This window comes from Lepidothrix coronata, unplaced genomic scaffold (assembly GCF_001604755.1).
Source record: "Lepidothrix coronata isolate B3197 unplaced genomic scaffold, Lepidothrix_coronata-1.0 Scaffold85, whole genome shotgun sequence".
In the NCBI taxonomy this organism is placed as follows: domain Eukaryota; kingdom Metazoa; phylum Chordata; class Aves; order Passeriformes; family Pipridae; genus Lepidothrix; species Lepidothrix coronata.
Window position 1 is genome coordinate 3,116,273 of NW_016690265.1, and position 72,089 is coordinate 3,188,361.

Consider the following 72,089-nt stretch of genomic DNA (forward strand, 5'->3'; position numbering starts at 1 on the left):
CGTATTGCATGTGGGATGGGATATGTGCTCCTAAAGAATTTGTAATGTGTGTAATGAAAGCAAAATCTCCTTCTCTCCCTTTTTCTGCTGGAGAACCTGGGTTCTTGGTAGCTGCACACTGAAGTATTACAGATCCAAGTATTTTTTCACTGAAGTCTAAGCTTATCTGTGCTTCAGTTAGTTCTGTTATTTTGTGTACTTGCTACCATTTCACTTGTCAGATGGGGATAGCATTTAATTCTGTGCTGGAAACTCTTTTGATCTTATTAATTCCTGTACATCCACAAATAAGAGACATGATTTCCTCCCCTTATGATTTTAATTTGGTTTCAGGTTTTCAAGTTTGCTTTAGCTTGCAAATTGTCCATACCTTTATACACAACTTAAAATATTATTTTTTTTTGCTTTTTATTTTAAATGCAGTGTTAAAAGGTATATAAGAGCTTTATAAAAACCATTGTAGGCAAATTTACCTTCTTCTCCCCTGCTGCAAATAGAATTGAAAAAATCACCCAGAAGACTAAGCCAGCTCATCTAGTCCAGTTGAGTCGCAGATATATTTGGGTGACCACAAAGCTTTTCCATGTGAAGGGTGATAAAAATGTGAAGGGATACAGGCAGCTTTTTTGGTACTGCCTGTCTGTAGAAATACCATAAAATGCCTTTCATTAGCTAATTCAGCTCCATTTGAAATAGATCTTCACTACCGGATCTTCAGTTCTACTTTGCGTCCTTCGTGCTGTGACTGATAGACTTATCCTTCACTTTGAGTGTATTCCAGGACACTTTACTCTGCTTCCCTGTCCTCATTTTAATTCTTGTCTTCTGCCCATCCCCGGTACATCTGCAGAGAACTTCACTGCTTCGCTAAGCTAAACGAGCCAGGGCTCTTGCTGACGGCCCTGCTTGGCTGTCACCATGTCTGTTCCAGTTAGTCGTTCCTTGGAGGTGGTTGACCAAATGAGGTCTCCTCCAGAGGGCTGTGAAGCAGCACTAATACTTCCCAATGTCTCTTGAAAACAGTGTGATGCATGTTGGGATCATGTTTTCTTTTTGCAGCCTCAGTGATGACCGTAAGCCATTGGTGTAACAAAATGCCCATTTGCTTCCCAGTCTTGATAGAGAATTAATCTCATAAAGGATATTTGGTTGCAAATACAGCACGAGAAACTTGTCAGTATCTCTTTTTTAATTTTCCTGTAAGATGTGCAATTTCTTGATTTGAAGCTGGCGGTTGAAAAATTCTGACAGTTGTAAACTAAGAATAATTAGTTGAATAGGATGAAAGAGAAGTAGTTATAGAATCATCAGTACAAATCATTAAATATGCATATGCACAGTCATACTTCTTAAAAATAACCAATTATTAGTAACATATTCTTCAATTTACATGCAGTACTTCAGGTCAATGCAATGCAAGATACAAAGAAGATAAGGATATTAATTGCTACTGGCTTTAATCTGAATAAACAGTCTTATTGATCCGAATGATTACTTGCACAAGTATAGGCAAGCTGTAGTTTCTTGGTTACACACAATTTAAGAGCTGATAGCCTCATACTTATTGTAGCTATTGGGTTTTGCTCTGTTTAAAAACATTTTTCTTTGAGAAAATAGTTATGAAATCATAACTATAAAGATGAGCATAAGCTTATGTTACAGTTTGCAGCTTTCTGATTGGTATTTAATTTTTTACTTCAAAACTTAGAGCTCTGATTTTTTCCTATCTTCATTATTTCTTTGCTGAAGTGTCATTGTTTATCACACTATGCTGGCTGTACTATTTCTGTTCTGAATTCTGTATTAATTTACTGCCCTAAGTGTGAATAGGAATTTTTTAAAAATTATTGGTTTTAATGACCAAAATAATTTTATTTTACTCTGGAATTGAATTTTTTCTCTATTTATGATGCTACAGGGAAATGGCTCATCAGCTGAAGCTGCCCATTTGTACAAATAGCAATGCTGTAGTTTGCAGAGTAAAGTTTAATAGTTGGATAAAAGTGCAGCTTCTCGCTTCTCTTTCTTTTTTTCTTCCCCTTCCCCCCAGAAAGGGATAATAAGAGCTCTCAGCTGACTGATGAAAACCAGTATTTGTTCATATGTTACAACCACTATTCATGGAAGTGTTGCCAAATTTCATGTGACTTAAATAGAGTGATCTTTAGAATAGCTGTGCTGATGGCCTCTGCCTGGCTGTACGATATTCTGTGTATTAAAAAAAGAAAAAAAAAAGATTGGCCTGGCCCTTGAATCTGTTCACAGTGGTATCAAATGGGAGGCTATTTGCTGTCTGGCAGGGATTTCTTCCTGAATTACCAGTTCTTGTGGCTACCCAGGAAGTAGGAAGTATTGGTAGAAAGGATGATCCCATTTGTCTGTGTTCCCATTTGTCTGTGTTGTTGACTTCCAAGGGCCTGTTTTTTTCACTCTCTCCCGTTTCTCAGAAGGTAAGGGGAAAAAAGGCTCATCAGATTGAAGCATCTGAATACGTAACAGAAGAAAAGTTATGATGAAGAGCAATATTTCCTGTTTCATTCTGAGCCCAGATTAATTCTGTTTTAGGTAGATTATTTGCTACTTGAAGTTTTCAAATAGGAATTATTTTAGATCATATCTTATGGAAGAAGCATCCAAACAGGAATTAATTTGGGAAGGTCTTTGGCCTTTTGTCGAGAGAAATTTCATGAGATCATGTGCCAGACAGTGCTTAGGTATTTTTCTTAGTTACAGTTTAGGTTTGTTTTTAGCAGTAGAATTCAACACAGAATCTAGTATCTTCAGAATGCAGTGGGACTTCTGATAGCGTCTGTACACTTCATTCTGCAAAGCTACTGTCTGTTTCTTAATTTTTTTTCTCCTTAGAGTATTATTTGATAGTGATTAGTTGCCACATCAGACTTTTCAAAATAGAAGAAAGAGAGGGGGCTTTCATTGCAGTGGTTGAGGTAGGAGTGAGTATTACCCATCTGCAAGTTTCATGGAATGAATAGTTAAGGTCTGCATCATTCAAAATAACGTCCAAGGAAGTGATTTCACCTTGTTCAGTAAAGCAAAATAGGTGAAAAAATCTCTTCTTTGAGTACAACCTTGCTTTAACTTCCAGTTAAAAAGTTAAGTGATTGTAGATCATTGTGTCTTGTAATGGGATACAGATCAGAATTCCATCTTTTTAATTTTGGATTATGAATTCTTCATAGTTCCCGTAGAGATCATAGCTTTTTTTGTGTGCTGACATTTTCATATTGTAGCACTATAACCTGTGAACTCCTTATTTCCTAACAGGTGCTCATTTCCTGAAGGATGTATTTTAAATTGATTCAACTAAAAGAAAAACTGAGTGTGCTATTGAAGAATGTGTGGGAGGAATGGCACAGAATATAGACATTGCTTCCTTAAAACTCATTACAGAATAGCAATATCTGTCTTCCTTTCAAAGTGCTACTTCAAAGTCATCTTTTTGAGGTACTACTGAGAAAAAAAAACTGTCCCTGGGGAGCTTCAGGCACCTTTATTTGCAGCATAGGTCATGTCACTTTAGATGGCTGTGTTTCTGAGTAAGGCTTTTTGTCAGACCAGGTTTGATGGGTTTGTGAATTTTAAGTAGCTGTTAGACTTCAGTTTATTCTGATTACTGTGCTACAGTAGAATTGTTTTATTTTGGCACTGAGGACCCAAAGGAAAAAAAGATACATCAGCTAAATAATCAGTTTTATGTAAATACACCAGAAATGGTGCTTTACTTATTTTCAGAGGACTTTAGTCTTAAAGAACCAGAATTAGAAAACTGGTTTTCTTCCTATTCTGCACTGTTCAGTGCTGTCTGATTTCCTTCCTCCCTGCTCCAATTTTGAGGTTTTTCTGTGCATCTGGTCATACAAACAAAACAATACCTTAATTACATATACTTTTTGCACAGACTTTTAAAAGGTATCCATGTATTTGATCCAGCAGATGCTAACAGTGCATGACCAGCACTTTTCCAAACCATGGGGGAATTAGATGCTTTCAACTTTCTCTAACTATAATGTTATGGCTTATGTTGAAGAACAGGGCTGTGTACAGGTGATTTATCCTCCTCCTCCCCCTTCCTGCCCCCTGATGAGCATGTAAATATTTATATCTTATAAAAATTCCTTGGCACAAAGTCTTGTTGGCCAAGTATCTTAGACTTGAGTTTTAGCAGGAGGTGGTACACACTTAGTCGTCTTGGTTTTGTTTTAGGGGATCTCTCCAAATGGGTGAGATGGGGACAGCCTCCCCACCCACCCCCACTGTCACTCTTAAATCAGAACTGTTGCTAAACTGGAAAGTATTGGTCTTTTTGAACAAGTCTTGTATATACCTGCTACTTACACTTTTTAAAATTCCTCTCCATAAATTGAACTTACATAATGACAAAGGCTTCAACTGGGAAAAGTATAACTAGAAATTTCAGTTTCTGTTGAAAATTTCTTTGACATTTTGACTTAGTATCAAAGGTCTTAAAGGATTTCACTGTTGGAAAAGAAGCAAATCAGGTTTGAGATCTTTGAGGGTGTGGGGAGAGGAATAATGTTGGGGTTTTGAGCCATTCATAGTACACTTGCCTTATCTACATGCAAGATAGATCGAGTTTTCTAGGTTAAGCCTCCCCACCCTCAGCTTGTCAGCTTGTTTGACATCAACAATTTACTTTAGGAATAGCTTTTACTAAACCATGAAAGTAGTGTTATGTTTACTTAAAGCCAGGTGATAAGTTTTAATAATAAGACCTTTTTGAAGAAGGGAAGCCTTCAGAGAACCTGTCTTTCGGGTTAGTCAGATTCTGTAGTGGCTGATTTTACTTAATAAAGAAAACACTGGAGATCAATGTTATCACATAAAAAAAGATTAAAATTGCAGAAGAAGTGTCACTAAAATTATTGAAGTCTCATAATGTTGATTGTGTTTGTAATTTTCCTCATTATTCATATTAGAAGACTGTTATATTGGCTGAAGAGGGATTAACCTTGGATCTCACAAAATTTATTTTGGCAGTAGCACAGGTCAAAAGAGATAGAAACCATTTTGCTCATAAGCATTTTCTGTGGAGATGCTTGGATAGTGAGTGCCTAATTTTGGTTTAATACGATGACTATTGCCAAATATTATCTTAAAAACTCTTAATAGATTTTCCATAATATGAAGTAATATCATACTTTGCCTGTTGGAGGGCTAAATGAGCGACCTATTTGACAAGAGCCTCGTTAGATTGTCGCGTGTAGTTGGGTTTGTAACTGAGTGCAACACTGTGCTCTCTGCTCAGCGTTTTCCTGTCTTTTGCTTGTCTTTACAAACAAAACGAGTATGAATTCTTGAGTTAGATGGATGATCTTTTCGTAGTGCCAGCATTTCCTGTGTTTAACCCTTGAGTAGTAAGTACATAATTCCTGCTGGCTAAATATGACAGAGAAGCAGGACACAATACGCTGATGTGCTTTAGAGTCACAAGGTTTCTAACCAGCCCCATCCAGACGTACATACACAAGGTGGTCCATACAGCAATAACATGTTGGCTGTCACAGCTGGTTGATGTATCTCACATGGTGTTCTGCAGCAAATCTGCTTCCACAAACACCCTCAGTGACTGGGAGGGCACTGTGCACTCAGGTCCTGCTGAGCTCCTTGGCTTTTGAGCGGGGTTTAGGCCTGTTTCTACATCAGAACAGATTGTTGAGGTTATGTATTTGACTGAGCTCTCTGGTATGATGTTAATGATTTCTGTTAAGTACAATAGCTGTTGAGCATAAATGTGCTGTGTGTTAGATACCAATATAAGTAAGGGTTGAGTCGACACGTTCGCTCTATTGATGTGCAGTGCTTTTGCCCTCTGGAGCCTCTGCCAGGCTTCTCACTAACGCTTTACTGTTCAGCTTCTGGCAACTTCTCTTTCTTCTGCTACTTAATTATTTCAGACCTAAAAAGTAGTTTATCTATATTATTTGAGAGTAATATAAAAAATTTAAAATACAGAGTCTGACTGTTGGAACTTCTGCAGCTTTCACTTTTCTGTATCCCTGGTAATTGACATAAAGATTTAAAGGTTCTCTGAAATTGCGTGTAGTCCAGCAGCTTTTTTAAGAAGTACCAAAGGACTGACTTCTGGTATCATTGACTTGTTTATGGGCGTGGTTTTTTTCATTGAAAAATTTTCAGTCTCAAGAGTGTGGACTACACTAAAATAAAGCAGGCCGGGCTGGGAAATGATAATTTAGGTGTTTGTGAATATTGATGCTGAGGACAGCATGCTTGGTAAAATGAATTGATAATTTGCAAAATTAATCAGTTGACCGATCAGGTGTTGGCTGCCTTAATATGGATATATGAACTTTAATAATTATCATCTTGTCTTTGCTTTGTCTGATTTTTATTTGGTATTTCAGCATCCTTGGTAAAATCAAGGATCTTTGTGTTGGAAACCTTCACAACTTTCCCTGTTGGTGACACTTGCAGCTAATCAATAATCACTTTATCTGGCAGTGTCTCTCCTGTAATATTGAGACTGCCTGGCAAGCAAGTGTGTATTAGGAAATATAACTGCATTCTGTTCAGTGTCACTAGAGAAGTGGGATTATCACAAGAAAAATTTAGATGTTTATGTCAGTTTCTTAAACAAAACACTCCTAACTCAGGGAGAGGTACTATGGTAGTGTGTTTATCTTTTACCTTTATAGTTAATAAGAGTATTTGGTGGTCTTTATTCACGTACACACCCTCCTCCCCCCAAGATGTGTTTCGCTACTGCATAACACTAAACCATGTTTGGAGTGGAAACCTCCAAACTTCTCACTGTTGCTCATCAAACATTTTACTTATTTTCAATCTACTGATTAAAAGCTCTTTGCAATTAAATTTTCTGCAACTGATGTAGAAAGATTTTTTTTTTCTTTAAAACAATAATAATAGACTCTGATAGCTGCTTGAGTTTCTTGAGTGTTGCTCTGCTAATGAACCTGGAAATGTGTTGCATATTGCTGATTATTTTCCTGCCTGCTGTTGGATGTGTTAATTTTGCATTCTCCTTACTCCAGTGCTAGGAAAAAAATTCTTACATTTAATCTTAAAATATCATTTTGGTATGCTTTTCTAAGAGGTCATGCTTTCCTTCTGCAGAAGCTTTAGTTCTTTTGGGGGTTATTTAAAAATTAAAAGTAAGAGCTCCACAGACTTCTGTCTTACCTTCTGTTGGAAAAGTTTCCTGTTCTCCCGCCACTTGGGTGTCAGACTTTCATGACCATGGACAGGGACTTTCAATGACCTTGGGCCAGCCCAGCCACAGTACATCAGGCCCAGGCAGGCTGTGTCAGAGGGCACTTCTGCATTTCTTGGCCATGTTGATACTGACCATAAATACACTCGTAGCTCCAGTAGTAATGTGCTCGTCCTCTCCAAGGGGATTCCTGAAATAGTTCTGGGTGACCATTCATCTCTTTGCAAGACCTCCCTGGACTGTTTCTTTCAGTGTTAAGACTACCCTTAACATCAAATACTTTCATGAAAAAATGATGGAATACAGTGTTTTTTGTAGAGCACATTCTGCTTTATTGGACATATGCTTTGTTTTGCTTTGGTTTTGCACTAGTTGATATCTCGCAGGGCTTACGGTATTTTGGTGGGTGAGTTTGTTTTTGCTTTCATGTGGTGCATGGAACTGGTCTGCCCAGAGTATGGAAACCAGACAGCACTTTGCTTAGTCTCTTGAGCGTGTACTACCAATGCCTTTAAAAATGTTCCTGGGTTTCTTAAAGCAGATTAAAAATATTCAGAATGTTGAAATAAATGAAATCTCATAGGCAAGAGGGATGACAGTGCCAAGTAGATCTGTTGCAGTTTGCTCCTCCTCTGAAAAACTGGGTTGTACCAGATGTTAACTGGTTATAATGTGGACTTAAAAAAGGATTAAGGAAGGGATAAGTGTTGATAGTTTACGGTTGATTTTCACATCATAATATGTCTTCATTGCTGTCATATACATTGTGCAGAGATATTGTTACTGCAGAGGATACGGTCACTACTGGCAGAGTTCAGGAGCAGCGTTTAAAGCAAACAAACCCTAAAACCTTCATGTGCTAGAGGTCTGGCCAGCACACTGTGCTGTCTGACAGTACTTGGTGCTAGAGAATGGCGAGGGAGAACTACAGTGGATGTGTAGAATAACCCTCCCCCCATGTGTCTTTCCAGGTCTTACAACCCAGGGGTATCGTGCATCAGATTTTGTTTGTTACCTACTGTTGAACCTCTCTTATGCACTTATCATCATTCTTTCCTCTCATCCATGTGTTTGACTTTTGCAGTGGCTTATCCTTAAATCAGTTTGTGCTAGGGAGGGAAGGATCCTAAATTTTCACTTACTGAAATCAGATAGTTTGCTATTCTGTTGAACTAAATGCATAAAGAAATCATTCTTCATATCTGAGAGTCACTTAGGATTTTGTAAGCATCAGTCATCTGCCAACAGCAGTTCTGTGACCGATTTAGCTGTGTCTGGGAGAGGAGAGGAACAGCTCAGCCTGAGACTGGAGAGCTCCCAAGTTGGAGCTTCACTCAGGCTTCGGGGAGGGAGATCTTCACCAGGGAGAGGCACCTGAGACTGCTGCCTCCCAAATGGTGTTGGGTGACAGCAGTGGGGAGCCAGGCAAAGCTGCTCTGAGGAGCTGCAGAGCAGTGCTGGGCTGTGCTCACTGCCTGGAAGTGCCTGAGAGAAGGCTCAGCATAGAACAGCTGTGGCAAATGGGTTTTGGCACAAAAATGCAGGCAGGAGAGCAAGTGGCATGGATGAGACATCTGGGTGGGTTTTAAGAGGGTAGCAGGGTTAAGTGCAGTACCTTTCTCTAGTGTGTTAGACACTCACAGATCTTTCAACAAACTTAATTTTTTACCTCCCTATATAAAAACAAGGTAATTGATTCAAGTGGTATGGAATACCTTTATTATATTAGGACCTTGTAGAATAACGTGTAGCCTGAATTGTCTCTTGTTAACTGTTTTGTTTTCTAGTCTCTTTCCTAAGAAAGCAAAACCTTTCCTGAGAAAATCAGTTCAGTATATCCCTGCTGGTTTTCCCCAGGAGAAATTTTATTAAATCCTGCATATTCTTTTTTTTTAACATCACATTTCTGTTGAACTGTTTAGGGTTCAGTGATGATGCATCAAATCTAAATTTCCTTCCTGTGCTTTTCTTTTCCTGAGCTCTCCTGAGAATGTTGTATCTCTCTCACTTCCATGATCTTTGTGGCTTCACAAGGCTTCAGCTGGGAGAAGGATGGGAGTGTGTTGTCTAGTAATATGTCACTGAGCCTCCTGAAGGTCTGATTTCGATAGCGGCAGGCTATTAGAGCAAATTATGGCAGCCTCTGAGTGCTTATTTTCTAATTGCTCAACTGGTTCTTCAAGGTCATTCTGGTGTAATCAAGCACTGTTGTTTAAGCTGTGATTCTCTCCTTCTTTACACTTTTTTTTATGAATTATACTGTGCCAAAATGATGCATGCCTTATTCTCCAGAAAATCACTGTTTTCAAGAAGGTGAGTTAGTGTGACAGCAGCTCCTAAGAAACACAGGATATATTTCCCTATATCTTTTCCATTGTAAATACCATTTATAGCAAGAACAGGAAGGTTTCACACACACACTTCATTATGGTGAAGAGTTCTTGTGGAGGTTCATGTTTTCCTGATGATCCATGTCAGCCTTCCTTCTGGCATTCACTTTCACAAAACGGGTTTTTAAAACATAAAACTATAAAATCATTAAAAAGGATATTCAGGGCTGTAAAAATAAGATTAATTTAACAAAAAAAAAAAGTTAGGGTTATCCAGAAGTGACAGCTGTCTAGCTTGTAACTTCCACTTTAATTCTCTGCACACAGAGTTATATCTGTCAACGTATGGCCCCGTAACTAGATCTTGGAAGGTCCTTCTGCCATTCTTCCTGTCTCTTTAGTTACATGTGGAATTTAGTGCTGATAGTTAACTTTGTAATCTCAGACACTTTCTTGCTATAGGCTTTGGATAACTGCAGTTTCCTAGATCTTTGAAAGCTTCATAAATAAATAATATAAAAAATCATCTGCTCCTCTAGTGCTGCTGAAGTATAGAGCAAGAATTAACATACTGAAATTGTTAGTGCAACGAGAATGTCCTTGAGCTCCTTTAGGACTCTTGGCTGAATGTCATCCACTCTTGGTGGTTTGCTAATTTTTTACTTGTCCATTTTCTGTTTTTTTTCTAGCAGTGCTTTGCTTTGAAACAGATCCTCTAATCCATCTTCCATAAAGAAGCCTTTCACTGGGAGAACATCTTTAAGCTCCTCCATAGTGAACATGAACATACAAAAAATAAATCTGGTGTTTCTGCTGTGACCTTAGCTTTTTAAGCATTTTTAATGTTTCTATTTGTTTACTTACCTTAGTTTTAGAGATTCTCACAGGCTGCTTACTGTTCCTTGCTCCTTATGGGCCTTGAGAAAGGATTTAGTTGTAGGTTTTATACTTCTTTTTCTTCCTTAAATTATTTGTGGAACTGTCTCATTGTAATTTTTTTCTCAGTCTGTTTTTAGCTTGCTATTGTTTGAGCCCCATTTGGACAACTTCTACAAGATTCTTCTAATATTTTCTCTAATATGTTATTTAGCCACCTCCTTCCCTTGCCTGTCACGTCATTATTCATCCCCACTTAAGTCTTTTTTTTGTGATTTTTGTGTTTGCTCCAAGCATCACATACAATGTCTTACATCTCATTGCCTACAGACACTTAATTTTTGATGATTCTCTTTGTTTCCTCCTATTTGTCTAATTCCTTTTTTTTAAATTCCTTGGTGTTTGTTCCTCCTGCAGATATTTAGGTCACTACTAAATTCTGGGGGGGGGTTATGCTAATATTTTTAAGCAAATTCTGCACAGTGCTTAGGATCAAGAGATGTCTTTTCTTTTGTTAGCAACATGACAACTCATTCCATGAAGCAGTCATTCCTGATGTTCAGTAATTTTGTCTTGGCTTCTTGTGACATTTAGTGGGTAACTAAACCTCCCACTGTTTTTGTCTCTGCTTTTGTAACATTTCTGACTGCTTTTAGCTTGGCTACTCAGTTCCTGCATGTTTCAGTGTGATGGCTCATGCATTTCTCATTACCACTGTCTTGAATGTAAAGAAGGTAAATGTACTCCTTTAATAATATTGATGAACTTATCTTTTTATTAATTTTCAAAAAAAATTATAAAATTTTAGCTGCAGATACCAATTTCATTCTGAGCTTTCTTACTGGTTTCTTGGTTTTTGAATACATATGCAGACCAAAAACCAGTGGACCTCCAGACTGGAGGATATCTTTTCTTGGTCAAGAAGACTTCTTTTAATTAAAAAAACCTTCGTTTTTTTCACTTTTTGGAAGGTGTCTCAATAAAAAGAGGTAACTTGTTCCACATCAGCATTTTTGTTCCCATAATTTTAGATCTGAGATGCTTGGCTTGCATATGAGGGTTTTTTTTTTTCTTAAATACCTACTCTGGAAACATAGCATAGGGTGTGTAAGAGAAGTTGTGTGGTTTCTTGTTTGTATTTGCTTCAGCAATTATTTGAAATTACTTTTTTGCCTTTGAAAAAAGCTAGCTGAAGACAATGGCTTTGCAATAATCCCCTTGTCTCTAAACTGAGCAATTGGTAATTCTGTGGATGTGTAAATCTGAAGGATGCTCTTTTGTACTGAAGAAGGCTCCAGTCAGAGTTTATGGTTTGGTAGCAGGGCAGAAATATTTTCTGACCTCTGTCAATGCAACAGACAAGACGTGTGGGGGTCCTACGTTAAACAGACCGCTTTTTATCACGGTCTTTAGAGAAGTCTTAGAGATATTAATATCTGACAACAGTAGGTGGAAAACTGGAGGGCAAAAAGAGGTTAGCAAAAACATGTGGAAGGTGGAACAGAGGCATGAGGTAAAATGATATCTGAAATCCTGGAGCTCAACCGCTGCTCAAGAAGAAGGAAAGTAAAGAATAATATAATTGACTTTGTTTCCGCTTTCCCACTGTTTTTAATCTAGTGCTTTTTCTTCAAGTTGGTGTGATCTAGGGCTCTTCATTGTCACAGGCTTGAATTTGTGTGTTGTCTTAACTTTACTCTTGATTTAGTGTCTTCAAATAATGCTGTATGAGAACAGTTGGGGCTTGTAAAAAGGCGCTTCACTGCTGCCTGGTGTGGTCTCTGTTACACTGGAGTAGAGGAGATCTGGGAGATTTCTGTTGGAGTTATAACCTGGGGCAGGAAGGAAGCTGCTGCAGTGGAATAGCTGAGTGGCTTTTGGAGGCTTGCTGTGGAATACTCTTCCTGGTGAATACTGCATATTTTTCTGAGTAGCATTGTATTCAACTTTCAAAAGACAAAAATCTTTTAATTGTTTCAATTCACAATAGAAGTTTAAAAGCTAATTACAAACAATCAAATACTGAAGGAAAAACGTAATTTTGCTTATGAATTTTCTGTGTTTCTATATCAATTCTGTCACCTCAAAGTTGCTACTGGAAGAGCTACTGTGCAAAACTTTAAAATCCATAAATTGCAAAATTTACATCTGTAGAACTTCTATTACAAAAGAAAAGGAGTTTTCCATCTCTGCAATTTTTTAGTCATTGGAGTTTCAAAAGCTGTTTTATCAACCCTCAAATACAGGGGAAGGTTTTGTGTCATTTTTGTAACTGTCTTCTAGCATTAAACTCAGCTATTGTCACCAACCCATTATTGATTTTTTTCCAGGTTTCACTAAATGGTACACAGTTTACAGACAGTACTGTTGGATCAGAGTTCACAGGTGTTTCTCAGGTAAGTGCAGGCAAATTTCGTGGGTGTATATGATTGCAGAATTATTTACTAATGGGAAAAGATACCAAACAGTATTAAACATACTAGAGCAAACTCTTCAAAAAGAGTTCTATTTGAGATTGGGACTTTGCCAACTGAAGTTAGTTTCTGATAATTTCAGTAATCAAGCTTTAAAAAGCAGTGAAAGCTTTTTTTTTTTTTAAAGTAAAATTTTATTGTTATAATATGCTTGAAATTGCACACGGATGTTCAAAAAAATATCTGTGCGGTTTTATGGTAATAAAGTTATTCTTGGAAATAAATCTAAATACATAGCAGAGGTGCAGTTATTTCTGTTCCAATTTGTCCTACTTCCAGCTTTCATTTATGAATGTTATATCTGAACATGTTTCAGAGAGAAAGTGAGACTGGGTGTTTTCTTGTAGAGATGCATCCCACATTTTTTGAAGCTTGACTAGTGGAAAAATATCTCGCTTTTCTCAAAATGTACACTTTGCTCTGATTGCACTGAAGACACATACAAATGTGTATGTGTCCTAATTCCAAGATCATCTAATCCAGGAAGAGTTTACTGCCCCTGCTCCTGGTGAAATGATCACATGAACAGTCACTGCATTCATCATCTTTTAAATAACTAAGAAACTGCAATTCATAGCTTCATTTTAGTATGAAAGAGCTATAGCAGGTATCTGAGATGCTTATGATCTAGATTTTGTCAAAGTTCCAACTGTCAATTTTGTTAGGAATAAACTGCTTAAATTAAGTTTCATTCATGATGTGCATTGTGCTCTAGGAACCAAGTGCTTTAATTTAAACTTCATATCTGTCATAAATATGGGCCCACTGGGGAAACAGGGTTTTCCTGAGTCTGTGAGTTGGTCAGAATGAAGACTGTTGTTCCTTCTGTGTTTGCCATGGCTTTTATAATAATTGTGATGCAGCTTTAAGCAAATTATACACCATCATCTTAACTTCTAGGAGTTCTTGCAGTATGTCTGGGGTGCATTTGCCACGACCTTAACCTTTGCAAAAGAGTGTCAGGTTGTCTCAGCTTCTGAACTTCCATGTTTTGTCCTCTGCTGTTCCTGCTTGTTGGAAGATGTCCTTGGATGATGTTCATAAGGATTTGCCTGCGATAGCTATAACCATCATTCCAACAGGGACTTAATTTGGCTTCAAAAAAAATTTAGGAAGGAAGCTTTCAGGGTTTTCATGAGCAGCCATGGCCTCCTGCATGCTGGGTTTTTAGGCATTAATAAGATCTGCAGTTGAGTGCAGGGCAGCCGAGAGGAATGTTTAACTTGAGAATCTGTTCGTGCTTGTAGAGCCAACAAAGGATTTGGTCAGTCCCAGCCTTTCAGGAGGCAGAGCGAATCTTCCCAAATAAGAAGGTTTTCTGCAAACCTGCAGTAGACTCCTGGAGAGATGGTGTTCTTTTTCCTGCCCTAGGTGTGAATTCTAGAAGTGGCATCAATAAGTAAAGTGATTAGCTGTTTTTACTAAATCTGTTAAATTTCTCATGAACTTCTGAAAGATAGGAGGATACTTGTGGAGATGAATTCAGTGTGTCTTTTTTTATGTCTAGAATTATTAGTTTTTCTTTCCATATTGCCGAGTCTGTCAGTTTTACAAATGTGAAGAACACAAAAATCAGAGTTTGTAATGCTCTGCCGTTTTTCATTAGATGTCAGCAATAGGGAATTGATTTGTTGTTGCTGTGAAGAAAAGAAGAGAGGTGGTGATTTAATTCTCTTTTAGCTTGAACTAGTCCTTTGACCGAAAGAACTGTTCACCTGTGCTTGCGCAGTTCAGCCCTACAAGATCTTTAAAGCAATATTTTTGTTAGTATTGAGGTTTAAGCAGTATTGAGAAGGATGTTTGAATTACTTATTTAAATTTTGCTTTATCTTTGAGAAAGAATTTAACAATGTTGAGGCTTACACAGATGATGGTAATTAAGGCAGAGCTGGTACCTGCAATATAATGGGACAAATCTGTGATTCTGCCACTTTTTTATTCCTTTCATCTCAGTTTCACTTATGTCCAGTAAAGTTGGGTTCTCTTTGTCTTGTGCAGCCCAACTTGATTTTCACTGTCAGTCTTGGTGAATGATCAGCATTTCATGGCTGAACCATAGAGAGACAGAGGGAGAGTTTAGGTTTTGAACTGTCTCTGTCCCCCTGAGTTACTGAGTCTACTGTATTCAATAGATGACAGTGTATTTTAAGATCCTCCTGATTGGTTTTGTTTAAACTGATTTATACTTTTATTTTGTAAAAAGCGTAACTGAAAGTGTCTCTTTTCACATAGTATTAGAAAGGAGGTTACACAGAACTTCAAAGAGCAGTTATTTTTCTTTTTATCTGTAATGATGACAACAGTAAAAGGAATTGTACTATCCCTTTTTAATTTCACTTACTAGATTATTGCATCTAGGCTGAATTGTTTTAGAGGGAAAGGCTGTGGTCCATGCTCCCTGAAAACATTTTTTTCTAAATGTGAATATATTCATAGTCTGACTTCTTTGCCTCATGGATATTGAGACTGATGTGTTTGATCTTGGGACGCTCTAAATATTCACCATTTAATAATGACCAGTAAAATATGTGCGTTGTTCTTTGGGGGGTGGGTTGTTTGTTTGTTTCAAATCTGAGAATAAGTTTTTCTGGTGTGTATTCTCTCAATAACCAGTTACCTATCAACATATTTGTTTGCAGACACCGTTTACCTTTGGCTTGGGCCAAAGGGCACCGTATACAACTGGCGAGCATTGTCTTCTTTGTAGAAGTGAACGAAAAGATACTTCGCTTTCAGAGAGCGGAATCAAAAATTCTAGCAAAACAGCACTTTCCACATCTCCAAAAGCAAACAATATGCTGCATCTTCCACTGTGGGTGTGTCCAGACTGTCGAAGAACAGTCGAAAAGGAGGAGAGGCACGCTACAATAGAGCAATCTCTTGTGGTAAGTTCAAGTACTTCCGTTCGTTGGACTGAGAAGATGTGTTGTTATGGGCTGAATGGCACTTTGTGCTTTGGAATCACTTCAACTGTAAATGCTCAGGAAGCATTCTAGGAGATCTTGAGTTGGTTTTCCTGTGAGGTAAACTGAACCAGCTAGGTGTTTCAAAAATGAGGAGTTCTGAATCTGAGTTTTGGATTTTTGATTAGAGCAAGGTTTAGATCTGTTTCTTACTGGGTTTTTTGCCTTTTAATTCACCATATCTCGAACTTTGTCCTTACTCCCTTTAATTAAATTCATCTTCTTCTACTCTTACAAGTGTGACCTTAGTCATTACACTCTTCTATACCATCTGCTCATGGTGTGGTTTTCCCTCTTTGCGAGGTAAAGAATCTGAGTTTTCCTTTTTTTTTAGCAGTGTTCTGGAGTCACTATACTTGCACTGACATTTCCCTGTGTCTCTGAGTTTTGCAGTCTTTTCTTTCCTGTATTGTTTTAATAAGGAAGCACAACTTCACCTACTATGCATATAACAATTTCTTATTCTTGGTAGCACTGCAAACACCAATTTAATACATGGTGCTAATATTTCAAGTCGTGAATTCAGCCTTATGTGAGAACTGTGCTCAGTGTACCAGAAAGATACTAAAAGTTCATTGACAGGTCCAGCAAAACCTCATTAGAAGTAAACTATGCTATACTGCAGAACCAAATCATCTGGCTGATCTGGGAAGCCACACACTTGGGATAATTGGAAGTATTATAAATTCCAGCTGACATCTCCTTGCAGAGAACTAACAGGCTGTGCACATGCCCATAGGCACATACAGATTTTTATTTCAGTAAATCAACGTGAAGAAAGATTGTATAGTGCATGTTGTTAAACTCATGTTAAAAGCACACTTAACATAGTTTTTTGTGAGGAAAAGTTAAGAGTATATCACTTGTATACATCTCATGTTTACAGATATCCTTGCTATTAACAAGGGTAGTAAAGTTAATCAAGAGATTATAACTGAGGAAATTATACTGGTAGTAAAATGGTAAACACATCCTAGAGAGTTCAAAGCACAGCAAGACTGAGGCACATTATTGTTCAGTTTAGTCAAAATTTTTGACTTATTTAAGCTCTGCTAGCGAATTAGTAAAGGAAATAAGTCTTCTACAAGTGCAGGAAAAGCAAGAATTGCTTCCTAAACATTTTAAGTTATAGATATTCCAGATGAAATAAAAATTTACAGCATTTTTTTTTAATTTGGTGACTGTTTTGTTTTTTAAAGAGGAATTTTTAAAAGCAAACAGCAAAAGTGGTTTCTAAGTCAGGATGCTTGACTTAAAAAAGACCCAAGTGGATTTGGTAACTAGCCAAATTTGAGAAGCCAGCTGGGAAAAAAAGCCAAAATTATCTAAAAAAAAATTTGTTAGCAGTCACTGCAGGCCAGAGTACAGGTGGTTTGCTATAGATGCTCCTGTGTTCAGGTTGCTGGTGCTCTCCTTGCCTTGCTTGGTAGCAAATGCGTGCAGGTTTGTTTTAACTTGTCTGCGTCCCGATCCAGGCTTTGGAGCACAAAAATACCTCTTCAGTCGTGCTACTGCTGTGGGAGAGGTCCCTGCCTGGTGCCACAGAAAGCTTGTGGCAGCCTTGGGAGGGTGCAGGAGGGAAGGATGGCATGTGCTGGGGCTGAAGCACAGAGAAGGGAGAGAAACTGGTGACAAAAATACCAGCAGTCTTGGGCGAGAGGTCTGTGTCGTGTGCTGGTACTGAGCAGTGCTGGGCGCAGGAGTTCACATCCATTCCCAGTGACAGCAGCTTTCTAACATCCATTACCATGAAATGCTATGTCTGGCTGCTACAAGCAAGGAGATTCAATGATTTTTGCTAGAAGGGATTGTTAAACTCCAAAAGCCAAACATGCTGTTAAATGGAGACTGCGGAGATACTACTGGTTTATGGTTAAGCGTGGATGATGCAAGCCTTCCTTTAGCTTAGTTCATTGTTTATGCTGAAGTACATAAAGGTGATAATTACAACCAACATACCTTTGGTTATTAGAAATGAAACTGTTTGTATAGTTGGTTTTCTCAGTCCATCTCTTGCATTTATTAGGCTTTTCGTAGATAAATTCTTTGTGTCTGTTTGAGTGTCCTCCCAAAATATATGCAGTACTAAGAATTACCACTTTAATATTTGCCCACCTCTTAACATATCAGACCTCACAAACCGAAGGCTACCTGTTCGGTTGTTTTTTTTCCTTCAGAGTCAAGATTTTCTTTTGCACATGCCTCTTGGAAACAGTGGATCACAGCAGGAATCTGTAGGAGGAGGAAGAATAACTGTGGGTGCGCAGACAGTGCCTGCTGCAGATCTTAGCAATTCCTCTCCTTCAGACATAGCATGCAACTGTGAGGCCTGTAATGAGCGCAGGTAAGAACTGAATTCAAACTCAGCAGCGTGGTGGCTGTGGTCAGACTGTGGGCACTGTTGTGGCTTGTTTGTAGGTGTGTGCTTAAACTCCTTTATACGGGTTGTCTGACAGTAACAGTAATTTACGAATGGCAGCATTTATCCAGTTTCTTACCTTACTTTAGGCATTATCAGATGTATTTTGGTTTTTTTATCCAGAATAGTAGGAATCAATACACCTATGTGATGTGTACAAATAGAGGGTAATTATTTTTGTCTTTATTTGCAGAGAAAATTCAGCAGAGCCTGAACGTGAACCTCAGCAGCTTCAAAATTACTGGTCAGAAGTCAGATACATGGTTCGGTGTATATATCGCCAAGCTGGGACCCCTTTGGCAGATGACCAAGACCAGTCGTTGGTACCAGATAAAGAAGGAATGAAGGAGCTGGTGGATAGGTATACATCACTGTGAAGAATATTAATTCTATTTTGTGCAGGATTTTTCAATGCTAGTTTGAATGCACGGGAAGCTGTTAAATTTGTATGCTGTTTGCAATAGGAATATAAATATCTAACTGTGGAAGGGTCCCAGAATCTTATTCTTAAAAAGACCTTCAGATGATGATTATTTATAAGACACTGTTAACTTTGAATTGTCCCATGTGAAAATCTTACCTTGTTGAACTAACCTGAGTTATAAAAGTGCTTACACTTTACTGTAGTTTTAACAGCTGGAAGAGACTTCATAAAAATGGAAAAAAATAATATTCATTGATCATTAGATAAGGTGGATGCTAAGAATTTTTTCCCATTTTAGAAGTCAAAAGTTGTAGCTTTTCTGGGTGTGAAGTTGAAGATGGGCTTAATGAGATCCTCAGTGGTGGGTTTTTTACTTTTGAGAAAAGTGTGGCAGTCGCTAAAGTGCTCCAGGAGGATTATCTCTGTTTCTAACTCAGTGTGTGGTCAAGGAATAGTTGTTCTCCTTGGGTCCGTATGTGCTTAATATACTGAGCTCTGACCAACTGTAGTTCATATGTGGAATTTCTAGTTGAAGCTGAATTCTGGTGAAGTAAAGAAACTTCTGAAAGGTTATAGTCATCTAGCAATGCTCTTTATATGATTGTACACCTGAAGCAGCATTAATAAATAATGAAATAATCTTCTTGCACTTTGGTTATATAAAAACTGAGTGTTTGGTTTTGAATATGAGTTCTGAACAAGCAGGGTAATATAGTGTGCCTCTGTATTAGTCACTCTTTGTTTATTTAAGTGATCCAAACACACAACATAGGCTTTGAAATCGAACGTGTTTAAATGTTGCTGGGTGTGTAGGTAATTAAAATTGAATCACAGCTAAAATGGTGGTTGATTTGATGTGTTTTCTCTTTAATCAAAAAATTTTGGAAATTAGAACATATACTATGTACTTCTGTTATGTACTTAGGAACTTTGATTGCTCTAGAACTGTTTTTCACTTTGGAGAGAGATTATTCAAAATATAAAGGCAGAAACAGGATCTCAGAGAAGGAATCCCTAAATGTCAGTAGAATTATTTTCCTTATGGTCTCTGAAGTATGAAATGAAACTGGGATACAGTTTGTGCAGGCACCAGTGTGTCCAGTCTGTGGTGCTAATGTCACACAGAACTTTTTAATAAAGCTAGTCAATGTAGGTGTTGGAAGTTTAAAAAAAAAAAAAAAAAGAAAAACAACACAAAACCGTTTAGGTAGCACACCAAAGACCATGCTGTGACCAAGTAACTCTGTGTTTAAAAGGCAGAAATTCCTAATTTCATGCTCGACTCTGTTAGATACAGCTGGCAAGAAACGGAGTGTCTGGTCTTCTTAGTTGGAATACACAGTGGTGCCAAATAATGTCCCTGTTGTATATTGGAGTACTTGATGGCAGTATGATAGGATTGTTCTGTGAGTGGTGAGGGAAGACTAGTAGCTGCAAACTTTTATTCATCTAACTCTTAAGAAAGAGATTAGGTAAATTCTTCTTCCCCACCTCCCTGTGCTGTAAAAACACTGAGGTGAGTGCTTAAACTCTGTGCACAGGACTTTAGAGTGAAATTGAATTATTTAAAGTGCTTCAAAGCAGCCGTTGTGTTTAATTCTCTTTGGTAGACACAAATGTGTCACATGTAAGAACAGGGGGAAGTTGTGAAGAAGCTTGTCTGAAGAGTCTGGGTGCCTGTAGGGTTGTATGCAAATTGAGTTCAGATTTTTGAGCTCACAAGTTGAAGTGAAATAGTAAGGTCCTAAATCAGTCTGTTCCTCAGGTGTGTAGGCATCCTAGTCCTAGAGCTGCACTAGAGCTCAGTTTCCACAGTGTAGAAGGAGGGGACTGGAGCATGTTCTCTGGGATTTAAGGTAGTTCTCTAAACCCTAGCTGTTGAGGTTATTTTTGATGATGATAATGGTAGCTGGTAAAAGTTTCTAGGAAAATGAAAACTGTTGATTACATTCCCTCTTTTGTGTGGTGTTTTTTGTTTGTTTGTTTCTTTTTTGTCACAAATATTCTAAAAATACAGGCTTTGTGAAAGAGATCCATACCAGCTTTACCAACGGTTGGAACAGCAAGCTAGAGAATATGTGCTTGAAATGAAGGTTCGTCTGCTCAGACACTTGTCACTGGGATCTAAAGTTGCATCAACATTAGTGACAGAAGGGCCACCCCAGGCACAGCAGTTCATCTCACTCCTACTTGAAGAATACAGTGCACTCTGTCAGGCAGCGTGTACAATCAGCGCCTTCCTAGTTACTCTGGTAAGACTGAAGAAACAGCCTGTGTTCTTCTGGGGTAATGCTGCCAGAGTTGTTCTGGGCTCTTTCAGGAGTCTTCTTTGGTTATAAAATGTCAGGTTCTTTTTGTGTGCATCCTTGGATACAGGGAGATTATGAAAATGCAAATTGAAGTATTCGGAAGTGCAGAGTAGGCACCTCTTGCAGTGACTTAATGAAATTGGGTTTTGTTTGTAAAGAAAGAGGTGGGATGCTGTGTGTAGCACTTATTCTGAACCAGGTATTTAAGCAGATTTACAAAATATTAGTTAATGCCTCTGAAAATGTGGGAAACACTTCTCTGTTAATCCGAAATGGTCTGTTGACAACCATGTTTAAACAACACAAACTTTTATGAGTAGCACTAACTTAAATTGTTTCGGTGTTCAATTTTTCTTTTCACTTATAATCAAGGATGGCTACTTGAAAAGATTTTCTCTTGCCTTGAAACTAATCTGCTATTATTTCCAAAGTTCTTTCTTAAATGCTTGTTTTATCAACTGACAGTGATATTAGACTTGGGATTATATTGTCAGCTATAAAATAAGCAATAGCCTTAAAAATTTCTTCTTGTGTAGTTGTCCATCATGAGTGAGTAATACAGTAAACAAATTCCATAATTCTATTTGTTTAAGGCCTGAGAAGGTTATTGATCCTGTTTTGTTAATAATCCTTTCTTGTGCATCCTTTGTAAATGTTCTTATCCTGAACCATATTTTTCTTGTGCAAACTTGGTGCAAGTAGGAAAAAAAAGGTGGATGAACTGGTGAATTTGGCTTTTATTGCCAATTAGCTGAAAGTGACTGTCTAACTTTATAAAGAGATAAAAATAGATTATGGTGGCCACAGGTGAGGATATAAAATGGAGGGGAAGCAGACTGTCATTACTGAGGTAGGGCTGTTACCCAAAATTGAGTTGTCAAAGGAAGAAGATATTTCTGTTTAGAAATTTGAGCATATCTGATGCTCTTTTTCTGCTCTCAATGCTGTGTATTTGCTTTTGTCTGTATTATCTTCCCCAGCTTTATCACTTAAATACAGATTTGAGGTCACTGCCAGCTCCTGTTTATTGTCTGCTTTTAATAGTCATTAAGTTTCTAATAAGATGCTTGAGAGAAGATTGCTCTTCAGGTTGATTTGCATTCCAACTTGTTCAGTTGAAAAGTGAATGGTTTACAGTACAGATGTTAGCTTTCTCAAAGTGGATCTGCCAATAACTATCTCATTAGTGCCAGCTAATCAGAAAATAACCATTTGATACTTTTTCCCTGGTAGTTATTGTGAACTATTAGTCATGAAAACTTGGTAGGTGTGAGAGATTGAGATAACAGCCATGAAAAGAAAGAAGATGCTTGAACTATCTAATCTACCCCTTTTCTGATAACATTCAAAGTAAAATAAAATTCGTATTTTAAAAAACAAAGCATAGGAAAACACAAAATATGCCAGATTTTTCTTGTTATTTTCCTTCTGCAGCCCAGTAAGTACTAAAAACTTCTTTCTACTAAGCTGTGACAGTCAGAAACTGAACTGTGAGAATGTAGGATACTGTCTTGTCATATATTTATTAGATTTATTAAATAACCTTTTTATTAAATGGAGTAGTATGTCACAGCCTTCAGTACAGGTAGTAGGGTCACGAGCTGTTTCGGTGTGCGTGGATGTTTCCTCTCAAGATACCAGTGCACTATGGAAGAAGGAATCTTTTCGGCTGAAATACATAAAAGGCAGCCAAGATCTCTAAACTTAGTGCAGCCTTCCTTTTAAAGATAAAAGCTTTGCACGTAGTGTACTGTACAAAGGCATATAATGCCTTGAACCTCCACCTGTGAGGAACTAACTTCTCGATGAAATTATGAGCAGTTGTCCTTCCTTTCAAAGGAATCCATCTGACTTCAAGAGCAGGAACTAAAGCCATGTGCCCCACCAGGGAATGACAGATTATACTGACAGCAAGTACTGTGGTCAGTACCGAAGAGCCCTCAAGTACAGGGTATAGCAGACTAGAGAGGAAAACTTCCTGGTATTTCTGATAGATTCCTGGTGTAAACTGATAGACAGGATTTTGTAGATAACTGTTGATGGTTTTGTTCACAGCATAATATGGAAATTCCCTAAGAAATCAACCTGTCGCAGTGACTCTTGAGGAATTATTACCAATTTATAGACATTTTGAATATTTTGAAGACATAATAGTAAAGAGGTACAGGTGTCTTATGCTACTCAAAACCAACACCACCCATCCTTCTTAAATAATAATAAAACTTAAAAGTTAATTCTCTTTTTGAATTCCAGTAGTCTCGTCTTTAGGTCTGATATAAAAACATTTGGGTTTGGTTTGGTTTTTTTAACCCACTATGCTTAACAAAACTTAAAAGTTCCAGAGTATTCTGGTGTTTCTGGGTACTAGAGGTTATATTTCACAGGGCTCACTTGCTTATCTGAGAACCAGAACAGTTGAATTTAATTCTGCTGTGTGGGTGAGTCCTGGTATAGAAAATCTGTGTACTGCTGGTTATATGTGGGAAAACTTGCTGACTTGAAAAATATATTCTACCTGTCTTGGATTCTTGTGTTTTTCTGGTAATAGTTTTAAGTTTTAGGCCTTGAAGTTACATACAATTATGTGTTAAATAACCTCAAATACAAAAACGTTATTCTTACTAGGGAAGTAAGCTGTTGATCTCTTGTCTGTTTAGAAAACTTAGTTTTTTAAGCTGTACTTGGGAGAACTGTTTACTTGTTTTTATGTCAGTTTTGAATAAAGATTATAGGTTGTCATTGTATATGTGTCTTACTAGATAAGTTCAAAGAACTGAAAAATAATCAGAGATAGACAATTTTTTGACAAGAAAACCTGAGAATTACGGGTTCAGATCATAAAATACATCTTTCGGTGCAGAAATGAATGGAAGCTTTGAACAGTATAGCCTGATTTTTGTGGGTTTTTTTCTTCCTAATTCATTACAATTTAGAAAAACAAGGAATTAAGCTATGTTATTTAAGTAATTAAAAATGGCTTAAATTCTGAGTTTCTGGATATTAAAACTGCATTTTTAATTGAGCTGGTTAATCCTGCCAGTAGGTTGGAAAGAAGACTTTTTAAAAAGATTCTTGCCTTGGACAGAATTCTTTATTTTTTTTCCTAACCTAGCTTATTTCTGGTTGTTTTATCATTATAGGAAAATGAACATTTGAAGAAATTTCAGGTGACATGGGAATTGCACAACAAGCATCTGTTTGAAAATCTGGTATTTTCTGAGCCACTCTTGCAGAATAGCTTGCCAACGTTGGTGTCACAGCTAAGGTAGAGTTTAACTTTTGTTTTGTAATTTAAAGGAGAAATGAAAACACATGTTTGCAACCACAGCTTTTAAAAAAAAAATTCTGCTGCTAGAATTGAATAGGTAAAAAAATCCTTGTGGATCTGTCTTGAAAACAGTGTTGTTGATTGAGCAGGCTGCTGTCATAACTTGCTTGACAGAAGAATTACAACCCTAATCTGCTTATTTGTAGGTTACCCTGTAAAATGACAGCATCCCATGAAAATGCTGATGGTATGACTGAATAGTACTGTTTTCACTTATCATCAGGCATTGCTGCTGTCTGTACAGCTCTACAGGAAAACTAAAGCCTCATTACCTTCTGCTTCCCACAGTGCACAAATAACTTAGTTTTAAGCAGTTTTAAGCAGTCTTTTCATTGGAGAAGGCAATACGTTTGTAGATCTCAGGACTTCACCACTCCTGAGGCTTTAAATTGTATATTTTCCTAGTAGGATTTCTCTGCTTGTAATTTGTGTACTGGCAAAGTGTTTGGGTTTCCTGAGAAAGAGGTATTAATTAATAGAAATTTTATTCTTTATCCTAAGTCTGAACATTTTTGCAGTACAGTCATGGACAGTTCATGCTGACCTCTCAGTCTTGTTTCTGATGAAGATGCATTTATGCTCTATGTACATGTGTTTTAAAGGTATTGTCTTGGGTAATTTTCCATGGTATAAGAGCAGTTTGATTAAGTCTGTCACAAGAGATGTTGCTCACAGTGAATAAAGAAAATTTCTGGTGAGTTCTTTTGCTGATAGGTAATAGAAAGGAAAACAAGAAAAGGCAAGAAAGCTTCATTGTTGCTGAGCTCAGCTAGATGTCTAAGGTCCCTCATAAGTTATTCAGTTCATTTACATGTGGCTGGGTTGGCACTAAAAGCTTTCCCTCTCCAGACAGCTAATTGTGTTGCTGTGTTCAACATCATGTTGTTCAGTTGCACTTTTTTTCAGTGATCTGTATCTTCTTTTGTGGCCATCCTACAGTTATGTCCATGCTTTCTGACAAGGCTTTTCTCCATCTCTTTACTCCAGCAATCCTGGCTATGTCAAGACTCTTTATATTGCCTTCATCTGAAGAGCTGAGAATGGTCTCAGTGAAGTTTATGGTCTTTTCTTAACAAAAGCATTAGATTGTTTTCATTTACCTGTTGTGCTACTGCAAAAAAACTCTGAGGAACAGAGGTGGTTTCTCTGTTGTCACTGTAGTGACAGCTCCATTCAGAGCTTACATATGATGAAGTCAGAATCTCTTCCTGTAGGAATTTCTTTTCCAGTGCATTTGTGTTCACTAAGTAGTTTATGTGAAACACCCTTAAACTTACAGTTTTGCCTAGATTGGTTCACATGAGCATTTTTGAAAGGAGAGGTTCAGCACAAGCTTCCTGTTCCATGGTTTCTAGGTTTATATAGTGTATGTCTTGTTTTTCTTTGTTTGTGTCTGTTTTCATAGACTCCCAGGATTTTATTTGAGTTCTTTGGATCTTGAAGTGAGAGAATTGGGTATCCTTCCCTGAGAAATCTTTCTGGAGGGTAATCTGCCTTCCACTGGAAATTGGTGGAGAAATGTTCCATCACAGAGGCCTCACATGGAGAAGCAGGGATCAGGCTAGTCCTCTAATCATTTGATCAACAGAGAATCATCTGTGTGCAGTAGAGAAGGTGTTACCAGTTTCTTTACAAAAGAACATTGGCCTCATTGCTCTGTCTTCCCGAAGAACAGAAATGTGAAATGGCATTTTGGCATCTCAGCTTCGCTTAGATTTTGGGTGTTAGCCCTTTCTTTCATCCCTTACACAAAAAATTCAGTGATTTAAGTATCTCTGGCTCTTTCAAAATATGTAGTTGGTGTGCTATGGTTAGTTCCAAGGGTGTTTATCAGATGTCAGACTAGAAAAGATGTTCACATAGGGAGGTTTAGACAGCAGTCTTGTGGGGATGGAGGTTATAAACTGATATCAGATCAGCTGTGCCAGTGTTTCACATCTGAAACCGGTCATCTGCTCAGGGTAAACTACCAGGGTCTTAATGTGTTAGATCTTGTTTGGCTACCCAGTCAACATCCGTGGCTGGTTTAGGAGGCACACTCAGCTGCACAGTGTGCAGACCAGCTGTAAGAGCTGTCCATAGCTTAGCAAGAGTTGATTAATCAGCAGGGCTTCTAGGTCAGACACAGCATTTCATAAGGCTGTGTTTTCATAATCAGTATTTAAGGAAATCCAGTCCTTTCAAAGATAAGTTTCCAGTACTTCTGATGGTGGTGTCGATATGGAGAGTTTCTTAGAGGTTAAATATCTTGCTTGGTCAAGATGCTTTTGATTCCATGCAACCACTGACGTGCCTCCTACATCCAACAGACTGTTTTATTGGGGTTTGGTAATGAAACAACTGATACCTGGAGCTTCTCTGTCTGCTTTGCTTTCCCAGTGTGGGATGGGACGGTGTTCAGGCTGTTTGCACAGCTTCAGTTAAATGCTGTTGTCCAGAAAATCATGTGTTCCTAATCAAAATATGTAGGTATACAGTAAGACCTGTGTCAACAGGTACCACTTGTAAGATTCAGTTACTTTAAACTGAGCAACTCCTGTTAAGTTTTTTATGTATGTGTTATTCTTTTTATCACTTTTTTATACTGCAGTCCAGAAATACATTCCACCTCTGTGTACAGAATGGAAATATTACCTAGATTGTTGCTTTATACTTGCCTTCGGAGGGGAGACTGTATTTACTAATAGCCTGTTAACCTTTACTCAGAATCACAATAAAAAATGACAGTGTAAATGCTGTTCTTTTGTGTTGCTAATCTAAATTTTTAAAAATTAGGTTCTTTTGCTTCTAACTTAAGAGCATATTTTAAAAAATAATTTGTGCACAAGTGTTTGAAAGAATAGTGCTACACAGCAGCAGTTACAAGAACAAATTCTTGATTTCTGTACAGTAGGGGTCCTATTTTCACATAATTGCATATCAGAAAGACTTCAGAAAAGCAGTAAATTGTGGTCTAGTAATGTGAATTGACAGTGTTTGCACTGATAGTAAGGGAGAGTCACTGTATGCCTTGAAACTTCTTTTTCTACTCTTCCAGTTGTAGACTTCCCAAGTTTTATTGTGCAGAATTGCTTATGCACCTTTCTTAAGTGGTTGTGTTGCAGGTTCTGGAAAGAACAACAAAACGAAACAAATTTGAATTTATTGGTGAAGTCACACTAAAAGCTGTAACTTGGTGCTTACTGAGTTGTCTGTATGATTAGCTCTTCATTATACTTAATTGTCAAGTTAAAATTAAGGGATTAGTTCTTTACCAGGTGACAAACAAGACTGTGTGGTTCTTAGGTTGGGTTAACATCCTACTGCAGTGAAAATCTGTAACAAACTTCCCTCAAATGCTGGAACTGGGCTTAAATATCACATTTTGAGATGCTTCAGTTCTGGTTTTTTGGTACTGACGTTGACTTGCCATGCAACCTCTGTGCCTAATTAACTACTACCCAGTTTCTCCTTAGTTACTTTGAGTAGTAGAAATGTTATAAAGCTTCAGTTTATTTGTGTCAGTTGACTAGTTGTTACGATTCAGTGTGCTTTAAACACATGTAGAATTTTATCTTTTATTATTTCTAAAGTCAACATATTGGGAGTTTGCATAGTTACTCAAGAAGCATTTTGTTGATGCCGTGCAAAGATGTAGAAAAGGATGTTAAGTCTTTCTCCTATTTCTGAGACTCCTCACAGAGACAGTCATCAGTGAATGGCATAATCATGTTTTTAATTCAGTGCTGCTCAACTGATAGTGAATAACTGCTTATATCTCACTTCCCTCCTTCTGCAGCACATTTCCCACCTGGAACTCCAACTCGTCTAGTAATCTTTTTAGCATTGGTCATGAGAGTTCTGCTTAACAAGCTTCTGGCTTTATTTTTGTTATGTAGCTCTTCAGTAAATAGTCAACATGTATATTTAGCCCATAGAATTTTGAAGGATAAATATATCAAGCAACAAAATTTACATGAATACTGCTCAGTATTTGTCATCTGGTTGCTCATGGAAAAGAGGCTCTAGCAATGTGGCACTTCCCACATTCTTGCTATTGTTGGTTACAGAAGATGGGAATAAGCAGTTCTGGGATATTTTTTGAAAAACTACTAAAAATAGTCCTCAACTTTGGGATACTAGCAGCTCCGTGGGCCTGGGTGTGTCAATAACTGCACTGTGACACCACTTTTTTTGGCTGGCAGAACTTAAAAGCGTGATTCTTCAGTGAAATGTCTCTTCTGTAACAAGTGCTGTTTGGACTTTTAGGCTTGGAACAACACACGATTCCTGTAGTGAAGATATGTATAGTACCTTGCTACAAAGGTATCATCAGCTGGAACAGGAAATGGGCCAAGTTGCTGAAGCATGGCTTGAATGCCAGAAAAGAATAGATGATTATGTTGATGAGCAGGTAAGAGTCATGCAGTCTCAAGACTGATTATGTAGGGAGCAGCCCATTCGGGGCTGTGCCTTCAGCGAGGAATAATTTCTTTGATATTTTTATCCAGAGCTTTGAAGCAACAAAATGCAACTTTTTTCATTTATGTCATTCATTCCCAATAGAAAAGAACGCTAACATACCAATACTTAATGCTGATTGTACAATAACTTCCTTAAATTGTTGAAGCAGATTGTATTGTCGTTGTTTAGAGATGGTCTTTGAACATTTTTTAATTACTTTAGCCAGTAAATTAGCCACAGGGAGAAAAAAAAACAACTTATCCCACAGAACCCCCTAAGCTTCCAAAATAATAACTGCATTAAATGAAGCCAGCGAAAGATATTGCTTTTAAAAACTGTTGCATGTTGCATAGTGTGATGATGATTGTTGTCCTGTTCTCAAAAAAGGAACTCCAGTTTGTCTCCATACACAAATATTTGAGACCTCTGAAGTTGTCTTTTTATAAAGTATATGATTTGATAGCTGGTTCTTCTGAATTTGTGCTACATTACAGAAAATAATCATGTGCTGACTCCTACATTTTTTCAGAAAAATAGCTGTTTATTTTGCAAGTGGTTGTTCATATTCTTCAAAGAAAATTTCTCATGCTTTTTGTTTCATGCTTAAAGAACCTGATTTTCCTAAAACACCTCAAGATAAGGCTTTGAATTTAGTTCAATCTTAAGTGGTCTGGAAGAAAGAATGTCTTGGAAATATCTGAAGATACAGAATTTTATAGAACTTTTCTTCTGTTTTGAAGTTTTATGAGCACTAGGAATACGGACATCCAATTTGAGATTCAGTAATGTTATGTTACTTCTTATAGATAACAAGCATATTTTAGTCTTATTGTACATTGTAAATGTCCTTCAGAAGCTGTTCCCTGTGCTGAAGATTTAAGTGAACTTATACCATTAATACCAGTACCTTCAAGATGGAGACAAGACATAACTAATTTTATTTTTAGAGATTGTTCTATATTTGGGGACTGCATCTGTGAGCTATCAGTTACAAAGTTTTGTCTTGGCCTGGCAGATTTTGTGCACCTAAATATTTGATTGCAGCTCAGTAAAATGTGATCATCTCACATTTTTTGCTACTAAAAGTGATTTTCCCCATAGTCTCAGGGTGTCATGGCTGTCTGATGCCTCTCTAGTAAGAAAAGAAACCAAGTTCATTTTGCATTATTCACTTATGTTTTAAAAAAGTGGCCTTTCTGTAGAGTCACTTTCATATCAGGCTTCTGACTGGTGGTTCTGCATCATGCCAAAATAAAGTTCTTAACTGATTTTTTCTGTATTTCTTCATATCAAGTGACCGTGCAACTGCCACAAGTGCTGTCGTATATAATTTTTTAATTTGCTCGGTGAAACCTGTATCCTGGTGCAAACAGACACCATTCTCCCAATAGGGAAAACTTTAATGTGATGGCTTATTTCCTAATGACCAAAAATACCTGCAAGTGCAGGTAGGTAGAGGAAACAATTCAAAAACTTAAACCATCAAATTTTAAAGAAGATATTGGTATTTATATTGGTATTTATACGTAGAAAAAAGCATTTTCATAATGATACCTTAAACCCCATGTTGGTGATAACTTACGGTTTTACTCTCTTGATCAAAAATACATCATGCAATATGACCATCATACCTGAATTTGCAGTGATATTTTTGTCAGCAGGGTAGAAATCAGAAAGCCCTGCTGCTATAGAAACTGTGGATCTTAATAATGAACGTGCATTCACTGTTTGCTTGCCTCTTGACTTAACAAACTTGTGAGGTTTTATTGCTACTATTTGAAAGGTTAGAGGGGAAAGAAAATGTAAGAATGGTTCTCATTTATCTATTGTGGAACTACACCCAAAACTGTCGACAAGGCATCAGCAGAGATAAGTAGTGGACTCTCCTACTGTATGTTATGTTACTTGTTCATGGAAGACAAAGTTAACAGTTTTTTCAAGTGATTAAAATATTAGTTTAAGACAGTATATGACAGCTGTGTCACACACAGACATGTAACTTAATACACTGCTGTACCACGTGTGTACGCTGTAATACAATTTACAGTAAGGATTCTTTCATATCAGTGCCTGTGTTCATCACTTGTTACATCTGTGGAAGATCTTTGGAGTATCTGGCATTTGAATTTATATCTGGCTCCCTAGAAGAGTTCTTGGGCACGATGCATGTGGTTTGTATTGCAGCTGCCCTGCTCTGCTGAAATAAATATTCGTTGGGGAAAAGAAAGAGGGGAGAGAAGTGATTTTCTATTATTTATGGAATCAATAACTTAAGATACTTGCATCCATGGAATACTGGAAAGGCTGCTAAGTCAGAAGTAGGAAATCGTGCGTGTCAGCCCCTGTTCCCGTTAATAGCAGAGTACCAACACTTGTACCATGCTGTTTGCTTTGACAGTTTCTTGGCAGGCTTGAGTAGGCAGCTCCCAGTTAATGCACTGGCTGTTTTAAAGTCGTTCTCTGGCATTAAAAGTCTTCTCTTGTAATGTATATTGAATGTAGGTAGCTGTCTCTGATGGTGAGGATTCAGCTAGGTGGCAGGGCAACTAAACCAGTGAGTGTTGCTCGATTTAAATATAGCTCAGGGATTCTCGGAAGCTGGTATTGCACCCAGGATGAAATTTCTGATGTTGCTGGCCACAGGCTCTGCAGTACCTCTTTTTTTTAAACACACATGGACACGATAAACTCATTTTTTTGATGTTGACGTAACCTCGCTGGAGCAAAGGAAATCAAAATCTATAGTAGTAGTTAGAATATGATGCTGATCCTTTCAGAAATTAATTAGGCAAAATTTTACCACTTAATGCTGTTCCAGATCCCCAGCTTAAAATTTCATTTTCCTAAGTTAAATAATGATAATAGCAATAATATACTTAGCTTAGTTGTTAGACTTTAAACTTTTGATCAAGTATGAATTCCTGGAGTCATGCTTTTGAAGAAAAAAAATATTTCTAGTGGTATAACTAATGACTCACTAACCTATTTTTATGAAGCAATTTAGTATATTCTATAAGGTAGTAGATTTATTTTTTTTAATTAGGTAAATGAAAAAAAGAAGAACTGTAAAAGATAACCTTAGGTAGTTGTTTCCTCACTGATGAAGTAGTGCTGTTAAAATGTTGTAAGGTACAACAGGAGGAGCTTTGTTCCTGCATTTTGCTGTGTTAAAATTCATGAAAGTTTTTGCGTCCTGTCAGAGACAATTTATTTGCTAAACTGGAAAAATATCATTTGTGTACAAAACGTTAAGGGCTCTATGTGCATTTATGGTGATATGATTCAAGAGACAAGTAATTATAAAGTATTTTTCCAGCCTTAGCTAAATCAAGGAACATGAAAAACTTTGAGGAATAAATGGGCCAAATAGTATTAGTCTAGGTCACTACTTTTGATTCTTTTGACTCTTGGGGTGATTAGCTCCACATGTGGTACATCAGGCTTTGCACTTGAGCCTGTGTTGAGGCCTTGCCATAAGTCCTTTATCTCTAGATTTTAGTGGATTTTAATGCATCTGAGATGCTGAGTATTTAATGCCAGTCACGTTTTATTGAAAATGTTATGCACGTATTTAATGAAAAGAAATATTAACATAAGGACTAACAGTGGGAAAGTCTGAAAAGTAGTGTTATTGAATATGAACTCTTAACGTTTAAGTAAATCTAATCAAATTATTAGCAAATAAAGTACACTTCATATTGACTAAGTAAGTACTTGCAAAATAGTATAGATAAGCTAGGTTTAATGAAACTTAGATCAATTGACAATAATTTAGGTTTTCTATTGTTAAGTCAATGAGTTTTCCTTAAATTCTGTTTTAGATGGCAATGAAAACAAAACAACGCATGCTAAAGGAAGACTGGGAATTTTTTAAGCAGAGACGTTTTATTGAAGAGCAGGTAGGATTTTTTTTTTGTTATACCATTCTGTTATAATAATGCTACACATATATTTGTAAGATGCAAACAATGAGTGTAGTATATTGTACCACTTCTGTGCAATCTAATTCTGCAACTATGCCAGGCATGAAATTTGATCAGCTAAAATACAGAAAAGTAAGATCCAAGAAGAGTAAGTAATAGTATGTAATCTCACTTACTACAAGATAAAAAGATAAACCCATAGTCTTAGGATTAAATACCAGGTCTTTAAAATCTTTGTACAAAAGAAGGGGAATTTTTGCTGCCTTAGAGTGAAATCCAAAACAGCCAATACATTGAGTGTGGAGCTGTCTTGATTTGCTTGATAGGGAATATTGTGTTCAGGAGTTTGACAAATTCCTATGTGTGTGCAGGATTGTGAGCTACAGTAGCAGGGCAGGTGATTCCATCCCTTGGGACTTTGGAGATGGCTCCTGCATCTGTTTTGTGGGGGAAAAGGCTGAGCAGAACTGTATTTCTTTTTTTTAAGCTCTAACCAGACAGGGGCCAATAGAAGTTCCTCACTTATTATAAAACTGCTGTTTAGGACTCAGTACTCTCTTCTCCAGCCTGGAAGTGCTCAAGTGTGCATCATGCTTTCCATAAGAGTACAGTGGGCTTTGGGTAGAGTCGACTCTGGATGGAGAACCTCCCCATTCCTGTACCAGTATGCAGCAAGAAACACTAGTCCTGAGCCAGAGAGTATGGCAGTACATTTTAATAAACTTAAACTTAAGCTTAAATTGGCGATGTCTCAAAGCAGTCATCAGTAAGTACTTTTTCCTGAAAGGAAGCCTATGTTAACAATGTTTTTAGAACATCTGGTATACAGGTCTTCTCAGAGGACTTGAGGAAAGAATCCTCTTTTTCCTTGATCCTAATTGGCCTTAAGTGAGCTCTAAGACCATGGCTGCTTAGGTAAGGATCAGATCTGGGCATCCATAGAAGTGGGAGCTTAGGCACAGCCTTGTTTAACCTAAGGTTTGTAGGTATCTAATGAAATTAGGTGCTTTCAGGATTAGGCCTCTACCAGGTGGAGGTTATTTGGATTTTATTTTTTCACTAATGCAGTCAGGTCCTGTCTTGGGCAGCTACTTTGTTTCTTGACTCTATCCCATTGTGGCTACAAAATTAGTGCTAATTCTTCTTTGCCAGCTAAGGGTGAGTTTGCTTTCTCCGTTTGTCAGCAGTGTCCTTTTGTGCATGCCATGAAACAAGACAAGAACTGCTCAAGTTCAGAATGCGTCAGCAGAAATACCGTGCAAGATGTACGTACAAATGAGTCAAGGAGATGGACTTGTCCACTTTGCTATTTCATAGTAGAAACATACTTTATTTAAAGAGTCTCAGTGCCAAATGTTTGTTGTTTGTAACTTTGAACTTTTTCCTTTTTCACCCATGATCAAAACGCCACCTTCATGAAATTATTCTGAATTGTTCTGCTTTTAAATTATTTTGCCCAAAGAACCCCTGTTGATTATGTAACTTGTCATTATGTGCCATTGAATTTTTAATGGAAAGACTTGCACTACTAAAACACTGCCTTTACCATTTACTTCAGCTTAATAACAAGAAAGCACTAGCTGGGGAGAACAACTTCACAGACACAATGAGACACATGCTGTCATCACGTTTGAGCATGCCTGACTGTCCCAACTGTAATTATAGAAGAAGGTGAGCTGATGTTTTTAGTTTGGAATCATAATAAAGCATAACTTTCTCGTTCAAGGAAAAAAGAAATGCATTACTGGAACAAAGAATGTGGTTACTTTAAATCATTGCTACTTAAACAAGGTCATAGAAACATGTAATCTTAATTCTTGAACAGATGTACTTGTGATGACTGCAGCCTTTCACACATTTTAACGTGTGGCATCATGGATTCTCCTATAACGGATGATATCCACATTAACCAGTTACCACTACAAATTGATTCTGCTCCGGATTATCTGTCTGAGATCCGCCCTCCCAGTATGTCTTCAGCAAGTTCAGGATCAGGTTCCAGCTCGCCTATCACAATTCAGCAACATCCCAGACTGATCCTCGCAGATAATGGTTCTGCACCAACTTTGTAAGTTCTTTTCTCTGTTCTCAATTTTTGTAGTGAATTGGACTTGAGCAGGCAGGTGGCATTGGCAGGCTGTTGTTATGTAATGTTAGGTTTGCCTCCGAAAATGATTTAATAACAGTACTGTATTCAGCCAACCACAACTCCGGTGCTATATGTGCGCTAACATATATATATAAAAAAATCCTGTGAAGTTCTTAAAAATTTCTGAAGATATTGACTTACCAATATTGCTAGAATTGTGTGTAGTGTGTACTTTCCTGGTTTGCAATTACTAGGACATCAGATACATATCTAATTTAGAGGATCATTTTAAAATGTCACATTTTCCTGGACTGAGCAAGGGAACTGGTGTTCTTTTCTTTGGAGGATTGTCATTTCATATAAGTCAGTTTACTTCCAAGAAAGCCTTTTTTTTTTTTTTTTTTAAAGGCTTTTAGGATTGTTGAAGTTGTGTTAACCTGAGTCATTAAAAATGATTGTCTCTATCAGAAGTATCTGCCACCCCCTTTCTTATACTCTGATCACAATCACCATCAAATTTGAGGATTAGTCTAATGTAAACTCTCACCCCTTCATAATTCTGAAGGATTAGAGTTGCTTGGTGGGCTGGTTTTTGTATTGGGTATGTGTACAGCTAACCAGGAGTCTCCTCTGTCATGTGATATTCTACAAGAATTCTTTAAAAAAAAACACCCAGCTTTGGTACTGGTGGGAACACTGATGAAATACTTGCTGTAGGTACAGTCAGGGAAATTTGCATTAGTGTTCCATGTTAATATGGTGTGATGAACAAGGAGAGTGTGAGGTGTTTCTGATGACTGTCACTCACTAAGTTCCATTTCCTCTAAACGTTTATCTACCAGCATCAATGATTTAATCTTCCGTAACAGGACTTAAGTTTCTGATCCCATTCGGGGAACACTTGAAAACAGATTTTGTGGTGGTATGTTTAGCTGTGTATTCTTAAGTGTGTGCTTTGCCATTTCCATAAACTCTCACTAGTTTTGGTGCTGAAATGTGAAAAACTGTTCAGTTTGTCTCTTCAGAAGCTAGTTCAGCTGAATCCAAGTATTATTTACTGTCAGAAGCCTATTTTTAGGGAAGTACCACTGCTCCCTGGGGAGGTGCCATCTTGTGTCTCATACTATCTGCTGTGTTTTATTTCTTCATTGCACATTTGAAATATGCCTGATGGTGCCGTCATGTAATTAGATTTTGGCACAGTATTTTATGGAATGCAACAAGATAAAGTGTGCAGTTTAAGAACTCTTCTAAGAACTCTGGATTGTTGTAGCAACACGAACTAGCCAATCTTTGCAACATATCCCTGGAGTGAGTAATTAAACATGCAGGTTCTTTTACTAGCTATCTGTATGGGAAGCCTAGCCGTGATGTATGGCAAAAAATTCCATTAAGTATTTTAGAGCAGATTCTGAAAAACAGATGTGGGGTTGTCTACCAACTAGTTGCTGTTGAGAAATTTAAGAGTTACTGTGGTGTGTTCAGTGTTCCCTACTTACTGGTTTGACATTTAATATGTGGAAAAACTTGAATTTTATATTGTATTTTTTTCCACATCACAATTTCTGTAAATGAAATCATTGGCAGGAGGCTCTTTTCATCAAATTAAAGGTCATCCGTATCCTGTGATTATTAATTCCATAGATTCTTGATCAGAAAGCAGTGGCGGAAAAATGTTTTACTAAAAACCAGCAGAGAATCACATTTTTGATCGAGCTTGTTGTTCAGACACGGGACTGCTACATTCAGTAGGATTTATATGGCAGTTTGCTTGATTTTACTTGCTTGACAGTGTAGGTTCAGTTGAACAACTTGAGAGACCATCCTTTGATTCCGAATCGGAACATTTATACAAGGGATACTTTCAACTTCATTTCATTTTGGTGTTTTAGCTGCTTTCACTATAACTGAGGTTACTGAGCACTGTGATTTATTGAAGCCTCTTTTCCCCTCAGTGGTAGTGATGATGAAGATGTTGCACCATTATCAGCAAAGTTTGCTGATATCTACCCACTGAATAACTACGATGATGCAGAGGTTGTAGCCAACATGAACGGAATTCACAGTGAGCTGAATGGCGGAGGTGAAAACATGGCATTGAAGGATGAGGTACCACATTTCCAGTGTCCTGTCTTATTCTGGCAGTTGGATGTGCTCACTGGGGAAAGGCCTGTCCTTCACTCCCGTGTTAATGACTTGATGTTTTCCAGTCTCCTCAGGTGAGCAGTACGAGCAGCAGTTCTTCAGAAGCAGATGATGAAGAAGCAGATGGGGAGAGCAGTGGTGAACCACCAGGGACTCAAAAGGAGGAAATATCTCTAGGAAAAAGGGCTTTAAGGAAAGATGAAACAAAAATGGATAGTCCACCACCTTCTTACCCCAGTCAGCAGGTATAGTCATCTAAAAGCAACCCTTGTAGTAATTTAATTTCTGAAATGTGGCTGCTTGGATGAGAAGACATGTATATCATCAATTATTTCCTTAACTTTTAAAATATTAAGTTATCAGTGGGTAAGTATGACATGTAAAATATTTTTTGACTAAAGGTTATATTGTCATGGCAAAAGCTTCCTGTAGTCAAAACCTGAAAAATGTTAAGTCATATTGAAGGTGGCTTCAGTTAAAAGGGTAAAAAACTTATTCCTGCCTGTATGAATGAGAGACATAAACTTAGGAGCATTTCTGTTTGGAATTTTGACCTTTGTCTTTGCTAAATATTAATGTTATGTTATTTGAAATTAATTGGGGGATGTTACAAGTACTTAGTTAACACTAAGTATTTTTTCATATTATATTTGAGGATTAACCTTCCCCATTGAAAAACCCTGGGTATTTAAATCCATGGCATGACTTATGTCATGGGTCTTGGTGTGTGTGATTTTGTTTGTTTTTAATGGTTTAAGGTTATTAAGCTCTTGACTGTAAGGTCACCAGACCACCGAGAGAACCATGCCTAGAATATCTGCTCAGCCAGGAGTGGTGTTCAGTTTAACAGCTGAGCGCCAAGGCAAAGCATCTGATGGATTTGCTTTTGTAGTTGTGTGGCTTTTAATCTGAGTTACCACACAGCTATGACACACTGCTTTGAGGGAGAACGTTACTTTTATTTCTTACTGTACAAAAGAATCCACATTGGTGCACCTTTGAGAGCTTAGACAACAGTCATCTCCCAGTAGGTGTTCTCCTGTGATTAGGACATTTGTAAGACCTTCCACTGAAAGTATTTTCTCATGTGTTAAGAGTAAACTGATTTTCTTTCAGCAAGCATGTAGAGGTTTTTTTCTGTGTATAGTTGACCAGTGCCGTACTTACATGGGGTGAGACCTCTGTCAAACTAGTTTGAAACCAGGGAAGAGATTCTGCATTTGTTGTGGAAAATCAAATGAGATTATGTAAGTCTACTTGCCTTAGGGAAGCAAACTAAAATGCAAAATAAAAAGGTGGATTTAGCCTTTCACTTTTTTGTTTTCTTTATGGAAAAGGGATTTTCTCAGAATTATTCTGGGGAACTCTTAGTGATTTTCTTTTTTTAGTCTGATCTTCTAATCAGAGCTGAGTGAGTATAGTGTTGTATTTAAGTCATTAATTTCACTGGTACATGTCATGTGCATTTGAGATTTTTTGGCCTTGTCTCTTGGGATTGCTCATTTATTCAGTCTCTCTGTCTCTCTTTGGATTCCTTTTCAGTACGCAAAGGTTTGTCAGAATTAGGTTTTGAGTCTCATCATTCTGTTTGACTTCTTTTTTCCATTTTTAATTTTTAGTAGATTAGTGTTGGTTTCTTAGTAATACTATTTCTTTTTGAGAGAGTTGGGTTTTTTCCTTCTTTATGCACGAAATTAATTTAATCATTGTGTTTGGTTTATAAAATCTTTGGTTCTTAAAATATACCTCATCTTAAAGGTTGTAATGCTTTTAAGTGGTAATGAAGAATTCCTTGCTTCTAAGAGGAAGGCATATTTAAGAAGAATATCACCTGTCAATTCTTTTTTAGAAATATAATTAACTAATGTTACATTTTTGGAAAAATGTGTACTTCCATATTGCTGGGAAAAAGAGCAGTTGGGAAGTGGTCCTGCTGTTGCTTCTGATAAAATTATCTTTCAGTGAAATATCAGGTGACAGTGGCAGCAAAAAGTACTGAACTGAGAGAGGTAAATGGAGCTGCTCTTTCCTGGGCTGCTTTTTTTCTAAAGTCTTGAGTCCTTTTGAAACAACAGAGGCTGATAATACCTTGAGACGAGTAAAAGTTTCTAAGAAGGTGTGGTTGGTGGGATTATGAAATTTTTCATGAGAAATGTCAGCTTCACATGATCACAGAATGGTTGAGTTTGGAAGGGACTTCTGGAGATGATCTAGACCAGCCTTCCTGCTCAAAGCAAGATCATCTAGAGAAGGTTGATCAACACTGTATCCAGTTGTGTTTTGAGTATCATCAAGGATGGAGGCTCCAGAACTGCTGTGGGTAAATATGTTCCAGTGTTCAACCACTCTCCCACATCAGTGGTTTGGATGGAATTTCCTGTATTTCACTCTCTGCCCATTTCCTCTTGTCCTTTCATGGGATACCACTGAGAGGAGTCAGGCTCCATTCTTTCTACTTGTCTCTTCCCCAGCCAGTCAGCGAACATACACGGATAAGATCCTCGGGTCTTCTTTGTTGAGGCTGAACAATCTCATTCTCTCCTTGTTTAACAGATGCTTCAAGGCCTAAATCATCTTTGTGGTCCTTCACTGACCTCCCTGCAGTGTGTCCATGTCTCTCTCATACTAGGGAGCCTAGAACTGAGCCTGGCACCAGTCTCACCAGTGCCAACCAGAGTGGAAAGATTGCTTCCCTTGGCAGATTCTGGCCGTGCTCTGCCTAATGCAGCTTAGGACTACTTCCAACTTTATCAGCAAATCAGCCTTTGTCACTACTTCCTACATGTACTTTTTTCCGTACACTTGGAAAATTGTGGAAAATATTAATCCAATTCAACTTTTTCTTTGTATACTGGGGTAATTAATTTCCTAGTAATGATCAAGCACTGTCAAGGCTTGTATCAGTATTTTGTATGAGTGTTTTGCTTGTTGTCACTGATCATGGACATTAAATGTCTGTATAGTATGAAGTGCTGTCAATTTTAGGGTATTCTTAAGTAAGATAAAGATCCTTCATTAATGCTTTTACTTTACTACAAGGCTTTTCCATTGGTATTAGACAAAATAATTTTGTGGATGCTCTGAAAATATAAATTGATGTATGCATAATGAAATAATGATTACTAAGTTTTTACTGTCTGTTGAGTAGATTGAATTTTTTAATTGGTTCTTTTTTGGTTATGGTTTTGGTTGGTTTTTTTACAGGCTGATCAAGGTCCAAATGCTTGTGAATGTCACGTTTGCAAACAAGAAGCCTCAGGACTAACAGCCCCTGCACTTGCAACTGGAAGGCTGCCTGCTGGCCACCAGTTTATGAATCCTGAAAAACCTGCACATCCTGCACTTCATCTTTATCCTCACATCCATGGGCATATACCATTGCATACAATTCCTCATCTGCCTCGTCCACTTATTCATCCCACCTTGTATACTGCTTCTCCCTTCACACACAACAAGGTAAGCCTGACGAAGGACAGGGATGCATCCTCATCCCAGGAAAAATGCTGTACATCTGAACAAACCAGCATGACTGACTACCAGTCAACAGTGAAAGTTGCTTTACATTGTGGTTTGTTTATGGTATTCCTTTTGTGAGGAATAGTGAGGGGTGGGGAATAAGACAGGTTCAGAACTGGTGAAAGATTTGGTACAGAAGGGCTAAGGATAGTTTTTGTCAGGAAGACTGATAATGTCTTTACTGTGATTAGAAAGGTGAGTCAAATGAGTCTTGAATGGTGGAAAGAGTGATGTGACTTTAGTCAGTGTAATAGGACTAATTAGGTATTAATTTCATTTATAACAGAGCTCAAAATTTAGTATTCCATTTTGGCAATAATATTCTGAGATTTGTAGTTCAAAATGTTAGTGATATTTTCTTTTTTTTTTTTTGAGAAAGCAGAGGCATAGGAGCCTTATTTGTAAGTTTTGTTGTGCTTTGAGAGAACTTGCATTTTTGCAGGTTCTGCAAAATTCTTTTGATCTTAAACTTGTAATAAACAAGAGAAAGATAGGGAACAAGAACCGGGACCAGGTGGCAGCTTTTGAGAAGTAGGAGTCAAAAACCAGAGTTACTATTAACGGGATGTTGTTTCACACACTATTTAAATGAGTTGAACTGTGAGTGCTGCTGAAAAGGACAAAGCCTTTGTCATTAGATACATATTGTCTCCCTTTGGTCTGATCCAGTGATCCTGTGGTTGCAAGGAGAGTAAATTAGCTCACCAAGATGACTGTTACTGACTCTTACTGTCCTCCTTAACATCTACTTGTTTTCTTTTTTTCCTGTCTTATCAGTGTCCTTTGCTTTGTTGCAGTGTGCCAGCAACAACTGCTACTGTTCTTCTGAAACCCCATTAAGTGGTTTTTTGCACTCATGTATATGAATTTTCTTTAATGCAGAGGTTATTCCAGCCCCTCCCACCTTCCCCATTAGTCAGATAATGAAAATTCTTCTGTATAAAGAAATGAGACTGGGTATATAAGTAATTTATTTGGCCGTGAGTGTTTAGGCTTTCACGTCTGAAATGTCATTGGACTCAACTGGTATTTTTAATATCTATATCTACTTCTGCATAGCTTTTCATTGCATCAAATCTAGTGCAAAAATAGAATAAACTTGCTTTTCCTTGCCTTTTTTTAAAGCAGGCAGTAGTTGAATATAATGTTTGAATTGCATAAGGTCTGTAGGAGAAATTAGATTTTAGAATGTAAATAAACAATTTCAGCCAGAAGAAATGGGGTGAGCCAGAACAACTTGCCTGTATAGGAGAAGAAAGTGTATGCCCCCCCCTTTTTTTTTTCCAGTTGCTTCTTAAAATGAAAAGGTTTATTCTTTGCCTGTTAATTTTAAGTCAGGAACCTGTTAATACTTGGAGATGGAAAAAGCGGAAGAAAATAATCAACTTTTTTATGTTTTGTGTATTTTATTTCTTTTTCTCTTGCCCTTATTTTCAATGCTGAAGTGTTTGTAATCCCTTTTTCACAATTGTGTAATGTGGTAGTGATTGGCATGTCAGAGAGGATTGGTTTAGGCAGCTTGGGCTTTGAAAGGTAGTAATTACTGACAAGTTCTACATTCATACAAATAGTGTTTTTAATTACATATTAACAGAAATATTTTTTGAGATTTGGATGTTTATTCATCATTTAGCTGTATCTAAAAGCAGTGTTTTTGAGTATAAAACATATACATTACATAAAATCTGTAATATATTATTTGCATTAATAATCAACAAATCAGGTTTTTTTATCATTCTTGGAAATATTGTTTATTATGCTTTTTATAATGCTTTTCACAGTTAAAACACTGTGATTTGAATATTGCTGTTGGAGTGACTGTGTAAGCAAACAGAATATTAATGAGGAAAATACTCTTTATTTTTGTAGGCATTACCACCAGCTCCAGTTCAGAATCATACAAACAAGCATCAAGTATTCAATGCATCTCTCCAAGATCATATTTATCCAAGCTGTTTTGGGAGCACTCCAGATTGGAATAGCTCTAAATTTATAAGTCTTTGGGGTTCAGAGATGATGAATGACAAGAACTGGAATCCTGCTACATTTTTGCCTGACACAATTCCTGGTGAGGGTTTGTTACTACTTCACACTGACTAGTTAAAAGCCATGTGTTTTATAGGGTTTTTTTTCAGGAGTGGTTGGTTTCATCATCGTGGTTTTATAAGATGAGATTCTGGCAGATTTGCTGCCACTTCTACTACAGTGGGGCTGAAAATTGAAAAATAAATTCTTATGTACTGGGGAGAAGATGGTAAAGGCAGAAGAATAGCATGCTGTTTTTCATCTATGGTCATTGTAGAGTTATGGTTGTCTTCAGAAGTTTAGGACTGTAGAGAAATGGGAAGTAAGGAGAAAGTTAAATAACTTCTAGAATTCTGCCACAAAGGCCTGCCTTATTTCTACAGGCTAGTAAGAGCACTGGTGACATGGTACTACATCCTCCTTCTTATAATGCACAGAGATAACTGCACTGTCATTCCAAAAGACAGAGACATAAATCAAGAAAAAGATTAATTTAAGCGAGGAAGCCTTTGCAAACACTAATGGTTAAAGTGAAAGAGAATAAAAGAGAAATTACAGAGAGAAAGAAAACTTTCCAGTCGCATCACAGCAAATATTAAAATGCCTTTTTTATTTCATTTGACTCATATGAAAAGGGAAGTTTGGGTTTGTGTTTTGGCTTTTTTTTTCAGGCTGATCTGCTGCTAACTTGTGTCAGGTTACTACAGTGATACTTAAAAGGAAAGGCATTAAAAACATCCAGAAAACTTCCTCCATAGGATAGCTCATCCATTTACAAATGTAGTCATGGGTAGCTGTTCCAGCAGATGGGTGGTGGCACATTTGGGTGGAAGGTCTATCACAAAGGTGTTACTGCAGTTAACTGGAATGTCAAATAAATAAAGATAAGATTTATCATGTTGTACTGATAAAAGGATATGTTGTTTGTGGTTGTAATTGTTGCATGGCTAACCTGGACTTCAGATATTAAGATTATATACTTAGCATGTAAAATGGTGTCCAATTTTAATTTTTAAATTCTAAATGGATGAAGATATCTGTAGCATCTTTGCTGCTTGTTAACACAGATTTAGTAGTCTTCTTACAATTGTAACTTCAAGGTTTGTGATTTCTGCTCTGTGACTTCACAGCACTTTTTGTTACATCTCCATTATCTGGGGAGGAGGAACGGGGAAAGGAGAATTCCCTTCACTAATCATACTAAGCCAACACTAACAAAATATATCCTTGCTTGTCTGCTTCTAAATTAATGAATGCTTAATTCTAAATCCCATAAAGACAATTCTGTAATTCTGTGATTCTGAATTACTATGTGTGTTTCAATTGAAGGGAGTGATATATTAGCACCAGCACTCTCAGAAATAAGACCCGAAGCACTTCCTACTACATCTAGCAATGAAACAACAGCAGTTACTGACAGCAAAGAGAAAAAAAATGCTGCAAAGAAGAAATGTCTGTACAATTTCCAGGATGCCTTTATGGAAGCTAATAAAGTTGTCATGGCAACCTCTTCTGCCACTTCTTCTGTCTCCTGTACAGCAACTACGGTGCAGTCAAGCAGCAACCAATTCAAAGTATCATCCAAGAGACCTTCATCAATAGGTAAGCATGTGTAGTTCACATACAGCTTTAGTAACTGGCTCGAGTACCTTTAGCTAACCGTGAAGATTTATGTATGTGTTTCTTTTGGTAATATTATATCTTGATGATTTTCGTTAATGGCTGTTGTTATTACTCCCGAGTTAGTCTCTGTAATCCTGGATTAAAGAACTTTGTGAAAGACCTTGATGTTAGGGTTTGAAACTGGTAATAGAAATGTGTTGAAATACTTCTGATTTTTAGAGAAGCTGAGAACATCCAACACTTCATATGATTGTTTGGGTAGTTAATGGAGACCTATTAATTATTTTTAATTGTAAGTGTTTTCTTTTCCCCCCCAATTCAGGTGAAGTGTTCCACAATATTAATAAAGAGGACCATAGACATTCTGCACCAGTTGCACCACGAAATAGTCCTACCAGTTTAGCATCCCTTCCTTCACTGTCTCCTGCTGCACTGTCTCCAGCCTCTACACCACATCTTCCAAACCTTGCTGCTCCTCCTTTCCCAAAAACTGCTGCAACAGCCCCTGGATTTGTGGATCCTCATTCAGGTCTTTGTCCTACTACAGTTGCACCTCCTACTTCAACCACAGACAGCTCTGCAAGTGCCCCACCAAGTGTCTGCAGGTAAGTTTGGTGTGGTTATTCTTGTTGTTTTTTACAATAGAAGGGAAATGAAAATACAGATACCTCTTCTCCTTTGCCACTGGTTGTAGTGTGAAAGAAGAGCTGTCTGTGTGTTCAGCAAGTGAAACTGAGCACAGATACTTAGTATGGAACTTGGTGTGAGACTTCACAAATACTATTTCCGTTGCAGAGTCTAGTTACTGAATTTAGAGTCCTAAAAACAAATGTTTGCTCACTTTTAGAAACGTTACCTGGGGATATACGAGTCAAACTCTACTTTTTTTTTTTTACTCTGTTGTTGCCAGTAGTGATTGCTGCTGCTGAGACACAAACCTGTTGTATGATGTACCAGTTTTCTGTCATTTTGGCACTAAGTGGCAAGCGGGAATGAAAAGCTGTGAAAACTTATGGAGTCTGTAATTTAGCTCAAAATATAAAAAGGTCATATGTGGTCTTGAAACCTGCCACATGGTAGCACATTTTCCTGACTACACTCAAGACTTCTTAGGTATCAGTCCCACCATTTATACAGTGGTTATAGTGTGGAAGGATGTGATTTATAAAGGTTGCCAGAGGTCTGGGACCTTGGGAGGAGTTTGGTGGAGCTGTCTTCTGGTAGTGTTCTGTATTGTGGGAGAGTGACAGTGGTGCCAGTTATTTGATAAGTCTGGAGGGTGGAGGCAGAAAAGCAGCTGAGTCATTGCTCTAAGGACTCTGTGACCTGTGATCATGGATGCTGTGAATGTAGCCTCCTGGCTACTATAGGTTTTCAGAGGAAGATGCAAGGTTTAGGTAGAGTTTGGTAACTGCACACCTAAAGTGCTTCTAAAAATGCCCTTATTTCTGTTATCAACTGGTTTCATTGGTGGTGTCACAAAATAAGTAACTGTTGTTTCATACATGAGAATTTATTGCAATTTTGTAAAGAAATTATCTTACCTGGTACAGGGAGATAACTGAATATGGCCTATTGAACACAATAGCCAACTGTTCTCATCATCTCCAGGTGCTAATGTGATATTTTTAGTTTGTAAAAGAATGAACTGGGAGACAACAACCCAGAAGCAGTGATTGCATTCTGGGGAAGGGGAGTGAGGTTAGAAAGAAGATTTATATATATTTGGTAGGCAAGACAGATTATGGCCTGTTTTCACCTTTCTAACATAAACAAGGAAATGCTAGTCCTAGACATGTGAGGGTTTTTTTTTAATATTGCTTTCTTTTGAAGAAAAATCACATCAATTTTAGAAGAACTGGACAGTAGATATGTTGAGTACACAGTTATACAGAGCTCTGGAGGAAATCAACTGCCATGTACATGCTTATTGAAGAGACATGCTAGTATTTCCTCTTCAAACAGGGTAATGGGAACATTTTGGTTTTAGCTGACCTTGGGTTTTTTATTTAAGTCAAGAGCTTGCAAATTAATCTGAAACCAGGGAATTTGCAACTGCAAAGCTTTCTTCAGACCACAAGTGATGAGATGGGCAGCAGTTTCGAAAGCATTAATTTAAAATATCTAGAATCACTACTTCTGAAATACTTTTACCTGTTGAAAGCCAGGAAGAACAGTTCCAAGACTTATTCTTGCTTCTGCTTGTTCAGTGAGTCACTAGGTTAATTTTTTTATAAACCTCTTTCCCAAGTATCAGTTTACCTTCTGCTTGGTTTGGAATGTCTCCATTTGCAAGCTAGTAGATGAAGGCTTTAGGGTTGGGTACAATACTGGTGCCTGATATCCCAATTTGAGAATCATTGTTCCTAGTAGATGTACATATAAATGTATATGGTTGGTGGTTTTTTGTTTTGTTGTTTTGTTTTTTGGTGGTTTTTTGTTTGTTTGTTTGTTTTTTTCAAATACCTTATCTATTATCATTAGAGTTTTTATAAGCTTTTTTTTACTTTAATATAGTGATCCTGACTGTGAGGGCCATCGCTGTGAGAACAGTAACACGTATGATCATCAACAGTATGATGGAGAGGAGAGCCAAGATGAAGATAGTTGTTCAGAGCATAGCTCCAGTACCTCAACATCCACAAATCAGAAGGAAGGAAAATACTGTGACTGCTGTTACTGTGAGTTCTTCGGCCATGGAGGAGTAAGTTGTTGTATTTTAAATTGCTTTTGTTTGGTCTTTTGTCACTTACTCATCATTGATTGCATGTGATTTATCAAACTGCAACTAAGGGAGTAGCATTGGAACTCACTCAAGAGAAGTTGTAAAAGGACTTAGAAAGTGATTTTCCTTTGAAATGAAGAATTGAAACAAACCTTTCCAGTTGAAAGCATTCAAGAGCTATAAAAATGACTAAAAGATTTAGGAAGCAACTGACTTGGATAATAGATACCATGTTTGACTGAAACTGCAGACAGGGTTATTGAGCCATTTCAATAACTTTACAGAATTCATGCACTCATCTGTAGTACTGTAATTATAATAAATGTGATGAGTTTGGGTAAAAGTACACTTTATATAGGATATTAGTTTACATCTTTGTGGCAATTTATGAGCCATTACATCTTTGTGGCAATTTATGAGCCATTCTCCCATCTGTAAAAATACCAATCCTTGAAGTATTCACTTAAACTTGATTCAAAAAAAAAAAAAAGAAAAGGAAAAACACCTATTCTTACCTAGAACGTAGGCCATGGAAGTTTGAATTATATTTTTATCCAAAGAAAACCCAAACTGCATTTTCACTGTTTTCAGAGTTACAAACTGTTTTCTTTACTGGTGTATTTTGATAGGCACTGACTTGTATTTGTATTTAAAGGATGTTTTGAAGAAATTATGAAGTTCTAATGCATGCATTAGAATCTTTTACATTCTTTATTTTAATACTTTAGACTTTATTTGAAGAATCCATAAGTTAACTTCATACCAGTAACACGTCTAGTGAAGTCTTGTAAACATATATTTTCAATTGCACAAATGAAATGCTAAAAGCTGTCAAGCTGCCATATGTAGTTTTTTCTTTAAATGTAAATCAGTGTATAATCTGTTTTAATAATCAGCTCAGTAGTAGAATTTGAGTCACTGGCATTTTTCCCATTTGAAATAAAAGCTCAGTTTGTAGGGCATGGATTGCATCAAATGCAGTTTCATCTTGGTGCTTGAAGTGAATTAAAAGCCCCTGTGGCTGAAATGGCAGGGAGGGGATACCATTTCTCCTTGTGTGTTCCCACCATGTTCAAGGTTTATCTGTGTTTGATAGTTACCTTTGTTTTGCTGGTTTAATGAGTTGAACTGGTGTAGCTGCAAATAGATGGGCACCAGGTCCAGTACAGGAGGGGAGAGGGTAAGGCGTCAGGAGGGGAGGAGGAACGAGGGAGTTGAGAGGCAGGAGCAGTGAGTGGGAATACAGATATAAAACATGATGCAAGGATTCCACTTGTAGCAGTGTTAAGTTATTGATGTGACTCTGCTGTAGGGGATGCTGGCACAGAGCAAGATAATCAGCCCTTCACAGTTATAGCCCAGGGGCCTGTGTAGCCCAAACTCTGAAACAGACTTCATAGAAAATAAAACCAGCAAATGTCTGCTCCTTTCAAATTCTCAGATATGGTATACCAATCACAGAGGAATACGGAAATCTCTTTTCTTGCTTTTGAAAATTTCTTTGTCTTCTCACTCACGTGATCCTCTTCAAGATCAGTCATTCTTTCAGTTGGAAAACGTAGTTCACAAGCCAGCACCAAGTCTGACAGGTCTGTTGCTGGTCACATTCACTTTTAGGTGCACCTACAAACAATGAGGAGTTTGATAGTCAGCTTTGGACTTTCCACATTATTTGAAGGTCTCAAAAATTCCTAAATCTCAAAAGTATTAGGTCAGTGAAATTTTTCCATTTGGTCACTACATTTTTGTCTTGTGTCCTTCAGCCTCCAGCTGCACCAACCAGTAGGAATTATGCAGAGATGCGAGAAAAACTTCGTTTACGTTTGACAAAAAGGAAAGAAGAACAGCCGAAGAAGCCAGATCAGATCTCTGAAAGGGAAAGTGTTGTTGACCATCGAAAGGTGGAAGACTTGCTACAATTTATAAACAGCTCTGAAACCAAACCAGTAAGCAGTTCTCGTGCAGCCAAGCGAGCCAGACATAAGCAAAGAAAGGTAAGACATGAAAGTACATTTATCCTAGACCCCATGTTTTTGAATCTGTGCAGTCTCTGTAAGTATGCCACTGTACACTGAATTTATAATAATGCTGTAAGTGTTTTCTGCATAGTTTATGGTAGACTGCCTGTTTGTTTCCACACAGCCAGCTTACCTGTTCTGATGCTACCTAAGGAGTTATGGTAGTAGACGGGGAATATTCCTCACAGTGTCATTTCCATGTGTTTTGGTGCAAGTCAGCTTTATACTGGAATTTCCCACACTTAAGAAAGTTATTTCTGAGTGTCAGAAACGTTAAGAATTTTATTATTTTGTAGCAATGACATTTAAAAGTGGGGGAAGTTAGAAAGCCAGTGTTTCTGTATTGGGATAATGATTATGGTAAAGTATCTCTGTAGGAGGCCAGGGAACATAGGTCAGTGCTTTTAAGACAGAGGAAGAGTTGAAGTTTGATATTTTTAGAATGCTAGCACTGAGCACCTTGCTGTCCTGTTTGACAGAGGTTAACTGCTGTGCCAAATGATGACACAAAGGGTTATCCCAAGCTGGAGTGAAGTGGCAAGCTGCAGAGAGGGGGCAAAGAAGAAAAAATTACAGATTGCTTTCAAATGAGAATTGGCAAAAAAGATTTCTAAATTCCTCCAGTATGTAACAGTGAAATTATTTTTTTGAAAACAATATTTGCTGAGTTACTAGAGTAAATTTTTTTTTTTTTAATTGGAACAAGCAGGACATCTGCTTTTCTTACTGCAATTCAGGTATCAGCCTTAGGTTTCAGTTCAAAGCACAATAAGATTGGTTGCTGAATGTTTTTTGAAGTCTGGTAAGCATGTTATGTGACCACGCTGTAAATATTTTCTTGTTTGTGGATTTCCTTCTGGCTCTACTTCTGCATTCTTTAAATGATTACATGGGTTTGGAAGACCTAATGTTCACTAGTTAAATTCTTTAGGTTCGTGTTGTAGCACTATTCATCATCTTGAAGGCTTAGTGGATTATTTATAAATAAAATTAATTTTGTAAAACTCGGATGCAAAATTCACTTTGCTCTTGCAATGCACTTCGAGCATAAAAAGTGGAAGATTCTCACAGGGTTTTTTGCATGACTTCCATAACTGAAAAAGTAATGCCATACAGGAACCTATAAATGTGCAAGAAAATAAATGGTCATGATTGTTCTTGGTGTGTGACTTTCATTCATTTTGCTAATGATGCAAGTTCAGTGCTGCACGGCAAAGTTTTAGGCATTGGCAGTATTGGCTGGAAAAAATCCCTTGTGCCTTTGCTTTGGTTAATGAACTTATGGATGACAATAGAAAACTTTGTTACCTTTAGTATTTTTGACAACTTTCAATGTAACTATTATGTGCTTAGTGTTTTGGTGCATGTTTTTAATGATTGCTCTTCCTAAAGTTCCTGAACAGTGAAACAGAGCAACTCTGCTGCCATAGGAAGAGAAAAGGTAAAAGATACAACCTGATGCAAACATGAGTTACCTTACTAATAAACACAGTCGTTGAGAAAGCAGCTGAATGTTTTGTTTTCAGCAGATTTTTGTGGATATAGAAGGGTTTGATAGGAAGTTAGGCTTAGCAATAGCAAAGAGAAGATCAACAGTTGGTATTAACAACAGTCAGATGAGTCACAGAAACATAGAAAATGGAAATATAGAAAGCGTTGTAGTGTGCTTAAAAGGGCAGATTTTGTGTAGTTATTTGCTTGCTCTGCAGACTTGTGGATTAAGTATGTTCATATGTTCACATTTTAGTATTTATAAAGTTCATAGAGAAAAGTTGTAATAATCCCTAAAACTCTAAATTTCCAAAATATTTGTCACTTTCCATAAACCTGTTTTTAATTTGCAGCTTGAAGAAAAAGCTCGACTCGAAGCTGAAGCCAGAGAGAGGGAGCATCACCAGTTGCTTGAGGAACAGAGGCGGCGTGAGGAAGAGGAAGAAGAGAGGCTGAAACAGGAATTACAGCGGCTTCAAGAACTTCAGCAGCTGCGGGCTGTAAAGAAAAAGAAGAAAGAACGAAGCAGTAAGGACTGCCAGAAGGTGGACATGCTCACTCGGAACTGCCAGGCAGTGAAGGAACCTGTCCCAAATGCACCCGAAGACATTCAGAATGGTACACTTGAACAATCAGAAAAGATTGAAACCTCCTCCGGTTCACTGTCAAGACACGTGAACCACACAGAACAGAGGCCAGTTCTAGAGACGGGCTGTGAACTATCCAGTGTAAACACTAGAGACTCAAAGCTGCTCTATCAGAAAGAGGGCAGTGTAAAGCAGCATGAGCCCCTCTCTTTTCTGCTTGATATTATGCATCAACATAAAGAAGGAAACAGCAAACAGAAACTAAAGCAGGTAAACAAATCATGTGTTGAGCAAGTGAAAAAGCCTGTTGAATCCCCCAAAGCAGCTGAGATTCAGACTAAAACCAGAAACCAAATAGAGTCCAAAGCAAAAGCAGCAGAGCTCCCAACACTCGCAGAACCTAAAAAGGATGAGAAGAAAATGAACAATAACAACAAAAAACAGTTGAACCATGTAAAGGAAGAGAAAGCACCCATAACAAGTGAATCCCCTTCACCAAGTGAACAGCAGCAAAATAATAAGCTAATACTTGCAGATTCTCCTCAACCAAAAGGCAAGAACAAGAAAAACAAGAAGAAAAAAGGGGACAAAGTCAACAATTCCATTGGTAAGTGTGTAAGAAAGTTGAAGAACTTGGGTTGTTTTTATTGTTACCATTTAAATTCAGAAGTCTGACATCTTTATCTTCAGGCCTTTCTGCCAATGTAAATTTGAGAAACTGGTATCAGAAAAACTCAAGTCATCAGAACTGTAACAATTAAGAGATGGATAGAGTTCTAGTAAAGAGGTGTAGGATATTTTCAAAAATGAAATAGCAGGTTTTGTGTGGGGTTTTTGTCAGTTAAGAAAGCCAGTCTTCTGGAAAGCCTGTCTTGCTTAAAATAAATATATAATTTAATTCAATAGTATGCTGAAATCCATTTTGAATTTCTTCAAAAGTGAGGTTGTTTTTCATATGGCATAGTATAGTATAGTATGAAGTTGATCTTATTCTTTAAGCAAGAGAAATAAGGGGATTCTACTGTCAAAGAATGGTCATTCATGCATAAATATGCATTTTTCCAGTGGAAATAATTCCTTTCTTATATTCATTACATTAACAGGTGAGTAAATAAAAAAAACTAATTTACTGTTTTTGCCCAAGTGAAAAGTTGCACTGGATTGTTAATTAGTTGTTAATATTGTGTTCTCTGTTTTAGCTTGTCCTAGTAAACAGAATTTTTTTATTTATCTGATAGAAAGAATAAAACCATGGGAGATTGAGTTGACTCAAGCAAGTTACACACAGCTTATTCTTTGTTTGCCTGAACACATCCAAAAGCTAATACCAGAGCTGAGAAGCACGTGCAGTGCTGACTGGTCGGCTTTGTCAGCACACCAGTTAAACTGCCGTTCTCAGGCACCAGGTTATTCCTTATTCCTGCACATGCTTGGTCCCTGCTGGGACTGCCAGTCGAGATGGCAGTTCTGTGGTGTGGACATCGGTCTGCTCAGAGCACCGGGTCGTTCCCCTGGGATCCCCTGGTAGCCGAGTGGTAACGGTGCAAAAATGAACTGTCTGGCAGTTCTTGCTGCCGTTCTGACTGATAAGCACATCAGCATAGCAGACCTTAATCCTTCGGCAGTCTCTGCCAGTGTTTCAGAATATTTGTTTGTTAAGCTTTGTTACAAAAATGTAAACCTAATTCATGGTTGTTGGAAGTGCTAGGTGTAGAACCCAGCTTTGCTTTTTTTGTGGTTTCATGGTTGGGTTGGGTCGGGTCAGCCCACCAGTCTTTCTTTTTAAATCTTATGTTTAATGTTTCCATTCCATGTCAGTGGAGCAGCAATACAGCGTTAAACCACTGCATGGAACCATTTTCTCTGATACCTTTGGTTCTTGTGGTGTGTTTGGGGTTTGGCTTTTTTAATTTACCAAGAAGAATGTACTCCAGTGATTGGAGCAAGATAAAGCTCCAGAACTGGGAGCAGAAAGAGGAGACTGGAGACATTTGAAGGAGAAAATATTGAAGAGGGTGATGGTGATGGAGGGCATTTACTGTAGGAGAATGCAGGTACCTTCCTGCATCTTGTCCTCCTCCCTGCCCCCAGTGTTGTTTTCTGCTGCTTAAATCAAGTATACTTACAGTTTCTGAAAGTTAATGCTTAGGTGTGAAAAAACACAGGGACGTGTTTCTGAGAGAATTGTGCTGCTCTCTCTGGAGTTGGGACTGGATTTCTGCTTTAAGTAGTTCTGACTTTGGAGCTACAAGAAAGATACTGTAATATACATTTTTTTCATGTGGTTGTAATTCTTTTAAGACATAGGGTTGAGGTACAAAATTAGCAAAGACACAAGAAATGAACTGAGAAAAAAAATTGAGAAACTGGGTGATTGAGAACAAGAAGAGGAGGTAGCAAAGCTAGGGGGTTTTAACTGGGTTTTAAAATGAACTGTTAAAGCAGTGAACATTATTGCTTTTGGTGGGATCTCTGTTTCTTAAAAAAATGTATTCTGGCAGAGTATTTTAACTTCTTCTTATAAAGAGGCTGAAGAAAACTAGGAGTGTTAGGGAAGCCCTGTGTTTATAGGGCCTTCTACTTCTTCAGAGTAAGTTAAACAGCAAATACATGCAACTTTTAAACCACCAGGAGTGTCTTTAGAAGAGTGTTGTCCATTCTCATAATCTCAAGGATTCTGGGGTGCAGGTGTGTATTTGGTGTTTTTGGTTAGTTTCTTTGTCTCAACCTTTTTGGAATGTTTTGTGAAGCAGCTTCAGAAATGAGATTGGAGTATATATGTGGTCACAAAAGAAATTTCAAGAGGAAAATGTTCAAATTGGTTTCTACAAAAAATTATGCTTTCTGATTTATTTCTTTTTAAAGTACAAAAGAGAACCATACACTGAGATAGTACAGTATACCAAGAGACTTTTATGGTGACTTTTTTGCTATAGCTGAGACCTAAATTCAGGTCATATATTAATGTGTTAAATGTGGGGATTTTTTTAAAAAAAAACAAACCATAATGGTAGCTAGCATGACTTAAACTCTTTCAGACACAACCTGATGATCATGTCCCAGAGGGAGTGTGGCAGCTGTAGAAACTCAGAATTCTTAAAGTATTTTTCTTTACAAATACTATTTTAAAAGTATTTCCAAAGCTACCTTTTTAGTAATAAGATCAATGAATTTCAGACATTCAACAGGTATCTAATTCATTGAGCCCTTTGGATAATTTGACTATTGTCATGCGTATTCCAGGTTTATGGTATCTTTTTGCAACCCATGAAATCAGTAAATTTACTGTTTATTAATCTCTTCCTTGTTCCCAGTGTAACTCCTTAAAGACTGGGCAGAGATACTAGTATAGGGGTTTTAAGAAGTGTCTTTTTAATTATAAATATGTATTATTAATTATTAATTCATCTTAAATATGAATAATCAATAGTCTACAAAGTTCAGTCAGTTCTCCAAAAACATCTTTAATGCAGCTTCTTCAAGCTTCTTCCTCTCTCCTTCCCCCCTCCCCATGGAATCTAACATAGTGTCATCCTTTTTGCTTTGTAGATGATGTGTTTCTACCCAAAGACATTGATCTAGACAGCGTGGAAATGGATGAAACAGAGAGAGAAGTGGAGTATTTTAAAAGGTAAAGTTCTGTAATCTCTACACATAAAACTGTTGTTGCTTCTTTCCATATGTCATGGTTGTAAAACAAACAAAAACAACTCCACCACACCAACCCACAGTTTAATAACTAGCTCCTGGCAGAAAAGCCTGTGTTGCACTGTCGTGTAACATAGCAAATCCTGTTACAGTTGAGTACTGTAACAGTCACCAGAGCTGTGATCTGTGGGCACAGCTCATAGCTGAATAGCACAAATACAGAAATGACTGCCAGAATTATCTGTGTGTCTCCCAGGTTCTCATCGAGGCTTTCAGAATATTCTCTGTTACCTTTATTTTTTTTTTCAAAGTAAAGTTTGCATGAATATTTCCTTTATTTTCCACATAGGCCAAATAACTGATTAGTGTTTAAGAAAAAAGAAAAGAAAAACCTAACATTATTTTAACTGCTGAGCAAATAAAACCTTACTGTTTAAATTTCCAAAAAGATACTTCAGAAAGGTTTGTTCATTGTTTTCTTCCTTGTTTACAGGAGCTATTAATCAGAATTTTATACACAAAGTAGAGATGATATAACTGTGGGATATTAATTTATGCAAATCATTAAGAAGGGATGCTTATCATAAAATCATAGAATGGCCTGGGTTGAAAGAGACCTTAAAGGCCATCTAGTTACAACCCCCTGCCATGGGCAGGGACACCTTTCACTGGATCAGGTTGCTCAGAGCTCCATCCAGCCTGGCCTATTACAGTGACAGTAAAAGAATAGCATGAACCTTTCCTTGTGAAAGCTTTTTCTTCTGTGCATTTTGGTTGATTTGGGGATTTATGCATTGTATTGAGAGTTGGACTTGATCCTTGTGAGTCCCTTCCAACTCAGAATGTTCTGTGATTCTCTGATATTAGTTACTTTTAAATTCCTCAAATATAAGGAGACAGCTCATGTTTAAATAGTGTAGCACGTGTTCTCCTGTAGCAATAAAGTCCACTCAATCCACACAATCACTCAGTTTGTGTTCTTTAATGTTGGCTGAGTGTGCTAATTTCCCATTAATACATTTAGTGAGCCTTTTAGCCAAATCTGAAAAGTTACAAATAACTCAGTTTGCTGACTTGAATAATTCAGGACTCAACAGTATTATTTCACAAAGCAACAAAAGCTATTTGTTTAAAGGATGAGTTTTTTAAGCAAGGACTTTCAGCATCAATTTCTCTTCTAAATTTATATAGTTTTCATAACCTTTGTGCCTGGGATGTAGTGTGTGTCTGGGTCTTGCAAAAGAACAGAATACAACTACTGCTAAGTATTACTGCAAAATGCGTGTATCTGATTACTTATGGAGCTACAATGTACAAGATGATGAAATTTTCACCAGTGCATGTTCTCTAGTCTCAAAAGTTATTTTTATGAGTGGTGCCAATTGAAGGATTTTTTTTTAAATGGGAATGTAGGCTTTACAAGTGAAATACACCGTGTATGAGATACTGCTAGTGTTAGTATAGCATAAGCCTTTGTTATGGAATATTCTTAGCTTCCTTCAAGTTTGCAGTATCTGTAGCAAATAATAAAGTTCTTTTCATCAGTTATTTATTCACAGTAGGACAAATGAAACAGCATCTTGTATTTGGAGAAGTGCAGTTGAATTTTGGAGATAAACTTGTCAAATGTGATTCCAGATGAAGATTTAGCACTTTAAAGTGGACCATTTTGTGTTCATTCAGTGATTGGTGTAATCTACTCCTTTACTGTCATCTGTTAGGAATTGTGTGTAACTGTCCATTTTTTTAATGTATATCTGCTTAGAAAAGGTTTCTGAAAAGCCCTGATTGATGCTGTTTTAGGGGAGAAAAACATGTACTTAATGCCATGAAGGCACTTTTAATATGTAGGTTTCTCTATAATTTGATAATTCCCAGCATAATACTTTGAAGGCTAGTAACGTGGCTTGTTTTAGTAACCTGCCATGGCACTGAGCTGCACAGGCCCACTGAATTCATACTTTTTACTGATAGTTTGTTCATTCATCTTTTCTTCTTGACTTGTAGTGGCATAATAGATGGATACTTTAATTGCACTCTGACATCAGGATTAATATTGCAAACTCCTTCTAACTTTAGCATAGAAAGAACAAAATAAGCCTAGTTTTAACCTTCCACTGTACCTGTTCTGTTGTAGTCCTTCTGTCTGCTCCCCTTTTTTGGCTTTCAGTTATTACAGAAGCAATAAAGCTTTCAAGAGAGGTTTACACTACTTTAATGCAGTCATGCAGCCTTTAGCATAAATCAGCTACACCTTGCCTCGATAAAGTTCTTCAGCATGAATTAACAGTCACTGAAAGGCTTGCTTGTGGCAACCTTTTCCAGTGTTCTTCCATAAATTGTGTTCAGTGAAAGTGAATAAGTGGATTTTTGTTCTAAAGGTGTTTTTCCAGACATGTTGGGCTAGTTATCCACTGTATTATAGACAGGCCTCCTTTCCCTAGGTCTTTGTCTCACATGTAACTTCTCTGTGTTAAGGAGAGAAGCAGCAGTGTCCCATGCCATTGGTGATGCTGCTTTACCCACTACCTACCACTCATTCAAGTGGTAGCCTTTCAAAGGTTTCTGGTGAATACAGTGATGCTGTCTCTGTTTCTGGTTAACTCACTTCTGTGCCGCTAAATGCGCAGCATTCCTTGCTACCTCCTTGCTACCTCCTTCGCTTACTCCTGATAATACAGTGGTGTTTAAAGTAACTGGTTTATGATGTATTTGAGTTATGGACATGAGTGATTTTTTTCAGGTATGATTTTTTAAAGAGGTTATGTCTTTCTGAACGAGAGCTACTCTTCAAAAGAGGGATAACACAGGAGTTTTGATTTTGTGTATATTGATTTCAGTTTATCACTTTTTTCTTTTCAGATTCTGCTTGGATTCTGCCAGACAGACAAGGCAGAGACTTTCCATCAACTGGTCCAATTTTAGCTTGAAAAAAACCACCTTTGCTGCACATTGAAATGACACAAGATGGGGAGGGAACCCTGCAGGAATCAATGAACGACAACTCCACTTATCTGTCCTGCTGTGCTGAGAGCTTATCTGGTCTTGAGCCAGTGCTGCCTTGCCTTGTCCCCAGTGCTGTGTGGATCTGCACTGAACCCTTTGGCCTGATAATTCTTGCGGACTGAAAAATTGCCACTTTCTACCTGAATTTGTTAGCTTGTGTGCTTGTAGTCTGTGAGTGAGACTTACTTGATTGTAGCTGTATGCCGTTGGAGTTGGAACAATAGCTCTTTTCCATCTCCTTCTGAATGCCTTGGCCTCAAAGACTTAAAATTGCTTAGGCTTGGGTGGAGGCCAAAATACTAGGTTGCATCATCTGCAGTGGCTCCTGTCACTTCTGCATCTAGCTATGTTTTGTCATTCTGACTCCTGACAAAGGAATGGACCTAGTCAGTTGTGCTTTCATCTGCTCCAGAATTCTCCTGACATGACTTCATGAAAAAGAGGCTCTTATGGGACAAGTATTCCCTCAATTCTTTCACAATCTACTGTTTAAGAGTGTACAAGTTACGCTATTTGTGTTTTGATTTTTTTTCCTGACTTGTAGCCAGCTTGTGTAAGAATACTTGCAGAATGAGAAAATTTAAAAAAGAACAGTACTCACACTATCAAATCTGTTATAGAGTGTATAATTGTATTAACACTGAAGCCTAACTGGCTACTTTTTTAACATATTGTTAAGTAATATTAAAATCATGTCTTTCTTTTTGAAAGATGGAATACATTAGTATGGCAGACGACTTGTGTCTTGCTTTTTTCCTGCTTGGGTGGGGAAGGGGAAGAAAGAAACCTACAAAAAAAAAAGTTTTCTAAACTAAATTTCATCATAATTCAGAATTGGTCAGTAAATGCTAATTAACTTTTGCATATTCTTTGTTTGCCAGCTCACATAATAGGAAAACTGCTGTCTGCTAGAATGAGAAAGGCTCCTGCTGAATTGTGGAACTAAGTTTCTGTGAATTACTTTAATGCTTCTATTTCAGTGGATAATTGGTGAGAAACAAGATAATACAGAAATTTCCAATTTAATATCAGTGCAGAAGTGAAGTAGGTAGGCTCAGTGCTACTGTCATGTAAATAGTTACCAGTATAGTGATGTTTTACAGTTTCATAGTATGCCCAGTGAGAAAGAAGATAGGTCATTTAGGAATTTGATCTGTGTAAAGATAGTGCACTTGTAGAAGTTTTTTGCTACTTCTAAAAGTAAAAACAACAGAAGTGTTTTTACTTCTAGATGACCATACCATGTTGTAAGGTCATCTCCTTTTTTCTTTTTTTCTTTTTTTTTTTTTTTTTAAGAAAAAGGAATTTCCACTCAGCACATATTTAAAAGTACAATACAGCTTCAAAGCCCATTAATATCCTTTTCCAGAACCATTCTACAATTTTCTTTCTTCTACTTGTTAATGCATATTTTTCTGTGACCCACACAACTTTACATCCTTCTTTTTAGTTCTGGAGCTCCTCTCCCGTTTGTGCTGCTGTACAGAATATACTTGCTCAGCTTCTACCCAGCCATTGTAGGTCAATGAACCCTTAATCTGTTTTTGTAGGCATTTTGAGAACAATACTTCCTCTCAGAAGATAGTCCCAGGACATAAAAGGGACAACTTCTATTATTATTTTTCAGCTTGAAGTTGAATAGCTTAGCCTCACTCTTTTAGCAATGCAGTACTGTAGCCTGTGGACTTATTTGTTTGTGCTGGAGGAAGAGCAGCTCAAACCTAAAAGGTAAATATATCTATACCACTTAGCACCAGCTGTCCCTGCAAAACTGTGTGCTGTTGAAATTACCTGCACCAGTTAGTGGAGAAGAATGAACTTTGTCCACTTTATTCCATGGGATTGTGGAGGCTTGCATCTGTTGCAGCCTGAGTTAGATCTTAGGTTTTTTTAATATATGTGTGTATATATATATATATATATATATGTATGTATGTATGTATATTTATAAAAGACTAGAGAGGCTTCTCATGTAGCACACTGAGTGGGGAAAAAAACTGTTGTTAAAACAGTGGAATCTGGATGTTTGTGAAACCCCACTTTTCAGACCTTTTCAGTTCTGAGCCATAACACAAGATGGCAGTGCGTGTCATCACTAAGTCAAGGTTCTCAACAAATCAAGAGGTGGGATGGGAAAACTGTTTGATGTCACATGGGTGAATATTGGTGCAGATCCCATCTTCTCTAGAGTTGGAATGCTTTGAAAGTACCAAGATTTTTAATGATGCTAGAAAACTCATTTAGCATTTGTTTTCACTAGGAATTGGGTAAGAAAATCAGCTTTATTCTCTACTAACAAAGCTGTTCAATGAGTGATAATAGGACTGCTTCTCTTTATTTTGAAATCCTGGGTTAAGACAAGAGAAGTAGTACTTTAGCATCTGAGGAATATATGTGTGTATTTGTAATATCCTTCAGAGATATTTGCCTTGTGCTCCGTCATGGAGTGTTAGTACAAGTGATGTGCTTCCACACTACACAGAAAGCACCAAGAATGAGTCTCCATGGATCTGCTGTTGTTGCACCTTGATGAGAAGTTAAAGGCAAATCATATTTTTTTTAATTTCATAAGTGAAGATAAGCATTGCTTAGTCTTGGGAGCCAGGAGATTTGAAAGGAGGTTGTATTGAGGTGGGAGTCAGTCTCTTCTCCCAGGTAACAAATGACAGGATGAGAGGAAATGGCCTCAGGTTGAGCCAGGGGAGGTTTAGGTTCAGTATTGGGAAAAATTTCTTCACTGAAGGAGTTGTCAAGCATTGGAACAGGCTGGCCAAGGAAATGGTGGAATTACCGTTCCTGGAAGCGTTCAGAAAACATGTGGGTGTGGAACTTGTGAAAATACTTTAGTGGTAACACGGCAGTTGGTAGGATTGAGGTTGGACTTGATAATCCTAGAAGTCTTTTCCAACCTAAAGGATTCTATGAATGTACTGGCTTCAATTCTACCACTTTAGTGGCCTTGGGCAAATGAGTTAGTTACTGTGACTCCACTCATTAAATGGTTTTATTGAGGATTTGCTGAATTATTACCATGTTTCTTAATGCCTAAATTAAATAAGTAGTGATGTGAAGCCTGAGGTACAACCTATTGGAAGCCTTAATGTTCTACACTGATATTTGTGTGGTTCAGATCCTTTCAATCCAGAACAAATACATTCAAAGCTAGCTCCAGAGGAGACAGCTATAAATAATACATCATGACTGAGTAGATTAGAGTTCATCATTGGAGTTGGAAGAGGGAGTAATTCCAACGTTGAGAGTGGCCTACTTTGATAGCTGTAGTGTAGCTTATCCCCCTATTCCTTACTCATCTTAACCTGTATGAAAGATGGATATCTAAGTTCTGGAGGTGACTGGTGGCATATCTACTTTATGCCTGTCTGCTGATACCAGTGCTGCTGAATCTGAGGGTGTGGTACCGTCAGGCATTTCCTTAATGAAAGAGGGCATAATTGCACAAAGTGTGTGTGTTTTGAGCAGTGTTGATTTTGGATGATCTAAGACAACTCTCAAACAGGGCTGTCTTATCTCTACTTGGCATTCACTATTGCTGCTTCTGGAAGTAATGTAACTGAGAGTTCAGAAGTCTTCAGCACATTTTTTTTGGTGTGGCATCATTGGTACTTAAAACTGTGAAGCTGAGGTTCAGCATGCTGGCGACACAGATCTCACCATAGCCTGAGAAGAAGATTGATGTGTTAAAAATTAATTCACATAGTGACTGCTGAGTGTGTGGGCGTGTGGTGTGCTTGCTGCTGTTCAAAAACACTTTGCAAGTTGCCTTCTGTTTCAGAGAAAGATTAGTTTACCTTTGCTTTAGTATAGATTCTGTTGTATCATAATAGAGAAATTGATGGTTCCTGGAATAAATGTTTACACTTAATAGTCAAAATTTCACACATTTTCCAGTACAAATGAAGGTGTGCAACTTGCAATTGCAGAAGCTGTTCTAGAAAAAGAAAAAAAAAATCTCTGCTTGCTCTGTTGTAACATACACCTCAGCAGGATTAGGTGTGTAGTATCTTTGTTGTCTTTGGCTCTTTCTCTCTAAACCTCCAGGAAATCTGAAGACTGAAACCTTCGATAGGGGAATTCTGTGAACTAAAGTCACCGAAGTGTTGATTTGTGATGTCTCTTTTCCTCTTCCTGTCCATCAGAACGGACTTTCAAAAAAATTCCAGTTTTTTTAAGTGCCTTCCTAATGGCCAACAACTTGTCTATCTGCTATTACCCTATTCGTCATTAACTGAAAATGTTAAATAATCATAAAAATGTTGTATTTTACACTGCTGCTACAAACAGGTGATGTAAGTGAACTGATGCTGAAAGGAAGATGTTTTTCTCTCCTATTTTCCCCACTGAATGAAGAAGTAACAATTCAACCCTTTGGGCTTCGTTTCTGTTCTTCACAGGTCTGGGTATTCAGTTTCAGCTTTGCTGATGCTTTTAGCTGTGCAGTTGGGCCTCTCCCAGCTCGGTGCTTAAGGGATGGGAAGGAAACCTATTGATGCATTCTGGATCTACTGTTGAAAAACATGCCAGGTAAACCTTTGTTTTTCTCTCACTACTTTTGGGTTTTTTACTGGTTTGCTTATAGACATGATAGGTACAAATGGGGTTTTAAAGTGGATGGTGTCCAATTCCTATCTCCATGAAAGACCAAAAGGGAAGAAGGTATGTATTGATTGTGCCTTCTCTGATAAGTTTTTATCTAAGATTTTTTTTAAACTTTCTACTAGTTTGAATGTCTCATTTTAGAATGGCTTGAAGTGTGTTTTTACACTTCAGTCCCAGGTCCATAGCCTTTAACATTCTCTTTCACCAGAAATACATAGTTTTATTGTGTTGTTTGTGGCTCCTCAGGCAGAGTTGCAAGGAGAGCAGAGGATGTGTAGTCTGGATATGTGTTAAACCTAAATTTTCCTTCCAGGATGTCTGTGTTTCAGAAGTACAGTAGTCCACAGATCTGCATAGGTGCAAAGTGTCAAGAGGGATCTACGGGACAGTTCTTTTCTAGAAATTGCCCAAAGAAGAACCTATGCCAGTAACGAGCATTCAGGAATTTCGTGTCAACTCTTAACCTCCATTTTCTTCACCATGTTTTTGTGGAAGCTGTACAGAAAAGTAAAATGAACATCTCTTTGACAATGGTGTAATACCCATAAGCTGACAATTTCAGATTCATCAACTGGCAAGAAACATGTGACAAGGTAATGTTTTTGCTAAATAATACTTAATGTCCAGCTTGCCATCAATGAAGAGAGAAGGCAGCAGGCGGGCGCCGTTAAGAGAGACACGTAGTGTTAAGTGGAAGAATAAATAAAAATCTATGTACTCATGCACTCACAAATGATTGTCACTCATATTGCATAAAGCAGTGCACATTCCACATGATGTCATTCAGCCAGCCTACACAAGTTTGATTTTTCTGAGGGCAAGATGTCTGGACTTGTTTTCCAATCCTGGTTTCCCTTAAGCAGGCTGTTGACGCAAATCAAGTTGTTACTAGAGTGGTTTGCACTGGTTTAGGGGGAGCAGGGGAGTTGCATGCAAGAAACATGATGTTGTGTGAGGTTGTTTTGCTTGTGATTGAAATACAAGATTTGAATCCAGGGATTTGGAGTAGAAAAGCTGCAATGCAGAATTCATCAGATCACTTAAGTGTTGCTTCAACAGACTTCATGCTTCAATCCCCTCATCTGTGTCAGCTCATGGGAGAGTGGTTCTGTATCAACTGGAAATATATAGTCAGCAAAGCCCTCTTCTTCCAAAAGGGGAAAAAAACCAGGAATCAAGTCACTTGAAGTCAGATAGTTGACCATACATACCTTGTCTAATACAGTCTGTCTTGAAGACCTTGTATAAGTTTTTGTCTAACTTTTGCTTTACCACTAAGTGAATTCTACAGTATTGCTAGGGGCAGTTAAATTGAGGTGTTGTTTTTTTGTTTGTTTGTTTTTTGTTTTGTTTTGTTGGTTTGTTGGGTTTTTTTTTGGTCTGGTTTGTTTCCTATGAATTTAGGTCAAATTAGATGTAACCAGTTTGCAAGAGAAGTCCTCTCGGGACAATCTTAACCGAATGACAGGGAAAGACAAGTTTTAAGTAACATTACATCAGACTCTTCACTTACGGATGTTGTTTATATCAGGCTGTGAGCTCTTTGCTCTAGTGAGTGAAATCTCGAGGCTAGAAGGAGAAGCACAGTTGTGTAGCCTTGCTGACTGTGAAAGGTGTGATTGCTAGAACTGTAGAAAGTGGGATGAGGAGAATGCCCTGGTACACCAGTACCTAACGTGGCAACAATACTGTTGCCTTTATCCTTTCATGCAAGGTCACTTCTGAGATTTCTTAATTGGGTGTACTTTTACTGTCTGTAACAGTCTGCAGGTAAAGTCTTTGTCTTCTAGTCAGCAAGTAACAAAACTTTTCCATTTGAAGAGAGTAATAAAGTGCTGTTTGCTACCATTTATCCTATGGGGGCTTCTACTTATTCCTCTCTGCCATCAATCTGTCTTGAAAGCTTTAAAAGGTGATGTCTCTTTCCTTCTTAGACTCAGAGTGCATGTTTGAAAAGTCCATTTGAAGAATTAATGAACCTTTTCAGTAATGTAGCTGTGGTGCATGTCACTTGGCCAAGCCATTTTGTGGTCTAAAGTGAAATTGTTTCATTGATTCATTCTCCCCAGCTGCCTCTTAGCCTTTTTTGTCATTTACATTGGTCATATTTAGTATTTCACCAGGTGGGGAAGCTTTCAAAGGCGGTCTTGCAGAAAATCCAGTCCTTTCTGTATCGTGAGTTATGCTTCTTGAGTCAAGAGGCATGAAATTGTGTATTGACTGTTTGAGGTTTCTTTTATTAAAATAACATAATAGTAAAAAATTCTTGGTCTGCCTGCAGTATTCAAGTGCAGCTCTGGGAGGAGCTGGTTTAATATCGGTGAGGATAAACTGAAGGCATAAGAAGAGAATGGTAAGGTAAAGGGCTTAAGTCTGCTACGTGATGCTCCTTATTCCTATTGAGAGCTTTTGTTTAACATGTAGCAAGACAGTTCATTAACAGCCAGTCAGAGAAAGTTGTAAGTACATCACTCAGCTTCTCTGTACTGTGGTGTGCTGCTTTTTTAAATGGTACGAAAGCGTAATTGGTGGTTGAGCACTGGTGAAGCAGTTATGTAAATGCATATGTAAAGTCATAAGGGGTTTCAGATGTTTGTTAAATTTGCTGCTGAGCTACAGCTGGGGACATAATGCTAGATAGTGAGGTAAGTGGAAATGCAGGAATTAAACAGGTCAGTGTAGTGATTATGCAGTGTGAGAAAGAGTCATCTTGCAACATCAGGACTGATACTCTCTTGCAAGATACTTCTTCATTTAAGTTCATTCAGAGACCACCAATTGTGATCATTATTTTAACGGCTCTTCTGAAATCCATTTTAGCCCATCTTAACAGCTGGTCAGTCCAGACTGGCCACAACTGAGTTACTGGAGAGAGTTGACATGTTCTCATGTAGTCTGAACTTTGTGTCTTGTTTGTGTCAGTGTTAACCAGTATAGCCTGATTGGTTTTCTCTTTCTTCATGCAGATGCCTTTTTGGACGCTAATCTACACTTGTGCAACAGGATTGTCATCTCTGCGTGCCTTGGAACATCTTGGGCGTAGGAGTCAGGGGCTTGAATGGATTAGGCGCTGGCAGAGACGTAGATTTTGGCAGTGCCTTGAACTAGGACGTGATAATCTGCATGATGCAGGCAAGTAGAATAAACATGGAAGAGAAGTCTTAAAATGTTGAAGGCACTTCCATAGAAAGGTGTGTTTCTCCTTGGGTTAGAATCCTTTAAATGATGTGGTGTAGGACAGATAAGCTCTGGCCGGACCTGCTGCCAGTTCCCTTTTCTCTTCCAGCAGTGTATCGGCATGACGTGGCCTGATGTGAGCCAAGCATTTATTAAAAACAGCTGGAACCCAAACACAAAGTTGCAGATCGAAGTCTCCAGGCTGGCTGGCTGACTTTGTTTATTCCACAGTTTCTTTAAATAAAAAAATAAAACCAATGCCTCTTATATATTTACACTGGGAGATTATCATCTGTACTTTGGATTTGGTTTTGATGTCAATTGACACTTCATGTTTAGCTCTTGGAAGCTTAAGCAATCTTGAATGTTCTTGCCGTAGTACAGAATCACCCAAACAAAAGTCGCCCAATGAGGAAACAGCACAGCTGGTTGAGAAATTGTGGAAGTGATAGTGTTTTGAAATGACTGGGAGGAAAAAAAAACCACCACCACAAACCTATTTCTTTTTGGGTATAGCCTGGAAGGCATTCTGTGTATTAGATTGCAGGAGATAATGCAGCATAAGTATGAAAAACAAGCATGCTACTTTATTTACATGTGTAAATATGAATGCCCTGTTTTAATGTATAATGATCTAAAATGGTATTGGTCTTAAAGGTAATGTTTTAACTATGTAAGGCTTAAACCTTGCAAGGAGATGACCTACTTCCTCTTTAATATTTTTTTTTGGTGTGTTGTGGTAACATTTCATAGGTTTAAACATTACAAGATATGCAATTTCACAGCCATGCTGAGCAAGTGCTGGGCTCTGCACAACTTCAGGTGTTGTATCTTGTATGATAGTTGAAATTAGGTAGTTGAGGGTAAATGAAGAAGGAGAAAAAACAGCTATTTTGAAGTAGTTTAAAAAAAAAAGGTCTCTTTTTCTTCATCCTAGAGTCTTCAGCAATTCCTTTTTCCATTTCCACTTGATTTGTAAAGCATGTAAAAAAGATTGTTATAAATTTTAATACAAGGTTTTGTGTCTTTGACTCTTTGGAAATGTGTTACTTTCTTTTAATTACTTTTAATTCTGATTTAATTACTTTCTTAAATGGTTTTTGCCTTAACCAGCTGACAATATTTCTGATTTATTGTTCATGCAACTCAGTAGCTCATCAGTGCACTGAGAATTGGTCTTTTCTAGGAGGATTATTGATGAGTATCTGAACAGTGGTAAAGATGTTTCCAAGATGACACTGGTGTCCCACATTGGTGTACAACTGGAATAGATGAGACAAGAAAGACGAGGGGCATCTACAGCTTGACTCCATTTTACAGAAGCATCAGCACAGAGATAAAGCAGCTTTGCCCCAGAGCTACAGTGCAAGTCTGAAATGGAGCTGGAAACTGAACCCTGACATCCAGAGACCTAAGTCTGTGGCTGAACTACAAGCCTGTCTTATGTCATGAGGATTTAGACAAGAACTGTCACTGGATAAAGAAGAGAAGCACTGTGAAGCATTACGCTCTTACTTTGTGGTGATTTTTGCACTAAATGTTCTCTTCCTTGTCTGTTTACCCACACCACCTCCCAGACCATCACATCGATCCTTCTTGCTCATACAGACCTTGTGGCTGAGGTTCCCAGGTAGTACCTGAGGAGCAGTTGGGTTGTGTAAGCAGTGATGTTCTCCTGAGGCTTTTTGAGAGCAGAACTTCCAAATTAATACTTTGGGGCTTAATTTGTTTGGTAAAACTGTTTCATGCATTCCTCATGCTGTAGCATTTCTTACCATGTGCGGACAGTTGTATCACTGACAACAGAACTCCTGCTTGTTCTCTAAACAGCATTGGATGAGAGAAAGAGGAGGGATCTGTTCTTTCTTTCTTAGTTCATTCATTGCTGCCACAGTAACAGCATGTCCTGTGCTGGAAGAAGCAGTCACTGGGATGGATAGGAGCTGTCACTTTCCTGGTGATACTTCTTTTGGTAAATTCTCATAAATCGGGAAGCATGTACCTCACAGTTGTGGCCAAACTGCAGTCCAGACCTTTAGTGTTCAGTTTTCTGTGGACTGATCTCACTTCTTGCTCCTGGCTTTAGTAAATCAGTCTTTTGTCTTATCATATCAGCGTATCAGGTTAATCTTGTTGCTGTTTTCCATCACACATGACCACATTTCCTGGTGGAAATAGGAATCATGAAGTGACCCTAAAACCAAATATCACTTTTGTACTTCTAAAAGATGACAGTTGATATTAAATACTTCTTTTATATCCCTGAAGGGTGCTTTGTCTTTAGATCATGGAATAGGCCTATGGGGAGAATTTTCATGTGAAAGATGTCATGCAGAAATTTAGCAGAAACTAATAAGTGAGGTGTTGGGAACATTAAATGGTGTAGGTTGCATTTTGAAATCAGTATTGCGTGGACTGGCTACTGGTGCAGTGCCACCATCTGATGTATGAGGGAGTGAATCATCTGGCTTACCTGTTTAATGCTTAAGAAACTAAAGGTATTTCATGTAGTTCAGCTATGGTGTGAAGTGATCTCCAGCAGTGACCGCCAACTGTGTAGAATGGCAATGGTTTCTGCCCACTAGAAATGAATTTCCAGGAAAGCACATGACTTACTTTGTTCACCTTACTTTTGCTAATAGAAAGAAACTGAGAGCTTTCATCAGCGGTAACAGGTTTTGCATTGAGTGAGGATCCTTGTCTCATAGCAGAGGTACTTATTTGCATAGGAGTGAGATAGTTTCCAATGGGTTCAGCTAATTCAGCTACTATGTGCCATTTCCTTATGAGGAGTGTAGAGGGAGCTGAAATGATCTGCTGTACAAACACAGAGGAAGGAGGCCAGGTATATGCAAAGAGCTTGGCCAAGTATGTTTAAGCATCTTGAGCTGGTGGGGTAACTTTATTCTGATAGAATGAAAAGTTGCCCTCTTAAAGCTGTTGAATGAGAATTCACTATAAAATTTGACACTTTGTCTTAAAAAAAAAATGTTTTCCAGTGTCATGGTTTTCAGGTGAAAAAATAATCTTTCCTTTAACCAACAGGACAAGACAGTAGATGCTAGATTTCTGTAAGGAGTGTGGGATGCTTTTAGATCACTTAAGAGTTGCCTTTATCTCTGCAGAAGATTATCAGTCAGTCAGTTGCTGTGTTTCAGCCATAGTGGAGTTTGCCAGAATTGCAAAAGGTGTAACTTTTTTAATGGTGATGAGACCCAAAGTTGAACCTCGGAGACTGAAGTGTCTTTCCAGGGTAATGTTCACCCAGCTGCCTTGGTTTGTCTTTGGTCTGTGTAACCAAGGCAGAAGCTTGGCTACATTGGAAACCTGACTTTTAAAACATAGTAGATCTGAATTTCACCGGTTAGAAACACAAAAATAATATCTGTGGATCTTGTCCTATCAGACTGTGGAAGTTATGTCCTGCTTTTCCTCTAGGATGAGTTGCTGAAACAGTCCTGCTCCCTTTCATAGTGGCATTCTGCCCATCCCTTGTTAGAGAAACCACCCAGGGAAGGAAAAGCTCTGCCTGTAAGTGAGAGTGGTGTGGCAAGTACAGAAGTTTGTGCTTCGTGGCCAACTGAGCTTCCTTTTTATGTTCACTGTCATCTTCCCCTGCTGTTTTCTGTTGCCAACACTAGATGTTTTTTTCATGTTTAGGAATCAGGAATGTCTCAAATCTTACCCAAATTTTAAATATTTTAAATAATTTCCAGTTCTTTGTCCCCAGTATCCTGTGGGTGAGGTATGTCTGGGCATACCTCAAAGGACAGATGAGTTTTTTTAAGCAGAACTTGGCAACTGCACTCTCCAGGTGGGAAAAATAAAGTGGATTTTCATGTAACAATAAATGTACATATGTAATTTGATAGTATTCTTGTCAAAATAAATGGTACAACCAGTGGGGCACCAAGGCGAGTTTCATCTGATTCATTAAGGCAATTAGCCAGAGGTGCTGCTAGCCAGGAACTGATAAGAAAAACAGATGACAAACAGAGATTTCCTTCTAAGAGTTTGGCTGAAATTTTAATTGCACTTCTCCCTGTGTTAGTCAAGAAAATTACTTTCAGTTTAGCAGTGAAGACTGATAACTCTAGAGAGAAGTCCTGATGCAGCATCCTGCCCCCACTGGCGGTGCTTTCAGAAGACACAAGGTGGCAGTCGGGGAAAGTCTGCACCCAGCAGAGGGCTGGCAACCAGTGATCAGGAAACAGGCATTTTGCAGGGGTTTTGGCTTCCCTTTCAAATTTTGAACTTGATTCTGTATGACTCAGTCTAGTTAGACACTTCAAGGAGACGGGCTGAGGCCATGCCTGTTGCAAGATGCCACTGCCCTGCCACCCTGCCTGCTGTGCTGATACATCAGCCCAATAACAGACATGAAGTGTGGGCTGTGAATTTCGCAGTGATTGTGGTTTCTAGTGAGCCCTGAAATCTGTCAGGGTAGTGAAGTCTGGCACACATTACAACCTAGGCATTCTTCTAGATGCTCTCTAGCCACGCTCCCTGTGCTGTTTCAAGGGCTGTTGCCCAGCTCTCTGATGTGCTCTCAAAGCTGCTGCACCACCTGGCAATAGATGATCATGGTTCCATTTTATTGGGCTGGAGGGTTAATGACTTTCTCACTTCAATGCCATAAGGCTAGAAAGCCTGCAAGGGGAGTTTTAGTTCTGAAGCCTGCATGTGAACATATCTGTATTGCCAGGCTTGAAGAGATTCATAGTCTCTTTACCCACAGGCTGAACCTAGGAATGCTGCATAGCAGGAATCTAAAACAGAATAATTCAGGTCAGAAGGGTTACTCCAGTCTTTATTTGGTTTGGCCCTGAAAATCTTCTAGGACAGAGAGTGAAACATCTCTGGGCAATCTGTTCATTGATTTATTGGTTGTAATAAATTGGCCTTCTATTTGTTATTATTGTTCATTTACTTTCTAGCATTTAGGCTCATCTTTCATGTCTCCGTTTTTACCGGTAGAGACAGAAAGCTTATGTTCATGGCTTCTAAGCAAGTTCTGGGGAAGGAGTGGGTATAAACCCATGCATTTCAAGAATTCCAAAGTGAAACAGCACTGCCATTGTGAAGTGCCTGGTTTACATCAGCCTGGTAGAGATCATGTTCTTGTGGCAGGTTTTTCCACTACATGACAATAATGGTGCCAGCATTGCAACAGTAGTGTTTGTTTGTGATGGAGTAGTGTATAAACCTGGCATGCAATGGGATATGTTTGTTAATGCTGTCTCAAGATGGTTTTGTTGATGAGGAGCCTTGTTTCATTTTGGCTGCATCATGGTTGTCTCAGGCCTTTCCCTTTATAACCTACTCAGTCTGTGTAAGTTACATTAAGGAAATAATAAACAAATGCCAGTGGACTTTCCCTATCTGAAATTAGCTATTGACTTTAGACTACCATAAACTAAATCTAAAAAAGCCCCCAATGCTTTTCCTGGTGGGCTTGCAGAAGCCTCTGAGTGACTTTTTGTGAGTTAATGTTTGGAGGAGGAGTGGTGGCGGTGGTGTGAATGTTATGTGTTTTGCTGCAGGAGCTGATGACTGCTTGAATGAGTGGACTTCCTGATTCAGAGGTGAAGAATGAATGGTCTCTCCTCATAGTTTCAAATTTATTATAAAAGGTACTTTAGCAGCTCAGTGGTGTCTGCAGCCCCACGCAAGTGCTGCCTAGACAATTGTTTCCACTGCTTGAGAAAAAGTCCATCTGACGCACCAATGGGAAGTTGACACTTTCAGTTCATTAAAGCAAAGCATCTATGAGTGCGTGTACTCAGCTGAGAATGTTTCAGCTTCTAAGAAAGGTCTGAAAAGGCTTGAACTTCAGAAGCTTCGGTTGTCTGAAGGCACAGGCTGTTACAGCTCAGCTCCCTCCTGCTGTAGCACAGGAACTAAGAGTGTAGTTGCTGTTTGATTGTTGCAGCATCCTTGCCTTCATGCTTGACTTTGCTTTATTTAAAAATAATAATTAAAACTGGCTTTCTGTGTTTGCAAGATAACAATGAATTTGGAACATGTAAAAGAAGTCACATGGCTATTGGTTCACTGAAGAGACTTTTAGAGAGAACTGATAATACTCATGTTTTACTTATTTTCCTAATATTTGTCTGGTTTGTTCTCTTTGCAGAGCTAGTATACCTGTCTGTATTTTTCCTTCAAATTGGTTATTACTGTGCTCCACTGGAAGGTGGCCCTGAAGGGTTTTTTTTCCACCCTATTTTGCTCTAATGCTTGTTTTGACATTACATCAAAATACCACCACTTGACAATGCAGCAGCATACTGATGACCTCTGGGAAATACTTCGTAATTTGTTGGCAATTGCATCCTACAAACCAGACTTAAAGGAAGCTCAGATACTCCTGGAGAAGTTAGCAAATACAAACAGCAGGATAATGTGGCTTCCACGTAGAAGTTGCTATTGCCTTTTCCATTTTAAATGAATTTACAGCTGTAGCAATGGACATGGTGTAAGGGCTTGGGGACTTTTTATTAGAGTAATATAGAATTAAACCTCAGCTACCAAATCTCTGATGTCAGCGGTAATAGGGGGAAGCAATGATGTTAACAGCTTGTCTGATATGGTTCAGAGGGCAGCACTGTGTTTGGCCCCATCATTTTCTCACCTGAGATATTGGTGTATGAAAACATAACTAGAGATGTCAGCATCTGACAGTGTATATGGATAAGAACC

General features: G+C 37.9%; 1 protein-coding gene across 4 annotated transcripts; it reads left to right on the forward strand.

Moving 5' to 3' along the window:
• Positions 1-12,763: 12,763 nt before the first annotated feature.
• Positions 12,764-58,314, forward strand: FAM193A (family with sequence similarity 193 member A). Of its 4 annotated transcripts, XM_017820806.1 has the most exons (22): positions 12,764-12,833; positions 15,551-15,796; positions 18,052-18,218; positions 18,487-18,654; positions 20,735-20,969; positions 24,167-24,291; positions 28,603-28,747; positions 32,619-32,696; positions 33,905-33,985; positions 34,279-34,391; positions 34,546-34,788; positions 36,765-36,918; positions 37,020-37,199; positions 40,159-40,410; positions 42,340-42,538; positions 43,825-44,097; positions 44,441-44,723; positions 46,636-46,822; positions 48,607-48,837; positions 50,706-51,546; positions 54,489-54,570; positions 57,450-58,314. In XM_017820806.1, the coding sequence occupies exons 2-22, from the start codon at positions 15,707-15,709 to the stop codon at positions 57,541-57,543; spliced, it is 4,221 nt and encodes a 1,406-aa protein (XP_017676295.1). In that variant the 5' UTR covers positions 12,764-12,833; positions 15,551-15,706; the 3' UTR covers positions 57,544-58,314. The 4 variants fall into 4 exon arrangements, with proteins under 4 accessions (XP_017676295.1, XP_017676296.1, XP_017676293.1 ...); XM_017820807.1 differs by lacking the exon at positions 33,905-33,985; XM_017820804.1 differs by lacking the exon at positions 12,764-12,833 and having other exon boundaries at positions 15,594-15,796; positions 33,908-33,985.
• Positions 58,315-72,089: the final 13,775 nt, after the last annotated feature.

Excerpts from the sequence above, each read along its gene's own strand:
- FAM193A (XM_017820806.1), top strand. The coding sequence starts at position 15,707 with ATGCTGCATCTTCCACTGTGGGTGTGTCCAGACTGTCGAAGAACAGTC. Across the intron at positions 34,789-36,764 it reads AATGGTTCTGCACCAACTTT|TGGTAGTGATGATGAAGATG; the intron begins GTAAGTTCTTTT and ends TTTTCCCCTCAG. Across the intron at positions 51,547-54,488 it reads CAAAGTCAACAATTCCATTG|ATGATGTGTTTCTACCCAAA; the intron begins GTAAGTGTGTAA and ends TTTGCTTTGTAG.